The 72,089-nt window shown below is 45.4% G+C and overlaps 1 long non-coding RNA gene across 1 annotated transcript; it reads left to right on the top strand.

Moving 5' to 3' along the window:
• Positions 1-14,236: 14,236 nt before the first annotated feature.
• On the top strand, positions 14,237-48,749 carry LOC144148697 (uncharacterized). The gene is made up of 3 exons (XR_013318030.1): positions 14,237-14,568; positions 43,830-43,874; positions 48,657-48,749. It is a non-coding gene; the product is annotated as an uncharacterized LOC144148697 (long non-coding RNA).
• Positions 48,750-72,089: the final 23,340 nt, after the last annotated feature.

The following is a 72,089-nucleotide window of genomic DNA, read 5'->3' as shown; positions in this document are numbered from 1 at the left end:
AAGGCCTGTGTGGCCGGAGGTGATATAAAGTTAGATGGGTAGATGCCGTCAAGAAGTTTGCGGTGATAAATTGGTCGCAGTTAGCACAAGACGGGATAATTGGAGATCTAAAGGATAGGCGTTTGCCCTGCTGTGGAAGTAGACAAGCTTGTTCTGCTTCATCTGCTGCTGCTGATGGTGATGATAATGACAATGAACGAGTGGGAGGGAGCAGCTCCGGTACAGTGAACGACACACCCTCACCTGTTCATGACAAGCGGTCTCAATCGCAACTTCGATGCGTGTTTCCCACTGGCGAAGTGTGAAATGTACTGCGCAGAGTCAACCTCTACACAGAGTTGCTAGTAGCCATAGAAAACACCAGTGAACGAAAGTGTAAAGTAAAAAGTACGTTGACAAAGGGAATTCCAGGCTTTCCACTCCGCCTCCTATCCACCCCGGTCTCAGTGAGCGTCTCGCGAGGATGGAGGCGAAACGATGAAGATGATTGGTGAGATACAGAGAAACTTGTTATTGCGTGGAGTGCAACACCTGTGAACCGCCAACTCCTCCGTCTCCCAAAGCCAACGACTCTCCCCTAACGCATGCTCGCGGTATAACAAAGCGGCAGAATGAAGTCAGTCATGGAGGAACGACAACTGTTGCTGTTAATCCTTTCGGCCCCCGTGTCATATATTTAGGACATGAACCAAAAACAATTTAGCATTCTGAGGACAAAACAAAAACAGCTAGCTTTGTGAGAAATGGTTCTTCAAGGATGCCTATTTCGACACATACCACCATTTTTTGTGCTACAGCTGAACTATAAAAAAGGAGTGCATTTCAGCGAGCGCCAAGCTGAGGTCAGAGTGATTTCAAAGACGAAGTTGTAGTTTTATGAAATTGCTTCACATCTAAAAATACTTGCAGCTCCAGCCTTTTTTGTATAAGCTCACAACTTTCTATATTTTGGAAAACGAAGAAAAATATTTTGTTCTGCAAATATAAATTTTAATTTTCTGACGACGTATTTATATGTCATACTTGTAAGCCGCTAATTAGTTGATTCGCAAGCTCAATTTTCTATTTGTAAGCTTGAACGGCCAAAGTGGCTCAGAGAAGCACAAAAAAAATATCCCGATAGAAAGAAAATCTCAGGGCTTTAAAAAATAAATTATCCAGTCTTCAGTGTGCGCATTCTCCATTCCTGATTAGGCGGGCGTACATTCCGAGTGTGTCCTGAGACGAAGCGGGGATAGGAAAGAGAAAAATAAGATACCTGAATTTGCGCATGACGTGGAAGTGACGAGAAGCGCGCTGTATTCTATGCTTTTCTGTCATCGCAGCGCCGTTTTCTCAGTTGGCACTACTTGAACCCATGCTTGCCGTTTCCAAGCGTTCGGACCATAAGATCAGTTTGTTTGCTGCGGACACCAGCGACCATCCAGCTGCTCAGTCACTTTCGATCTCTTTGAGGCGCGTTGTCAGAACTGACGCACCCCTCCTTCTCTCACTAATGGTGATGATGGCGCTGATGAATACAGTGACGATGGGGTCGCTACAAGCGAAAGCATTCTTACTGGGGCGATGGCGTTTAGTCAAGGAATTTATGCATTTCCTCAAAGACCTGTTTGTTGAACGGAAAGCTGTGGTAACATGTTTAAAAGCCCGCCCCATGCGTAATTCGGCTTTCATTGCGTCGAAAACGATTACATAAAATTCTCAAGAACGGAAGAGTTCTACATAAGGTAAACACGCATCGATAATGAAGAGGGCAATAGTGCACCGTTATCTTATAAACCTTGTAGCGGAGATGCTTGCAGATCGGCCACAGATGCGTCTATCTAGTTGGCGAAAACTCTTCGCATGGGCTCGTGTTTCAGTTGCTACTTGCTTCTTTGAAGGTTTTAGGATCGATTGAACGCAATTTTCGTGAAGGTTGGATGTACTTCTAGATATCGAAATTCTTTAAACTTTCGTAAGGAAGGGATTTTCATCTTTTGGGGGGTGTTGATGATGATGGTTAGAGTTTTTTGGCGCAAAGCCAGCTGGGGCAAAGAGCGCCAAACAAAAGTATCTAATATAAAATAGTGGCTACTAAAGCCAAAACAACAATAAAATCAATTATTTTGGGGGGTGTTTCTCATTACTCTGAGCAAAGGTGAATCTGAGAAAACACTAAGCAAATAGTTGCAAACGATTATGGTCAGCTAGATATATCGAAAGAATTACCAGCCTGTTTCTTTATTTCTATTTAGGAGCGGAAGCAATTTTCTTTACTAACCGCCAAGTGGAACCACAGGCCGCCGCTTTTTGGCACAATGAAGCACATAAATATTCGCCATAAAACACGCCATTCCTAATTGTGAGCAAAGAAAGCAAACAATTGAGAAATAATTGTCATTGATTTTTTGCGTGTGCGCTGGTGCCAAGAAAGATGGGAAAAAATTATGTCTGATGGCGCATAAAAAACCTTGCTGCCGCCGTTCTGCGTAGAGGGCAGCCGTTTGGCGACGTTGGGCCAAACAATACGCACTGTCCAGAACGCAAACAGAAGCAGTCCTTCATACGTTAGCTGGAATGACATTTAGAGTTCACAGGTTTTCCTGGGCAAACAATGGGCTTCGAGTCAGCATGTGTACCACAGCTGTGGAAAAAAAAGAACAGTGACGCAGTTCTCGGTGTTCAGCGCCACAAATAAAAGCGGTCGTCGTTTTTACATCAGTGCATTGGTTTGAGACAGAAATACGAGACGGAACTAACAATCATTTTAGGCACTATTTCGAATGCTTGCAGAAATTTAGAACGCGGTGTATAGAAAGAAACAGATATTGGCAGAGGGTTCGGCCTTAGACCAGGGTCAAAGGTTTTACAAGATGTCTTTTTCGTGTATGTATGTATGTATGTATGTATGTATGTATGTATGTATGTATGTATAATTGTGTGTAGGTATGTATGTATGTATATGTAAATATGTATGCATGTATGTAGGTACGTACGTATGTATGTATGTATGTATGAATGTGTGTATGTATGTATATGTATGTATGCATGTATGTACGTACGTACGTACGTACGTATGTATGTATGTATGTATGCATGTATGTACGTACGTACGTACGTACGTACGTACGTACGTATGTATGTATGTATGTATGTATGTATGTATGTAGACCATAACGAATAAGCGGGAAGCTTGGCGTGACACAGAACAAGCATGTCTGTAGGAATCAAATGACTTTTTTAAAAAGTGCCGCAGTCACAACTTGTATGTACTCGGTGATGCCGCAGTCTCAGCACGAACGCAAGTAACGGCCACCGCACAGGGGATCCAGCGTCTAGGACGGCCGACCTCACCAACCAACAGCTTGTCCACTCTCCGCTGCTTTTGCCGTTCACGCTGTGATTTCCGTTGCCCATCGCATTTTCAGAGAAAGCCTGCTACGCTCTTCCGAATGCATCCACTGCAGCAAAAGGCGGCCACCCTTATACTTTTCATACCCGAGGAGAGGTATGCCGCCGACATCGCGACATTTTGCCCACCCGCGCAGACGCCGTGTTGCGCAGAGCTTAAGTATCGTATTCTACCACGGAGACACCAGTATTTTATGGATAAAGGGGTGGCGCTGTTTGTGGCAAAAAATGATCGCCACGCGTTACGCATGGCGTCAACTCCACAAGTGGTTATTTGCAGAACACTGGCGCGACGCTACCCAAACAAGACATCTTTACACTCGGAACCCGTAAATTGATGCAGGGAAATGCCCCGTTTCGTGTGGCCAGTCAGACACCTACGAAGCTCGCTTTTTTGGAGGTGTGTGCCAGTTCTCAACGCCCTAGCGATTACCTCGCAATCCCCATCTACGACAAGCTCGCCTGCTTGTAGGCAGCGTCCCGTCCTTGGGGTTTTCCCTTTTAAGGTGATATGTCAGATATACTTTGTGAGCACGTCTATGCTGCGGTCTTGATGGTGCTTTCGGTGGACTTCACACATAAAGCTTTTGTTCACATGGCTGTGGAATTGCAGCAGTGCGAGTCAAGGCCAGCACATCAGGCTTACCTGCCAGCCACGGCGCAATCTCAGGCGGAGCCTGCACTCCAGAAACCTGAATCGATGTCTGCTATTGAAGATCCACGACACGGAGGGCAAAACTGCCCGGTTCGTCACTGACGATTTAGCCCTCGTCCCAAGTCTCAGTACCAAGCTCGCAGACTGCCGGTGGATTCTTTATCGCGGCCTCTAATGTAAGCTATGCACCTTTGACTCATGGAGGTTGGAAAAATTTATTGTCAATGAAATATCGCCAGCCACCCCCGTTGAAAAGCAGCCCCCTTAAAGGCCGACAAAGAACTACCGTGCACGCCCAGGTAAAACGCGCGAAAGTCAGTGAAAGAAGATGTGTGTATAACATTTTACATTGGAACCTTTCAGCGGCTCGCCGGTATTTTAAAGGAACCTTAGAAGGCGATGAAACTTAGTGGAGTTGAAGCTTTGGCGTGTTGGTGATTCATTTTGGAAAAAGATTCACAGCGCGGGAGACGAGGAAGACGAACACAGGACAAGCGCTGACTTTAACAAACTTTATTGACGATACCGCCCAAAATATATACGGAAGAGGAAACATAAAAAAAGATAAAAAAGATAAAGAAATCGAAGGGCGTGAGGTCTCACCTAAACACATGATGAACCCTAACGCGACGCTGCCAGATAATGGAGTTCGTTTTGGGAAAGTGCTATCTACGGCACGCTTGACATTTCGATGGAACTTGGAATTTAAAGCAAATAGTCCTAAATTCTCGCTGAAGTCGACCTCAATAAACCAAGCCCTAGCAACAGCTCAGCCCAGTGAAGTTGAACGAAAGGGAGTGCCGGTGCGAGCCAGGAACGAGGCATTGTAAAGCGTTCAAACTGTCTACACAAACCTTAAGAATACCAAAAGGCACTTGTCGGTGACACGAAGGTCTTGCCGACTTAAATAGGAGCAGACGGCAACAAACAAAAGGAAAAAAGAGAAGAAATTGAAAAAACTTAGGACTGACTCAGCAAGGAAAGCCATGACAAAGTCGGATGAGTGGCAGCCCCACCATTACATATTTCTTCTCCGCAAAACTTGTGATCGTTTCCGAGGACACCGGAAATGTCTTGCCTCCAGGAGAACACCTAGTTACAATTTCGTAAATTGTTCCATGAACAAAGCTCAAAGGCAGTACTGCAGCGAGCTGCTTTCCTACCAATGTGTTCCCTTGAGGGAATTTGCCTCGTCTAAGATCTTTGGCAGCTACTCAGGGGCACGGTGGTGAGGGTCGCAGTGTCTACCTTCGGAGTTGTGCAGCCTGAATAACATTCAGCGTAGTGCCATGGCAGATTTCTCTGGGAGACAAATTGTGTCGTGAATATGCTCCGTGCATATTCGATTTCAGTAGCATCAGGTGGCCTCACTTATGCGCGCAATGGGACGCGGGAATGGCTCTATATGTCCTCGATATGACAGAGACGATACTACGATTCATTCCATCCACTCTGCCACACATTCCGTTTTCTCCGATCTCGTTGGTCAAGGTTAACTGTGTTGACTGTGAAATGACGTATCGGCAGAAGGCCTATGTGGCTGAGGTAAATTTTATGTTCCGCACACCCATAATACCGCCACCCCGCGCCTTTAGCAACACCATCCTGGTCAGGGTGGAGCAGGATACGATGGCCCAAATCAACCAAACGACACCCATGTTTTCAACCAGGCCAACTCGGTTCGCTAAACACAACTTAAAACACGAAAGAGCTGGGTGACTCCACAAATGCGAAGAGCGCAATTAGGGCCACGAGCGACATAGGTGCTCCTTTACAATGACAAAAATTCAATCATTTGGAAACATAAGGGCACCATTGTCACGAGGACACAAAGCATCGAGGTTATGCAATAAGCGAAAACGCAGAACAAAAAAAAAAGGATTAGGAATATATCCCAAGCCACAATAAGAGCAATAGTGACTGTGCATGCACGCTGACAGTTCTTTTCAAGGATTGGAACAACCCCGGCGGAGATAATTCCTACAAGTCAGCCTAGAGGCATATCTACAATTCGGAATAATACAAATAAACGCACGTGACGAAGTACAGAGCAGGGAATATAGTGCGCTTCAACTGCAAGAAATCGTGGTTAATGGCCACACTTTATCACGTGATTAGCCACCACAATCCCAACCAACACCATCGGTACATGAAAAGGTTTGTCCGGAACCGAGCGGTGTACATTGGCGCGAAGGCATATTCGGCCTTGAGCGAATTTTTTGTTGTGATACGCGTGCTCTCTTTACTGCTTGCCTTGAAACCATAGCAGATATTTCAAAGGCCCACAAAATGCGCACATTGTGCTAAAAAATGGAAGCCATTTCACAGTCAGCTAACTGCGGGCTTTGCAGATCCTGTGACTCCCGAGGTGTTCAGAACACGGTGGGGACCCGCCCCATTGCAGACGACAGGAACCTCACTAATCTTGCCAATAGGCACACGCAAAGATTTCTGTGCAGAGCTTCTGGATACGGGTAATCTGAAACCGCAACTTCTCAGAGCCACACCTGCAATACTTCACGTGCCTGCGGCGCTGCCACGGACGATTTTAAACACCATTTTGACCCACATTGGTGCTGGTACTATCCTTCGAATCACCCTGACACATTGTCGCCAGACACAGGAGACCCCGCAGCTCTTGCCAGTTCGGTACCTCATCCTTGCCTGTTTAGCCCTCCACGACCTAAGACGTATCGACTTCATGTCCTCGATGCAGGCTGAAGCCAGGTGCTTTTCATGCAATGACTATGTCTTTCCCATAGGCGCATACACCATCGTCACCTGGATTGCAGACCCGTGGCCGAAATAATTGACTTAGATTGGAGCGATGCGGGCTGCCACTAGCGCTATTTTTTGAGATGGGCACGTTCGTTTGTGTGACAGGCTGCCGACAAATGAAAGGGACGCTTTAAGTCATGAATTTTTTGAAAACCCGTCGCCATTGTTCTTTTAAGCATAAACAGTTGGTCTGTGGCTTTAAGGACCAATAATGAAAACATAATTGATCTGACAGCATTCCAAACCGGGTTTCCATAGGATCACTCTATATCTCTATCGCCGCCCTATGTATACACGTTGGTAGATGTGGACCAAAGGTGTATTTTTTGCGCAAATATTCCGTCAAATATAAACGGAATGAAATTGTTGTGGTGATTTTTTGTTCCTTTAGAAACACCTTTTTTGTGGGATTGTACTACTAGCATCTGCGAAAGGTTGACAGGCCTGGTTAAATAGTTTACAAATAACTTCAAGTTTAAAACTTCAGAGTGCAAAGAAAACTATCCAATTACCCCTACAAAGAGAACAGGGGTGCGGGCGAAGCTTGCTATCAGAAAGTATTAACAAAAAGAACACTCAACAGATCACACCAACCTCTTACCAATAAACACAGGCCTCGATTGAACAAATATTCATGCGCAACCACACCCAACCTAAACTATGACACAAGCAAAACAAAACCACACCCAGCTCACTGGCTGTGCTTGACACGATACTACACCCATACCAGATAAACAATCGTCCCTCATCACATAAGGGATCACCTTATCTGTGCCGATTAAGCTCCGCTTGGTTATCGTCTGTCAATCTGCAGTTCTCGGCAACGTTCAAATTATCTGCCCATCTCCCGGCCCGCATTGCTCCGTCTGAACGGCAGCGGCCATGCAAAGGGCGAAGCAGTAAAGGGGAACCTGAGTCTACAGCACACTTATTTAAAATCACCCTCTTATCTCGCGGCGTGCAGTGCAGCCGAACAACGGCGGCGGCCGTGGTAACGACGCAGCCAAAGTATCAACTCCAACGCTTTGAATTTGAATATTGTGCTCTAATTACGTAATCAAATAGACGTCTGCTTGATGACGCGGGGGGCCCAGGTTCGCTTCAGACCGCGGGAAGCACCGTTTATGTGGGGGCCTAATATTTTTAGAACACCATCACCCGCTCCCATAACACGTAAATAAATACAAGGTTCACTTGAAAGGTGCATGCCACGTGCCGCCGGGAGGGGATGACAGGTGACTAGAACAGGTGCACACAAGCCACAGAGAAAGCAGATTCCAGAGAACCTGTGGAGTGTGGCCGTCTGCTTGTAACGTGACTTGCTCTGTTAGACGGAGAAACGAAAGTCACGCAAGAGTTACAAACGCCGTGTAGTAGAAAAGAAGCATGTGGAAGTAATGCTACTCAAGAGACCACAAAATAAAAGTGAACAAACATATTCCGGTACTATGTAGCACTAAAAAGTTGTCAAAGTTGTAAGATAAGAAGTTCTAAAGACTGTAGCAAGAAAAGAAACCCATGATCGGACGCCACTGCTTCAAGATTTTTTCTTTTTTTTTCTCGTACATAAAAAAAATGAGCACGCATACTCCCTCTCTGAATTGTATTATGCTTGGTCCCCATACATATATTGACAATAGGTTCTCCCTGTTATCGATCAGCAGGTATGAGGAGGAACTGGTAAGCAAAAGGGGACGTGGAGTTTCAGGTGCGCGCTACAAAGGAAGAGCAGCGATAAAGCCTATTCCAAGTCAGTAGACAGGGCAGTCACCTGCCGGCAGTTCCAAACTGGTAGCACGTTTAGGAAAAACGGCAGCAAGTGATATACGTTTCGTAGTGCAGCCCTGTAAATTACCCTCTTTTGCAGAAGTGTCGCTGAACTGTGTTTGCGTCAAGGCGCCTATAATATCTTTCTATTGGTGCCTATTTATACTCGCGTTTTGCACTCAAACGGCTAAGTGCGGTTAGGTTATTCAGGGCTGTGTGCACGAAGCGCTACGATTTCATGCGATGTGCTGGCTATAGAAATGATTTGCCTAAAATGCTTGCAGTGCCAGGGGGCTGCGCTTTTTGAACTATTCTATCTTTTGTATTAATTTTGAATGATTGTTTTGTATTGGTTATGTTGAAAAGACGATCTTCTTTCTTGGGCTACTTATAAGCAGAACGTTTGGTCTCTCCGTACGTCTGTTGGCCTGTGACCTGATACAGCCACCCCGCCAATGTGAAACAGAACCTGCGCAATAGTCTTATCTACGCACAGTGAAATCTAAACGTCTAATTACGCTGTCAATGTTCCTAGTTCGCACCATTGTGTTACAATAACGAGGCATTACGCATGCATTAGACAGAATTCAATACATAAGTGATATTTGCAGTGTTCTTCTCTTTAAAATCGTGAATGATTGATTTTGCCATACCAAACGAAATACTTCTTCACATGCAGAATACAGTCGCCTGCTGTTGCCCGTGCTAATATAACTCGTGGCGGCGTTTAAGATTACAGGTGCAGTGTTGCAAATATGAGCACTTTTTCGTATGCCGTGCAATCTTTCGCAAAAAAATAATTAAACTACAATAGCAACGAAGGGTTCCGCTAGATAGGTTTAACATTCCGATTTGAACGTCGTGGAGTAGAGCAACTTGGTTCTATGAACGCTGTTGTAGGGCATAGAGTTTCATACTAATATATACTAAAGGGAAATCTGTCGCTGCAGTCGCGGGCCGCCATGGGCGGCGCCATTGCTGCTAGCGACGTTCCTCGCATGCTTGGCTTAGCTAGCCATGCGGCTTCTTTTTTGACTCGAAGTCAAAATCAACGAAAAAAGTAACATTTTTATAGCTCATCATACATTAGCCTTCTAAAAAACTACTGAGATTTTCGAGGTTGAATTTTATAATAACCAAACAAATTTCATGAACCATCTACGGTAATATTGTTGCTTTTTTGCAGTCATACCCAACGTTACAGCCTGTTCACGAACCATGCCAAGGACGAGTGGAACGTACCGGCCGGGTACATGACGGAACGCTCGCTGAAGCGCAGCTGCACTATAGAGTGGCACCAAATTTCGCTCTAGTATATATTAGTATGAACTCTATGTAGTAGGGTGCCTACATTTACACGCGTCTCCGCCGTACGGCCGCGCTGGCACCGAGGCATCCTACTTGGCGCAGGCGAACGCGGTAAATTTAAATCGACTTGAAAAATTCTGTAGCCTGTTCATCTGAAAGGGAACGACAAGGTAGAGTAACAGCCTTAGAGGGGAGTGGGAAAGAGAAAAGAGGAATTTACTTGTTAGGGGCACCACTCAACTATCATTTTTCGTCGGCATTTGCAACCAAAGAGCAGATATTAAGACTAGTGTTGACCGAGTCCTGCCTACAAAACTTGCTATAAAAACGCATGGAGTTGATTATACATAAACCATGCAAGTGCAATGACGAGTATGCGGAAGTATGTCTTTCAGTACACTCAGACACACAAGGATATTATTTCTAAAAGCTGCTCGAACCGCAAATGTTTGGCACTGTTTCTACACAAATTGGTGATGATCTTTTACGCAATTGTTGCCCAGTAGAGTATGCGAATGCAAAACCACCTGTATTCTTCAAGTTATCCTGCCACACCCACTTTGATCATAACTGCAACAAGGAATAAAGCCGTCAAAAGTTTGTTCTCTGGTGGGAAACGCCTGTTTTACAATTTATAATACAGATTCTAAAATCTTACTGTCACAATTGAACTACTGAGTAGTACAAAATTGAAATTTTTCAGGTTAGCCTTTCTACGTTTACTGGTGAAGTTGTCCCTTCTTGTGATGAATTCTCTTTAAAACAGCGGTTATAGCTTTTTGACAAAGTCAAGCAAAGTGGAGTTTCTTGCAAAAAATTGATATCTGTCGCTTAGAAATGCTTCTGACGCGGCCATTTTGGGATGTGCTTGAATGCTCCACGACATATGAACAAACAACATCCCACATACCATTGAACATTGTTTGTAAAAATAATTTACTAAAAGGCTGTACTGCAATCTCAAAATGTAAACCAACTTTTTAAAACGAGTTTGGTGTTTCTATTCTCACGAAGTTTGTATTTGCCCTTGTTTTATTTAACTCGACAGAAATTAATGAGTGCTCTCATTGCTAATAAAAGTAAAAGAAAACGAAAACGACCTTTCATAGCAGGTTACAGGAGCCGTGTTCTTCAAATGACGCAGAATATTTGCATTGGCGGAGCATTTCCCTGGTGCCGCACATGGGCAAGATAAAGTGCGATGCAAGTGCTTTTCTTTGCATATCCACATCTGGCATGCGGCCTTGGCTGGTATAATATAACAGACGATTACCGGATGAGGAAATATGAAGAGTACAATAATGCAAAACATGGCTTTCTTGGATACAAAACCACATTTTCTGAACACAAAAGCAGTTTGTGTTTCTGCTGGGGCTGCCGGACTGCCTCTCATAGGAATCGGTAAAACACAGAAGTGAAATGTGCCTTCACCGATGCATTTAAATTGTATTATGTAGCCATATGAGCATGATCATCGCTATTTATATCACTTCGCCGTATGGCAGAATTAGACGCATGAGCGTTAGACACTGGATTGCACGCGGCGGAAGATTTTTAAATCTGACTTAAATCACAGCCGGTTGAAAACCGTATGGATGAAACGGAACCGAAACCGAAAGCAATTGGTTCCAGGATAGATATATAGATAGATATGTACTTGACGGTCGTTCCCTTTGAAGTGGGCGGGCGCCTCACAATAGGGTCACACAGACCGAAAGCTGGCATCCAGGCGCCACCTGTCGGCACCCATTAGCGTCATGATGAACTACGTCGCATCGATTCTCCTAGACGACAGCACCATATGAATGAATAAGGCAGTGGGAAAGATACAATGCGTGTTCGTAGGCTTATTTGCGCTTGAAATCACATCACAGTGGGCATAGCGTTTTGTACCTCCCTTTGCGGCAAGAGAGTTCTTGGCACGAATCCCTGCGGAGCCGCGTCAATAGAACTTTTTCGGGCGATGCCATTTCCGTTGCGTATATGACACCAGTGATATCTTCGTGTACTCGGGCAAATAACACTATAGTGCTAATATTCATAAACGAGTATCCAATGACGTTCCAGCAGACAGCATGGACAAAGTTGGGGCATAAAAAGCCGGAGAAGTTTCAAAGAAAGAAAGAAATACTAATCGTTGGGCAGAAAAGATGCATTGAGGGGCAATAGCGGTAAAGCAGCACTCAACCGGCACGATGCATCAATAATGAATGAGACGTTATATGCCAACTTGTTCGCTGCTGATGACAATCCAGAGATCCGTTTGGAAGAAAACCTTCAACACCACCAACACCACAGCCAACACCACATCCTGTAAATTTACATAAGCGCTAGGACTACAAACAGCTCGTATGCTCTGCAAAGCTGGAGTCGGAGTTCCAAAAGTACACTGAAATATTTCTACAATATTTATTCAACCCGAAAGTACCCGTGGCTCACCATTCAAAGCGCGAAGAAATTTATAGAACCTAATCAGTAATATCAATCATTTCAAGTCAATGCTTTTCAGGACGAAATTTGTTATTTACAGACGTACGCTGATGTAATATATCGTCGGGGTACAGGGCGGACAATGCTCCATGGGGTCATACCTCACCATCCATGTCAACGAGGGCGGCGACGAGACGAATGAGTAGCTGGTGGGCAGCCTACGCGGGCTTGGTCTTCCCCAATTGTAAATAATCTAAATAGATTGTTCCTCTTCCTCATCTACCATGGTTTGTCTGATCTCTGTCCTTGAGCCACGAACAATATTATTCGAAATCTGCCACCCTTGTTTTTAACAGCCAAGTCAGCAAGGCAGTTTTAGGAAATCCTTATAATCAGTGGAACATATCTGTGCGTTAAACTGCAGAACACTGCGAATCTGGGCAAAGCAAAGACAGAGAGAGATACACCGTCCTTGTCGTGCACCTGTCTCTGTTTTGTCTTTTTTGCGCTTTTTTTCTTAGAATTTCTACCAACACGCCCAGTTTTCCACGTTAATCAATTTCACTACGAATCTCTTGACCTGGCATTCACTGATACGAATACAAATACAGATCAACAGCGCGACCGTAATGACAAACGCCTGCAAAGATCATAAAGAACAGAAAAACTTCCTAGCGTTCTTCCGGACTTGTTCAAAATATGTACTACCCTAAAACTCGTTAATTCAACTCGGGGTATTCAAATTTGCGGGTAATTCCAACTCGCGCCCTGGTCCCAGCACAGCACTGTTTATTTCAACGGCCGAAAACTTCCGATTATGCGAAGGCGTCGGTATCCAGAACGCACCATTCAAGTTATGATCCCCTGACTCTTATCGCTCCTCGCAGAAGACGTAGGCCCAGAGGGATTACAATGTGTTGCGAATCAAACCAAACCGAATTTACTAGACACGCAAAACAACGAAACAGAAAAACGACAGCGTCGCGAGCGCGCTACGCTCCTGGAACACCTTATTTCGCTCTTATAGAGGACTCCGCACCACCGGCGCAAGTGCTCCGGCGCATTATATTATTATTTACGAAATCACTTGCCATCAGGGTGTAGTCGCGTCTAATACGCGATAACGAGTACTAAAGTGGGTGCCTGGTGTTCGGCGGGCGCAGTGTGGGGCGAATTCCTTCATTCTAGCGCCCGACCGCTAATTTGTACTCCGCTTAATTGGAACAATTCTATGTTCCCCTTCTACTTCTAATTTACGAGCTTTTACTGTAGTGGAATACGTATTGTAAGAATGTAAAGCTAGGGAGGGCTGCCAAAGAAACAAATGCCAGTCTCGCCCTTTTACAGGCAGTTATCTTGAGATTATGCTGCTGAACAGCAATTTTTTTTCCTTATTTGCACGCACACGTGAACGCTTCTGCAAGGAGACTTAGGAGATTTCGTTGAAATTGTTTCCTGTTTGAAATTGTTTCCTGGTCACGGTGTGGTTCCGGAAGTTCGTTTTGCTGTTTTTTCGGAGTACACCATTTGCACAAGCAAGACTGTTGTAAGCAATGTAGGGCATGTAGAACTTTTCCGACATAACATACATAAACGAGCACATTTTACATGACCACATTGTCCCCGCTCAGTCGATTTTTTCGGTGCTTGAAATACAGGTTTTGAAACATTCAACATAAGTGTTTATAAAAACCGTGAAATCTGGAGTATCAGTAGGTTGTCCTGCGGGGTATTATATAGACTGTAAGCTAAAAGGCCCCGCAAATTTGCTTAGTACAACATCTTGACAATAGACCACAGCGTTAGAAATGTCCCACGTTTCACCTGTGCAGATCCAAATTTAGAACAGTTGTCAGTTGTGTGTATCAAAAACAACTGTCCTGGCGTCTACTTTTCCTTCTGGTGGCAGATGGGCGAATACAATCTTGCTTGCAGATACTGGAAGCGGCAGTTCAGAAACCGCGCTGTGTGCGTTGGAGAATTCCGAAATTCGATTGTGTGGCTGGGATCGCTGAACGTCGCAGGTGTTCGGCGATGCAGAACTGAACAATGCAGGCAACACGGCGCGACCTTACAGCAGTGGTCAAGGATCGGCGTACCAACAACTGTCGCGCTTTTGTTTTAACTTCATTACGCTTGCGTTGTAATGCTACCTGCAATGATACCTAATATAATGCAATGTTTCTGGCCAGCATGCGGATTACGAAAGTCCAAGATACGGCACGAAATGCAGACCGGTAAGCACTTTTATTAAGGTGGAAGTCAAACTATCCTCTTATCGAATTAGGGCTAGTAGACGAAGCAATCTTGGAGGGCCTTACTGGAGTACCTATGTAGTGACAATTCCTAGGTGGGTACATGTGAGTCTGTAGCGCATAACAGTATAGAATGTAGACATTTTACGGGTACGGAAAGTATGAAACCATCAGCTACTGTCCAGTTTTATTAGTTATATACTGAATTCAGCCGAAGCAATTCTTTTCGGTCCGGTAATCTATGTTGTAATTAATTGTTCAATGAGTAATAATACTTGTGTAATTGAGCGAGGATATTTCGTACGTGATCATTTATAAAAGCTTTTTCGCCGTTGTGACTAGCCTGCGACGACCCTCAAAGCAGTGCCAATTCAGGAATGTGTCTATGAGATGAAAAATGAAGTGTTACCTAAATCAAAGAACCCCCATACAGGGCGGCGTTTGGCGTTGAGCCAACCATATGGAAGATCGCTAGCCATGCGCGTCAGCTTGCTCTCCACATCATCATGTTAAAACTCTAGTAGACAAGTTCTGTAAGAACGAGTTTCAGCTTGGTAGGGCCAGAAATACCGTCCCACAAAATCACGGGCGTACACGAAAGACGAATAATGTCTAACCTGCCCCCTTTTTTGCTGCCCCACCATACGTGGAATGTCTCGGCATGTAGCTTTCGCAAGTTCAGTGTCACGAGGGCAAATAAGTTGTACAGGCGCAAGCAAGCGAGCGTTCTTCCTCCTCACGTAATACGTGCCATTGAAAATCAATGTTGATTTTGACGGTCGGCTACATGTGGCAACACTGCGTCGACTATCCCACTTGGTGTGTTCTTTAGACAAGCTGCAATGCAGTCAAAACCGAATTTTTCAAAATTGCAATATTGCAATAAATTGTCACATGGAGAGGATTCTAGCGAACTTCTAATGCTAAATATCGACGCAGATATACAGAATACGCGCAATGTCTCCTTCAAGCCTTGGATAAATTTCTATCAATATAGTAGGTCCTGGTGGTCTAGTGAACCCGGTTGCCGAAGGCATCTTCGCTGTTCCTCATGTACGATTTCTTCCTCGTCTGACACATTTTTCTGCCTCTTGAGTTGCCTTTATAATTATTGCCGATGTTTTCACTCGTACTGTGTACTTTGATGTAGGTGCGTAAGATACTTCTCATTTGATACGGGCCCCCTCCCGATGGGGTTTTCGCCTGCAGCGATTATACGTATGTAAACAGATTCATTTTTAAAATACATTTATCGAATAAAAAATAAAATCCGTCGCACCATCACAACGCATTAGGCGTAGCCGAAGTTCACTATAAATGTTTTACAGCACTCCTGAGGCATTGAACTTTTGAACGACAAATTCGGTGACTTGGTCTCGCTTGATATACAAGCGGACGTTATCGTTTAGCATAGCACGTAATAACAGCGTGCGATGACAATTTTGTTTCAAACTGGTTACTTCCAAAACCACTCGTGCTGTGGTTACCTTCCGTTGTGTTCCATCACTCACCAAGTAGTTATGTCGTACCGAACAGATGACGATGTCCATTCCCATCTTTCGGGATGGCCTCCGTTGTACTGCGCGGGGATATCGAGCATTGCCACTTAGGTCAGCTCTGTTTTCTTACACCTGCAACTGCGTCATCTCCGACGTGAATTATTGGAGACCGGTGAACTGAGGCAAGCCAAGCAGTGCTTAAGCTTGTACTGCGATTAGACTATATCCTCGCAAGTTGTTGACAATTCATTACTTTAACTTGAGCGCACAAAAAAGCGAACAGTAATCGAACGTTTAAATTTTCAATGTTTACGTGCGGTGCATAGGCGCCTTACAGATGTGCCGTTGTTGATGCTTCCAAAATGTCTATCTGAAGTGCAAATTTACGGGAAGGCACATCGTTCCTCGGCAATGTCGAAGTTTTCTCCACAAAAAAATATATTTTAGAGCTTCAGGAGGCGTATTACGCTTGAACGCCCTTGGCACTGTTCATTGGTATCTTTTGCTCTGGTAAATCATTTCGCGCGTTTTGAGATTGTAACGCTACGAAACACCTAGAATGGTATCTGTCAGTGTCGCAACTAATTTACTGTCTTTCACGCCGTGCGATCATGGTGGGTACATGGCTGCGCCAAATACGCAGTCCAGTCGGAATGGGTTTTGGTGCAAACCTAAAAAATTGTAACGTCGTGTCCTTCAAATAACCAGCTACAACTCCGAAGCAGAACGACAAGTCCTCCAAGTTTAGGAGCCTAGAGGGCGCACAGGTTCATTTATATAATTTTCTAGGGAACGACACAAAATGACAAAACCAAGAAGCGGCGGGAAATATCAAAGAAATTTATTTTTCACGTTTGACGTTTTGGCGATGGAACACAACGGGAGATAACCACAGCACGAGTGGTTTTGGAAGTAACCAGTTTAAAAGAAAATTATCATCGTCGTGTCCTTCAAATAACCAGCTCCAACTCCGAAGCAGAACGACAAGTCCTCCAAGTTTAGGAGCCTAGAGGGCGCACAGTTTCATTTATTTAATTTTCTAGGGAACTACATAAAATGAGAAAACCAAGAAGCGACGGGAAATATAAAAGAAATTTATTTTTGACGTTTTCTGCAAGCAATTGTATGCGAATGATATTTGGTGTTGTTATTGAAGAGGCACTTTCGGTGTTTAGCTGTGCGAGGGTATTTTGAAAAAAAAAAGCAGGTTTTGAGGAAAATACTCGAGCGCCGAAATTGGGGGGTTTAGTAACGATTATGTCACGTACAGTGGGAATTAAAAGAAATGCAAACACCAGAGCACACAGCCTCAGACGCATGCCGCACCGTCTGGCTGACTGTGAGTAAACTGCGCCAAGTGTAGTTCTTTCAGAGCGTTTGAGATTGTGGCGTACTGTTAGGGGACATACTTGATAAAGAAGCGACGGCAGTTATTTATTTTAAGGCGTAATATTATTATCTGTCTCCACTGAGCGTTATGTTATCTTATACAATAGGGAGCGAACCACGCAGCTGCCTTATTGCAGCTACCGAGAAGCCCTTGAACGATCATCGTGCTCAGTGATGACACAGCGTGAAAAGGCGCCTAAAAATAAAACACTGGAGAGGATTCTTGATCAAGTATTTCCCATAAATGTAGGCTACACTCTCAAACGCTATCAAAGAAGTGGGCAAGCGCGCAGTTTGCTGATTTTGCAGTAGACGGTGCGGCATGCGTCGGAGGCAGTGTCTCCCGTGGTTCGCATTTATTTTAACCCCCCCCCCCCCTGTACCTATGAGTGACGGAATGCTCCCACAGTAACTAAACTCTACTGGAATGAGCGTGTGGTTATCAAAAGACTAGAAGAAAATACAAATCGCAAGAAACAGTGAAAAGTGTCACGCGTACGAGATGACAACGGCGATTTGAATTCCTCAGCCATGACCACTGCTTTCACGACATGCCGAGTCCATCGAGAACGTGGGGGACTGAACGAGAATACTCTAGGTTAGCGCTCATACGGTGGCACCGCTTTCCACAAGAGGTGACATTGCGGTTGCCGCTTAATACAAAAGCAAACGGGTGTTCTGTCGATGGAAAAGATACGGTAACCAAGTGCGGCGAAGCGCTTGTAACAAACAAAACGAATACAGAAGCTGAGTATACGTAATTTAGAGCGAGGTGTGAAAGCAGCCACAAACAATTTACTGCAAATAATGGCGAAATATAGTGCCTTGATTGAATAGAACATTTATTCAGCATTATGCTATTAAACAAAACACACTGGCATTACATACCTATCAAGAGAAAATGGATAAGACTGTCTCTGTCTGGTTGGAAGCAATTCAACGGCCTGTGCGAGGTGAGATGACCAGGATTCCAAATGGGTGCCACGTGTACTATTTTACAAATAACATCAATTTTTACTCAACTAATTCAATGTGTTCCGAGAGAGTAGGATATGGCGCTCTCGAAATCCGAGCGTTTTATTCTGAGATAAAACGATATTAGCCCTTAGAGCTGGATCTTGAACGAGAGATAAGGAACCTTGTGTAAGTGAGAAACCCTGCTAGGAGTCATTTGCCGCTTCGACGCAAGATTTTAAAAGAACCATTACTACAATGTAGCGCTTTTAAAACGGAGAAAGAGGATTCTGTAGACATGTATAACGACGCCCTCACAACGGCACACAGGAGAATGAGCAGATGTGAGGAAGTAGAGTGTTCAGATAAAAAGCAAACCTAACTCAGAAAACTAAGGCACCGAGTTTGAAATGTAGAGCATAAAAGTGTTGAGTACATTCGGTGAAACTAAACTAGCTATGCGGTCATGATTTAATAACAGAAGTACCGCCAATTAATTCGTGCGTACCACATAGCAGTGTTGAAAAAATCAGTGCAAAAGGGAGCAATCCGAAGTTCAGGTAAAACAGAAGCTAGAAATTTTGGAAAAGAGCATTTCTGCCCCCGCAGACGAGTAGGGTAACATTACACGCGATATGGAAAAGATAATAGTAAGTATCCCAATGATTTTACGCCAGTGTATATGCCAGCAAGGTTAGACCAGAGGAACCAACTAATTCTGAAGGTTCAGTTCAGTATGTCTCACGAGTCACCAGAGACGAAGAACAAAAGGCTCTCCATTGCATGTAAAGAGGAAAATCTGCCGGCGAAGACTGCATAACCGTAGGTCATTTTAAGGAAGGAGGAGATATTGTTCTTGGAAATCTTGGTGCACTACTTACAGAATGCTTTAGGGCTATAAATGTGTCCATAGCGCTCAAGAAACGCCATTATAATTATCATTTACAGGAATGGGGACACCAAACAGCTTAACAACTCCCGCCGATGTAAGGTAGTGGTAAACACGCTGTTCACTAAACTAATATTTACAGAAGAAATGACAGCCTTTATTCCTAACAACACCCAGAACAAGCCTGTGTTAAGAAAGATACTCAACGATCGATCACATCCATGACTTTGACCAAATGATAAAAAGATCGACACATTGCAAAAAAACCGCTACATTGTATTTATAGACTTCAAAAGAGCGTGTTATTCAGTAACCACCGCATAAGTGCTTCAAGAATTGAAAGACCACGGAATCGAGGACAGCTACATAAGACTCCTAAATGACATATATAAAGGATGCACGCGCCCAATATTCCTCCTCAACCAAAGCGACAAATTCCGGATCCGAAAGTGCGTACGACAGAGTGACACCATCTTGCCACAACTATTGACATCATGTCTGGAGGTCGTGCTCTGGATAATTTACTGTGACATCACGAGATTACGAATAAACAAAAAATAATTTAGCTATTTAAGGTAAGAAGACGACAATATCTCGCTAAGCGATTCTGCAGGACACCTTTAAATATAGCCACATATAAAACTTCTTAAGCATACGTAAACAAATGCTAGAACGAGTAAATCATTATAACTACCTCGGTCAGTTTCCCCGTGCTGATCCCAACTACGAGAAAGAAATTGCGCGCAAAATAGGTATGGGTTTGGGTGCACTCGGAAAGCACTCCCTCATAAAAACGTTAGACCATTCTATCCCTGAAAACAACGTATACTACCAACGCGTACTGCCAGTTACGAGATATGGTGCGGAAACTTGGCGCCTTACACAACTACTAAAAAAAAATTTAGGTGCCCCAACGGGACATGGGAAGAAGAATGATTGGAATTACGCTAAGAGAGAGGAAATGGGCGTTCTGAAACAGAGAACAAACCCAAGTACAGGATGCCACAGCCGAAAACAAAAATAAACTTAAACTTTGGCTGGCTTGGTAATTAGGTAAAACGACTGCCGATTGGCCACCAGGGTGCCAATGTTCATACCGAGAGTCTGGCTTTATAAAAAGGGGAGGTCCAATACCTAGATGGAGACATGAAATAAGGAAATTCGGACGCAAAGAATGAACCATAATAGCGCAAGACAGGGGTGGTTTTAGGTCGCTTGGAGAGCTCTTCTTCTTCAGTGGACTTAGTAGTCGGTTGAAGATGATTTTGACGAAGGCGCTTATTCTATGAAAAATCGTTACATCATGTGTCGCCCGAATGCATGTTTAAAGGCGTTTAAAATAATTCGCATTGATGTATGAGTAATGCAACGGGGTTGGTTGTAAGTATAATAATACAAGAACAAATTTATTATGGTTGTTTTTTTAAAGCCAATGTTCGCATCACTGCTATTACAATAAAGTGTTATTTGAACGGAGGATGCTTTTGAAACTTGGTCATGATCGAACAGATTTGCTCTACAAGTTTACCTTCTACGTCAGCCATTAATACGTATAAAAACAAAAGGAGGCGTAATACCCTTTGACGAACGCCTGATCCTAATTGAACGCCACCCAAATTAAGCTGCCTTGCATTTACGATTTTAGAACTAGGGAAAATATCGTCTATCCAGTTTGAGATGTTAGTATTATTATTGAAATGTGACAGTATAGGTAACCATGGATGAAAAAGTAGTCCGTGAAATTGTTTGGGTAAATGTATGAAAATGTCATTGGTATGTAAGCTACCACTGGTTTCCGTTCAAGTTCTGAATAAAAGTAGGCAAAATGATCACTTGTTAACATCTACACTGCTGTTCCGAAGACGAATGAGTAGAACGTAAAACTCAGTATATATAGTTTCCGGCCCTGACACTCCCTGAGATTAAGCAGTGTTCTCCTACACCTAACTAGGGTAGCGTAAAGGCTTACTTTTTTGAGATATTTTTCTTTTTTTACTAGGACGTTACCACTGCCCACGTGGCTGGAGCCAATGTGCAGTTTCGTTTTGGCATTTACTTGAAAGCGATGAGCACTGGCGGGACTCGCACGCGGTATAGCAGCTGTCATATGATTCATCTGAGTACTTGTCCCAGCACTAGTGACCTGTCGTATGTCATAGAAGTTTTTAGTTTGATTATATGAGAGAAGTTTTGCGACAAAGCGCCGGTTGTACTTCCCCAATCTGAGGAATATCGATACGCCATTCTTGTACTCGATTCCAGGAGAGGACGCTATATCCAATGTTTATGCCGAGAACTTCGTTGAATTTGACATTTGGTCGCCAAATTACGCTCCCTGTACGTAAAGTATGGAGGTACCGTTCAGCACGATGCTTGGTTGGAATGGAGCGCCGATTAACCTGGCATGGTTGTCATCGAAGGTTTGTCCTACTGCAACGAAATCACTTACATACAGCCAGCCCGTAGCCATTATTGGCTGATAAAAAGAGTGTTTAAGGCACTTTGTATTGTAATTGGCTTAGTGCTTATGGCAAACCCCCCCTCCCTCAACTCGGGCAAGCAATCGGTCGTTAAGAAAGCAGTTGCCTAATGGCCTTGCTTGTTCGCTTCAATTTGCCAGGATCCGCTTCGCACTTTTCCGCTGCTGCACAAAAGTCACCAAATCAATAACGCAGTCAATGGATGAGCGTCCACGACGGAATCCAGCCATGACATCAGGGTAGACATTGTAACGCTCCAGGAACCACTCCAGACGTGCGAGAATGATTCGCTCCATCAGCTTTCCAACGCAACTTGCAAGTGCAATTGGTCGGTATGCCAGTGGATCCAGCATGGATTTTCCGGGCTTCAGGGGCGGAACGAGGCGGCTGGTCTTCCATTTTTGAGGAACGGAACCATCACACCATAGGTCGTTGAAATATTCCAGCAAGGCTTGTCGGGCATCCTTGCCAAGGTGACGGAGAGCAGCATATGTGACTCCATCAGGCCCAGGGGACGAAGATCGCTTGCATGCAGCCAATGCCGCCCGCAGTTCTTCCATGCTAAATGGGACGTCCATCCTTGAATCCCGCGATGCAGGGATGTCACTGGCGAGCAGTAGTCCAGAAGGGCCTGCTTCACTGGCTATCCTCACGAGGAAGTCCTCGGCCACTTCAAGCTCTCGGCAGTTTTGGTGAATAGCCAGGGCCTTAAATTGGGAGCGCTGCTAATACTCAGGACACATATCAGGCACCTCGCCCGTCTACCTGATCATCACCTCGCGGGAATACCAGCGACCCGTCCTCGGGCGTCGTTCGCAAGGGTAGTAGCTGCCCACAACACCAGCGTTCCATCGAACTACACGCCGGCGATGAGACCGCTCGTTCCGCTGTGGTGTGTGATGCAGCCCCGAGTGTGCCTAGATATCCCAGGAGTGACAAAAAAACATGATCTTCCAAATCCGGCCCTGCAACAGCTCGCTTTGACGTACATGCACGAGACATACAGTGACCGAACCCATGTATACACTGATGGCTCGGTAACATCTTCGGGTTCTGCCGGAGCTGTCGTTATACCACGACTGTCACTGTGCAGCAAATTCAAGATAGCCAATCTTACGACATCCACGGCTACAGAACTTACGGCCATCCTTAGCGCTCTTCACACCATCGAGCAAAGTTCGTGCCGCAGATGGGCTATCTTCTGTGATTCGAAGCCTGCACTTCAGTCACTCCAGTCAGCGCTGTGCCGGGGACCTCACGTACAGCTCCTGACAGAAATAAGAATGGTATACGACCGTGCTGCCCAGGCGGGTCATGATGTCACCCTACAGTGGCTTTCTAGCCACTGCGGCATTGTCGGCAACGAAAGTGCGGACGCTGCCGCCCGGCTGGCGCATCAAACAGCGACAACTGTACTCATCCCATTGTCTAGGACGGACGCAGCTAGGGTCCTCCGCATTCTTGCCCGGGAAACAGCTATCTCCCAATGGTCTCCAGAAGATTCCACATGCGCACGCATTGGTGCCTTTGACCCGCACCTGCAACGTCCCCTTCCACTAGGCCTCCCACGGTCTGACGCAACTCGTCTTTGCCGTCTCTGGCTGGGGGTGGCATTCACAAATGCTTACTCGTACTTAATAGGAATGGCAGCAAGGGCGGAGTGCGAAACGTGCGGCACATCGGAGACGATACGCCACGTTTTATGCGAGTGCCCACGCTACTCGGCTGAAAGAAAAAAGCTGTCGTCAGCGCTGAGGAACCTGGACTCTCGGCGGCCATTTTCGGTGGGAAAGATTCTGTGCCACTGGCCTTCTCAGTCATCCGCTCAGAAGGCGACTAAGGAACTATTACGCTTTCTTTGGGCGACGAACTTGAACACTAGGCTATAGACTGAGAGCTTCCAGTGTCAATCACTGTCAGTGCCTCAGTGCTGGGCATACGTGTCTGGTCCAACTTTTCCTCTTTTTTTCCGCTCTCTTTTTTGCCCATTTCCCCTTTCCCACGAGCAGGATAGCAAACTAGGCTCTAGCCAGGTTAACTTTTCTGCCTTTCTTCTACATTCTTCCTTCCTTCCTTGCCAGGATCCTGCTTTCATGTAAATCGAAAAGAAGCATTTGCATGAATAGATGGGTAAACGCGTGGTCGTTGAAAAAATCCCGTGTAGAAGTCCTATTTGCTGAATCTGTTGAATAGTTGGTAGTCAACCCATTGCCTTTGTCTGTCACCTATTTCTTTAGACGCCTACAGAAGGGAACCCCACAGGCGTTTCGATTTTTGCGTAGTTGCTAGAGTGAGCAGGTATTTTTGATGTGTCGTAAAAGCTTCTAGGGTTTTCAAAATTTTAAATTGCGATGGATGCGTACGTCTGTATTTTACTGATGTGATTCGATGTGTAAAATTACTCCTTATATAAGTTTGCAACACATGACAGACAATATATGTAAAGGTGTACCGAAAGCCCTTTGTATTACCTGTGTTCAGGTAGAGCTTGGTGACGTGCAAAACATAGAAGAGTGTTCGACTTCATCCGTTGCGCATGCAAAGTGGACGAGGAAAATGACATCGCGTGCTTCCTGAATTTTTTTTGAGCGATTTTGTTATTACAGGTGAACCATGTTATCGAAACTGCCGATTTTCTATGCTTTATTGGCACAATGCATGCCTCTGCGATAGAGACACTGCGGCCGAGAAGCAAGTGCCGGTTCCTCTTTATGATAGTACCAATATCCGGAGGAGCAGCCTTATTGCGTCGGCGGTCATTAGTCTTTTATATCGACCGAGGGTTCCGCAGTTATAGTGGTTAAGTAAGCATCAGGGCGATAATGACGACCTCGTGGAAGTAAGTGGTGCTTTTATAAACGCCAACGACGTCAGGTCCTAGTAACCGTCCTTTATGCCTTTTGACGCGCGTACATGTGCACTTAAATGTCAAGTGCACCCCATTCTTTATTTTGAAGTGTTATTGCCATTTAAAAAGCAGTGCGAAATATTTTTTTTCGAAAATATGTGCGCAGTAATGCTCCACAAAACAAGGAGGCGATGCAGTCAAAACTGTGTGACGGACATTCACAAGCTTACGCACACGCACACACACACCCCAGCGCAGATGCGTACACGCCACAACGCACACCCACCCGCACGCCGTCGCAGACGCACATGCAATCACGCTCGACGAACTCCAGCATGCACACACAGACGCACGCACTCACGCGCGCACACACTCGCTTCCGCACAAGCACTCGAGCAAGCACACACTAACTCACGCACTAATACGTCCGAATAAGGGAAGGCAAGGTAACCGGTGGTCAATAGGGTAGCAGAGTGGATCCCTACATAAGGCAAGAGTAGCAGGGGGCGGCAGAACGTTAGATAGGCAGATGAAATCAAGAAGTTCGCGGGGATAAATTGGTCGCAGTTAGCAGAGGACTGGGATAATTGGAGAATAATGGGAGATGCCTTTGCTCTGCAGTTGGAGTAGGTAAGCTGTTTATGATGAACTCATACACGCACGTACACACACACACAGACACAGGCACACAAACGCACGCACGCACACGCACACGGACACGCACACACGCACACGCAGACACACGCACACACACGCACGCACACACACACACACACACACACACACACACACACACACACACGCGCGCGCGCGCGCGGCCAGTAGTTTTTATTACCACTCTTGAAAATAATACATTCAGTGAATAAAAACACAAGTGAGCAGGTTATGCGATTTTTTTGGCCGCAAAGAATGCGTACCGCAAAATGGGAAGTTCAAAGTTTGACGAAGCACGAAAAGGCACTGCAGAAAACGTCATGACTGTTGCTAAGACAACAGCGGGTTGCGAAGCGATAGCGCTCGTGACGAGTGAATTAAGTTCATGTGTGGCATGCTAGAAGCGGTCACTTGAACATTATTTGCTGGTTTTAGCGATGTATTGAAAAAAAAATGGTTTCTTGTTTGGCAAGCATTGAGTAACCTTATGTCAAGGAGTCAGACTCTCCGTTCCTTTTCTAAGACCATGACGGGGGGTGCAATTATTGTGAAAATGACACAAGTTAAGGCAATGTAATCGTTCTATTCCCAAACTTGTAGGACCAGGAATTTTTTCATGTGGTTTGAATTTTTTCTTTTGTTAGCTGAGCCCCATTGCACCAACTTATTAATATAAATGAAAAAGTGTTACTTGCAATATTTGGGGAACGATTGTTAATGAAAGTGGCTCCAATGCACGCTGTGAAGGTGTTTGGAAAGCGAAGCTCTAAGCAACACCCACAACAATTGCCCGTGCTACGTCACTTAAATTCGCACACGTGGCTCTACAAAAAATAAAACGAGAGATTCTGCCAGCCGTTACTTTATATTCGCGTGGGCGGCGTCCCGAACGAAGCAGCGGTGGCCACGCCCGACTAGAGCGGTGGACGCCGGCGCCGTAGCCCGGCCATGCGTAAGCGGAAAGAAAAACGCAAGGAGCGTCTTTCGACGGGTGAGACAGCGGAGCCTAGCCGTCGTGGTGTAGTAGCTCGAGGCCACACCACTGAGCGACACTACCACTGTGATTTCTATTTATACCGAATAATACTACTTAGTTTAGTAGGTTTGAGAATCGCGGGGGAGTTGGGGGAAATTTTATAATCGCCATTTATCAGGACCAGTTTCTCCTTCCTCATTTTGTAATACCGCTTAAAAACAACCGAATTGGTATTCATCAATTCAGAAAACGTATGGCCATTCGTGGACAGGATGCGCAAAAGGTAGCGTTTCTCTGCGTGCCAGATGCCTGTATGTGGTGTATACATTCTATTTACCCACCCTTCAAAACAATCCTTAACGTATCTTTCGTACGCCCACTAATTTCGACGGGTCCGGGTTACCAAGGAGGTGCTGGCAAACAGGTGAATCAGCCCGGAAAAAATAAACGCACAATGGACGCGAAGCTCCGCGAAAACAGGCCCAAAACAATCGTCGCTAAAGCCAACGACAAACCCGTACCACCGGCCCGCCAGCCAGCGAGCAGGCACCTCCACGCGGGGAGCGCTGGGCAAATTCGCCGCGCCATCTGAAGTGTGCACCGTTAGTGAAGCCGTCCGCGCTCAGCCCTCCACCCCTTGCCGCCAGGTCCGCCGCGTTTGAGTTCCTTGACCCGCACGACGCAAAAAACCCGTAGGCCGGTAGAGGTATGAAGCTTAGCTTTAAATGTTCTAATCAGAATGAACCTACGCTTTGAAAATAAGCGTATTAGTATAAAACTATTCAAAATATAAGGCGGAGAAAGTTACCACAGAAGACAGGGTTAGTGTATGCCATGAACCCAGCATTGGTGGAAAATGTGTCACAGCAATGTTTGCACTTTTTTTTGCGTGAAGAAAGAAAAACACTAGCTCCCTACTATTTCCTGCTTGGAAAAGCGCACTTAATAGGTTTTGAAAGGACATCTCAGGGCTGGTTTCTAAATTATATTGTTGCACGACTTATAGCAACTAGACTATCAGCAACTCACAGCAACAAAATTAGAGCAACTAAAAACAAACTAGCCATGGGCAAAGACAGAACGTGTGTGTGGTAAAGTTTGGGATTTTAAGGTTGGTGTGCTACGTGGAATGTCGGAATCACCCAATGTCCAACGCCTCATCCGAAAAATCGCGGGAAAGTGTGTATGACCGGCGGGACCGACGACGAGAAATAAGAACACGGAGGCACGCGTAGGAGCAACGGGACAAACAAAGCTGCTCGTTTCCGTGTTCTTGGACCTCCGGTCCGGCGAGTGGGCCTGGTGCACCTCTCGTTCCTGAGTTCTCGGAACTCCGGGCCGGCGAGCGGGACTGGCGTAACGCTCGCTCGTGTGGTCGTGGACATCCCGGCTGGTGAGCGGGCCTGGCGTACACCCCTTTCCCGTTCCTAAGGAGCACGCTGACCGCCCCGGTGCCCGAATGCCTCGCGGAGTACACCCGACCCTGGAGCCTGAGAGCGTGTGCGCTCGAGGATCGGCGTCAACGCAACCCGACGCAGTGTGCGCTTCGCGGCGTAGGCCCGATGTGCAACACCGCATCAACGGTCTCGCCTTGCCACCGAACTCAGAGGCATCCGCACCTGGACCGGGGTGGGGCGAGACGCCGGCGGGACTTTTTCTGTAAACTTTTATGTCTGCAACCGTCCGCGTGTCCTGTGAGGTAGTCGCAAGTGTGCGGTTTTGGTTGGTGTTTGCGTAACCGGAAGTACTTGTGATGGTGATGTGTGTCGGAACGAGTCGTTAGTTCTCGTTTGAGGTGCTGGTTCGACCTCTCACACTGACAGTACGCCCTTAGACACATGCAGGGTAATATTACACACAACAAAGCCGAGATAATCAAAGTAGCGGCACTGTTCTATACCAGTTTATACACCGGTGTCATTTAACCAGAAGACACTACTAACATACCAGCTTATCTCGTGGGTCTCACTAACACCTGAAGTTTAAAATTCTCTCAAAGACATCCAAACCGAAAAAGCTGCAGGTGATGATGCCCTCTCCGCAGATGGTTCGACGGCGGGAGAAGACAAGGTGCTGGAAAAGCTCGCTTCACTATTTTCGGAAATTAGTGAAACTCTCAAAGTAACCATACACAGGCAAACGCCAACAGAATTGGGATTTATGAGAACGAGTACACCAAATATCGAGAGAACTACGAACCCATCAGCCTAGTGTTAATTGAACATGCAGTTTACTAAAGAAGATGTAACCAAATAAGTAACAGCATAGTTTCCCATCTACCCAGAGAGCAGGGTGGGATTAGGAGATGACACTCAACAGTGGATCCCGTGCACGTCGTCACCCGAGTGATAAAAAAATCTCCAGAGTACAAGAAAATTATACACTATAAAGTAGCATCATAAAAATTTATAAACTATAGGAAAGGGTTTGATTAAGTTAGCACCTCGGGTGTCCTGGTAGAATTGAAAGACCAAGGGATTAATAAGACCTACGTAAGAATCCTAGACGACATATATAAAAGATTTATGGGAAGGGCAATGTTCACAATCAAAGGGACAAAATCCCAGCCCTTAGAGGCGCGCGCTAGGGAGATACAATTTCTCCAAAGCTTTTCACAGCTTTTCTGCAGGGAGTATTCAGGAAGCTTTACTGGGAAAAGACGAGATCACGGATAAACGGAGAATACTGGAGCCGTTTGGTGTTTGAAAATGACATAGTGTTGCTTAACGAGGCGGCAAACACCTTTAAAATGATTGGGGAAGTAATTTAAACACCTGAGCCGCACGGCAAACGTTAAATGTGAATTAATTTAAAGTAATCACAAATAAACTTGCTGAAACCTCCCTGTTCAAAATATGTGACGAAATTTTAGAACAAGTAGCACTTTATATCTGCCGTGGTCAGGTCGCCTGTGCGCATCCCCACGACGGGAAAGACATTCGGCGTAGAAATGATATGGGCTGGTGTGCCCTCGTGAACATCTCAAAATAAATAAAAACAACCGACCTGTATGACTAAGAAAGAGAAGATACAACCATTACGTCCTTGGGGTGATGACATATGGAGCCTAAACTCGGCACCTTACTAAACAACTCGAAAGTAAATTTAGTTCGGTTTCGCTGACCATGGAGCGAGAGAGAAAAAAAATCACGCCATATCCATGGAATGAATGATGATAAGTGGGGCGAAGCTCGAGAGGGGGAGATCATCGGTAACCGTAACTCTCCCGTGAAAGTTCGCCCATTACATCATTAATAAAGACGTAAGACTGTGTGCGTACATTGTACAAATCAACTTTTATTTTCGGGTCAATGCTCCTAGGCCCAGACCTGGTGAAAGACCCCGCGCCATCGAGGACCACCCCGCACCTACACCACAATTTGTCACGTAGGATGGGACACAACGGTAAAGAAAGAACTTTTATTTAGGGCGAAATTGTGCCCGAACAAGACGAGAGGAAACGAGCAAAGGTCCTTGAGTCTCGTTCGATCTCTGAGAACGACTGCCTGCTTTCGTGGCGTGATCTCTTGCGTGATCTCCCCCTCGCAGTGCAGGTGCGCTCGCGCCTCCGTTGGCGAACACAGACAAGCTCGCTCTCCCGGTGCCGACTTTGCGCTGCCGGTTGGAGCCGGTTCTTGCGCACTTTGCGACATCTCCGAAAGCATGCGGCGGTCACGTACCACGAGACACAAGGGATGGAGAGACCCTTGGCTTTCGGAGCTTCGCCCCTAAAAAATTTGTGAGCCCAAATGTGACAGTGGTTCCCTAGTCCGGGAATTCATGCGTTGCCCTCACCATATTGGTCCGTGTCACCAGGAGAGTGTGGTGCTCCGGTTGAAAGCTTGTCGACAGTGTCTCCCAGAACTCAGGAAAGGAACGGGTAGAGAGGGGTGGTAGGGCTGGTTCCACAATTTGGTGCTAGAGGGTACCTGGCTGTGAAGAGAAGGAATAACGCTGAGGGACCGACAACCAGCTTTTTTGATCAAAGAACCGAAAGAGTAGATTATTTCCTCGTTTAAATATATTAAAAGAACTGAACTTGGGCTGCATTTGTAATTAGGCGGAATGACAACCGGTGGACTGTGAGGATGACATACTGGACTCCGAAAAGAAGATCTACAATGGGAAGACGATTACTCGATAGGGAGACGGAATCAGCAATTCTGCAGGCAAAGAATACACTCTAGCGGAGACAGCCGCCAGAGGTTGGAGATCGATGTGAGAGATTTTCCACCCGCAGTGGAGCTAGCGGACTGTTGTTGTTATTCTCGTTGTTGTTGCTGTTGATGATGGTGATGATGATGATGATGATGGGGGGGGTGACTCAAAGGACGGCAGTACACATATGGCTATTACCGAGAACAGACGACGACACCAAAGTGGCCAGCGCGTATATTGCGCCAACTGTAGCAATGCTTTCTTGATGGTAATAAAGATTGCTTATTGTTGCTACCCAGGGTTCCTGTCACTTCTGTCCTGCCGCCACTGAACATGCTTTGTAGAGTTTGCGTGTTTACCTCATCCCGGGCTAAGGTTAGCATAACCTCGTCATGGACGCAGAGGTTGAGGATACGTGAGCGGCGACGCGCTAGTCCTGCTCCGCCGCGATCAGATCTCGCCCACGTCTTCTTTTGCATTTATACATCCTGAAAGATGGCAGTTAAAACCAGCCAAGGCGAGATGTGTCGGTACGAGTGGAAGATATCGTGGCCCCAGCCATTTCATCTGACGGGGCCCCAACAGCCTTGCACGCTGCTTTGAGGCTGAAACATCGCTTATGCGGGTACAGGGATCACCATGCACAGTAAGGGACTTCTCTTCGTTTATTCACGTCGCATTGTTTATTCCCATCTCAACACCTACCTAAATGAGGGTTCTGCCAATAAGGGTCACCCTAGTCTGGGGCGTGCTGTCACAAGACGCATGGTCCGACAGTGCCCCATGTCGCCTCTTCCCAAGACAGATGACTACGATGAAGTGGTTGGCGCGTACAGTACGGGGGCTCCCACATGGCCGCTTCGTAAATAACGCAAATAGATCGCTCATCATTATCTATCATCGTTACTGTCACATTATTACTGCCGCCACTTAACAACATTATAATCATCCTTCCAAGACGACGAAGGGTACTGGGAGAAGCCGTTTGAACGGCAGGGTAGCCCATTGCGGGGGGGGGGGGGGGGGAACGCCGCGATTGCAATTTCGGGAGAGAGCAAGGTGGGGCCTTCCTGTGCACAGGGGATGCATGGGGCCGTGGAGGATGGCCGTGGGGTGTACTGGGCGGCAATGAGCGGGATGCGCAGCCAATGAGCGCCTTCTTTTCTCCAAGCGGCACGGCAGGTTGATGCACGAACGCTAGCCAGCACCGTCACCAAAGGTTTTACGTGGCGGCGGGAGGGCAGATGTTACAGGACCAACGAATAATATGGATGAGCTATCTGATTACATTCTGTACAAGGGTGGTCTATCTTGGGTCATGGCACTGCGGAGCAATGCCGATCAATGATACCTGTGATGATATTCCAACGAAAAGAAAAGGAACGGGAAAGAGAAACGTACCAAATGGGCATCCTATACGCCTCGAGCGCTGCCTGTAGAGGCACCACTGAAATCCCCCTGACGGGCCGTTTTGAAAGCAGCCGCCGGACGCTCCAGCACATTCCCCACAGTGGCCGCTGCTTTTGGGAAATGTTCACGACTCAGTTTTAACGTTGGTACTCATTCGAAATACATATTTATGTAGAGCAGTTCTTCTGTTCGCGTATAGAGTGCATTTACGAGAGCGTTACTTTTTCGGACGCGATCTAAGTGTGCTACATTCGGTCTGTATAAGCGCCAGGTGTGGGTCCACACCGGCTTGGCGATGCCGGCTTATGCATCTAGCTGAATAAATTCACAGCCCTTAGAGGCACTGTCAGTGTGTCCGTAACCAGCATTTCCTCGGAAGTCATGCTACGGCTATACACAACGATGTAAATCGGTTTTGTGTGCCTAATTATTCTAAACGAGCACGCATACTTGACAGCACGCCAAGTGCGCTTGCGGGTACCATGTACACCTTATACAGTGATCACGGCGGTTGACAAACCAGTATGGCATATATTTCCCGAAGATTCCGCGAAATAAGTACGGAGGATAATACAAAATTATGACCGGGTACCAACTCACAATACGTTTGGATTGTCGGTCGAGGAGGGCTTATAGAGTGACCCGTGTCCACGACGAAACGCTCCTTCGAAGATTCGCCATATGACACAGGGAGCCTGAAGAAACTAGCACAAAATAAATTCAGTGGGCCTGATCAGATACGACACTTTTCGAACGGCACCTCTTATCGTTCGTGAACTGCCAAACTTGCACTCCAAAAAATGCGTCCGGCGAGTGACTAGCTATTTGTGCAAGTAGAAAAACAAAAGTAAAGGGAACGCGCAGCTTGTGTGTGGGATTAGAAAAATGTTCATTCTTTGATTTCGTTCCGCATTTGGCTAAAACTATAGTTTGGCCAGCCCTTTCTCCCAGCCCCCCATGTCCTGCGAAATACCAGTTGCATTTCGCATCTAGTGGAGTCTGGTGAGTCCTCCCTGGCGGATGTGTAAACGCACCTATTTAGCATTTTGTAAGCTGCACTGGGTTTCTCACTCCCCTACAAGCTATTCTGTTTGTTCACGACTTGCAGACAATCCTTTATGCGTGGTTTCATTAACTTTGCTTTGTCCTTGATATGCGGCTTCATTGTGCACACAATAAACGGCGCCGAGCCTTGCAGAATGCTCATTATTTTCTGAAGGCTTATATTTCCATAAAATGCCCAAGGGGTTGTACGGTACAGTAAAACCCGATTATAACAAACCAGGATAGAGCTCATTATTCTATATATCGAACAAAGAAAGACAAGTTCATAAAATACACACGAAACATATTCCTTACAACGAAGTTCCCATCTGATATATCTCAACTCGGCGCGCCTAGAATTGCTGCCAAAATGCATGGTCTCTGAGCGGCGATCGAGATGTTGATTGGCTGCGATAGAGATTTTGAGCCTCCCATGAAACGACGTGACTCCTGGCACATTTCGTAACTGTTAATGACGCAACTGACTCACGATTAAACCCTCCCCGTCAGCGAGTCCGGACCAAGATGGAAGCATCGGCGAGCTGTGGAAAGAGCCCATCAACGTTCCCGATGTTGTGTTGAAAGGAGTGCCCTCCGAAGATTTCCTTAGTGTCGACGACAATGTTGCCCTGACTGTAAGCCCCTCGGACGCGACACCGTCGCCGATGCCATGGCTGCTGTCTATGCTGGAATCACCGAAGAGGTGGGGGATGTCGCGAGCGGGAGCCTTCTGAAGCATAATGAAGTGCTTTCGGCGGTCAATGTGTTCCAACAATGTTGCTTCCATATTGAAGGACACGGACTGCAACTGATTCAAATGATGTATCATGTAGAGAATGCTGTGCTAGTTGACGCCGCCACAACGAAAGGGAAAACAAGAATCACCGCTTTTTTGGAAAGTAGGTGGTTACATTGGAAATATGCTGTATTGTTTACTATAGAAATAGGTTTCCGTATGGTAATGGCAGGCTTTATTATGTTCGTTTCTGAATGCGGGGACGGCATATGGGGGGGGGGGGGCGGTTGGGGTAGCGGAGTCCTGCGTACTGCGAACTCGTAACAAAAAGTGGTTATGGGCGGGTTCGGGTACAGTCAAACCCGGCTATGACGAACCCGGATAGAGTGAATTATGCCGTATATCGAACAAAAATATTTCAGTTACGGAAATACATGGGAAACATATTCCTTATAACGAAGTTTACATCCGATATATCGAACTATGCGCGCCTAGAATGGCCGCCGAAATGAATGGTCTCGGAATGGCGATTGAGATGTGGATTGGCCGCGACCACGGAGCAAGAGTTGCCACTGAGACATTGCGCCTCGCATGGAGCGACGTCACGCCCGACACTTTCCGTAACTGTTTCCGACCTGCGGGACTCACGACGAAACCTGCGCAGTCAGCGAGTCCGGACCAAGACAGCAGCATCGATGAACAGTGGGAAGAGCTCCCCCACGTTCCCGATGATGTCGCGAGTGAAATCCGTCCGACGCTTATAATAAAGCGCTTTCGGCAGTCGATTTGCTCCGCTAATGCTTCATAGATTTTGGAGGACGCGGACTCGAACTGGTGCAAACAATGTTCAGTGTAGAGAATGCTATGCTAGTTGAAGCCGCCAAAACGAAAGTGAAAAGAAAAATCACCGCTTTTTTCTTTGCAAAGTAGGCAGTTCAGGTGGAAAGTAGCTTAATTATTTGCAATAAATGAATTATTTTTGGTACGGTAATGGCTACTTCACTATGTTCGTTTCTGCATGCGGGGATGGGGAAGTTGGGGAGGGAGAGGAGGAGGGGGGGGTCCCGCGGATTGCGAACTTGTAACAATAAGTTCGTTAGAGGCGTGTTCGGCTATATCGAACTATTGGATATATCGAACTAATCGCGGTGCTTATTGCAATTCGCTATAAACGAGTTTGACTGTATTTCGTACTATTGGATATACCGATATTGGATATATCGTGGGCATATTGCAGTTCTCTATAACCGGTTTGACTGTATTAGGTAATCGCATGCCCGGGACTGATTTTTCCACAACGTATTTATTCGAAGCAAGTCCGCATTCGTTGTGCGTGCTTCAAGACGGAACCACCCTGTCACTGTGCCAGCATCACGTTACAACGAGGCAACAATAGAATTTACTCATGCCTGACGTGTTCGTATGTCACAGTGGTGATGGGCTGCTGCTGTCGCTGACGGTTGCAACAGCGGTCAGAAAACGCGCAGAACGGCATACCCGGACAACTTTTGTTGGCGTCGAAGCACTGTACCAATACCTAGCCATTTTTGAAGCGTTTTATGAAGCTGTTTTTCCTTTTCTTCACAATAAACAAGTTGTTTATTGGGCCTAATTGCAAAAAGAACGAGGACAAAAATTTGCATGAGCCCCTATCAGCCACGCAGCGCTCATCCCGCAAAAGCCGGGGAGAAGCTGCGGCAGGCGGCGCAGCCATCGCGAAGCTCGAGGCGTAAACCGACAGATGATGAGGATGGGTGACGCGGGTATAGAGCGTGCCGCGATTACCGAATTTTAAATAGACTGTATCACCTTTTGTAAATACGATGCAGCAGTTTCTCCCAAATAGTTTCTATCATTCCTCGTGCCGCCATCTAAAAATATTATAAGCATTGTCTTTCACTTCGTATTTTTATAAGATCGCTGGTATAAGATCGCGGAACGGTATATTATGGCGATGGGTCGGCCGCACAGACAGGGAGGGTTTATTACTGTACAAACATTTATTACAAATTTCAGGGCTTCCGTCTTGACATCACTATATGTTCAATTTCAATTACAAATATTTTATCTCTTCCAAGAGGACTACGTAAATGAAAGCTTTGCGAACTTGCTGTAAACTTTTTAGTCTAAACGTTTCCTGGAAGTACGGAATGCCTCACCACGCACTTTAAACAACGAAACCATACGTCCGCATGCAAAAAACGAAAAAATACAGAGGTAATGTCCCAAATAAAAGGAAAATCTAGCGCGTTTCACTACGCGGAGAAAAAGGGAGGATCATAACCAAACTAAAATAACGAATAATGCACATTTTTACTGAGAAACAAACGAGGAGCAGGAAAGTTCAACTACGAAGCATTTTTAAACAAAGTGAGATTTCCGAAAAGTCGGAATTCTGAAAAAGCAAGTTGCAATGGGTAGTAAACAATGCATGCTAAACATGGTGTATGCTATAAACATAAAAACAACTTACTCATGAGATACCTTATCCAAACAAAGGCCACTTTCCGCAGGGTTCTGTTAAGGCAAAGTTTGTCGTCCCGATAAAAATGTATGTTGTACTTTGTACAAAGAGTTTAAATTACGAAGTTTTCTTGTGTGGCCCAACCAGTGCAATTCCGCCAGTGAAGTAGAGTTAACATGATAATCAGTATAAGCTATTCCTGTTCACTTTGAGTTTTGAAAGCAAGCCTTATTGTAATAGCCACACATAAGGCGTCCCCGGTGTTCTGGTAGAAAAAAACAAGCAGTGCCATTAAAAGGCCCTCCCACAATTAAAACAATGCAATTTGGATACGTTTGTGGGTAGCTGCGCCCGTGAAAGAAGTAAAATAAATGGGGTGTAGCTTAAATAAAAAGTTCAGAAGAAACAGTTTATATGCAGTTTCGAACAGAATGAGATGACTGCATAGGCGGTCCAAAAATTTGCACTGGCCTAATTGGCTATGCGAGAATGTACATGCCCTTAGCTAATGTTGAGTTGGTTATTCTAAGCTTTCCTAGTCGCCAAGGATTAGCTTGATTAAAATGCTAAGTTTTGCTTCAATGACACACACACACGGAATACGCACTATGTGACAGATGCGTATTTATCAAGTGGTTCCGGTGCAGCACCAGCAATCGCTCCAGAACTAAGCTGATTGCACAGGCGCACGCCGGTTTTCCACACCCGGTTCCACACGCGGCCACCCTTTGCATGATCATCAAGTGGACCGGGCCGCCACGCGCGGAGCGCAGGTCGGCGAAGACGATGGGCGCCCGAGGAGTGTGAGAGACGCCGCGTAGCGAGCAACATTCTGTGCGCCGAGCGACGGAACTGCCGCTCGCGCATGCGCAGCACGGCTGTCTAGGAGCCGTGCGAAACTGCTCAACCTCGGCCACTGTAGCTCACTCTACAAAAGCTGGCAGCTTTCGGACATACAGCCGAACCGCGTTAATTTTAATTCGCTTAATTCGAACTTCGGGTTTATTTTGACTGACCCTGCCACACCACCGCCATACCACCCTGTACCGCCAAAGTTATCTGTATTTACGTCGGTTTCGTTAATTAGACCTTCTTTTATATCGAGCCAATTGTCGCGTCCCTTCAGGTTCGAATTAAGCAGGTTTGGCTGTATTTATTCCGCGTGTCTGTGCCGCCGACAGATGTCTGAGAACGCCATTCACATTATTTTGACCAGTCTAATCAATCACGTTTCGTGAGCACATGACAACGCATGACAAGACAAGAGTTGCACGTTTTTTTGAAAAGAAATACGATGGCTAAAAATGAACACAAAGAGTTGTAAAGCGTTATGAGTTGCTCAATACAGCAGTGCATAAAATAGCTGGATATAGTATCCCATTTTCTTTTAATATTACAACTGATGTTTACGGTACGTCAAAGTAAGAAGTACAACCATACCTTGGCTAGTGCTAATCACATCACTAATTCGCAGCAGATTTGAATCAGAAAAACAAGAAATAAAGTTCCTAGATTTGTTCTTTCTTTTAACGTAAAGCACATGCAGTTCACGGTGCATGAACGGAGTGAGCGCCGAAAGAGTTTTATAAAGTGCGCTGGCCTGGATGCAATGTTTAATTAAGGAATAAAATTTCAGGAATTATGCTCATCCTGTAAACGGAATTACGGTTATGAGAGGCAGACGTGCAGGTTTAGAAGCTTGCACAGTACTTCGGTTTGTGCTCATTAGTAGTAAATGTGGTGCTTCGCTAGGGATAAAGAATTGGCGCAGTTGCAGTAGCGGTGCCAGGGTGGAGAAACTGCAGGCTGGCGGTCCTCTCTTATCGCCGAAACCAGAGTGCATCATAATCGTCGTCATCATCATAACCATCATCAACATCATTATCAACAACAGCAACAACAAAACAGCCCAATAAATCCAGAGCAGGACGAAGGCCTCGCAACTGATCTCCCAGCGCTCCCGTAAGACTCCGTTCGAAGCATTCTTTGACACCGAATTTTTTTATTTCTTCCCGCCATCCAGCATTTACGCTTCGTCTTTTCTAGACACGTCTTTCGGTTTCCACTCTGTCACCCTGGTAGTCCACCGATTGTCATTTCGCCTAATTTCATCGCTAGACCAAGTACATTTCCTTTTCCCTGTTTGATCTATGACACCTTCTTTTCTTGTCTGTTCTCTGATCTAGGAAGCTCAGGAAGCTCGTGTCTTGTTTTTAAGCGTTCCTCTGATCAATATTCGTTTCATGGCCCATTCAGCCGACCTCAGTTTGATTTCAAGTGGTTTAGTAAGGCGCCATGTTTCCGCACCACATGTTATCACCTAGCATTTGTTTCTGAACTTAACACTCCTTCACTCCTTCTGAACTTAACTCCTTCACTGCCACGATCGGATTGCTGCGTTCGCAGGCTTTCACATCTCTCCAAAGGTGGACCGCGTTATCTCGCGCTACAACCAACGCCCAAGTTCAAAACCAACGTTGCCCTACTAGCCCAAATAAATGCTATGTGCGTGGGATGCGATTATCGTATGCGATTATAGACACCCGTTTCATAACGCGAGGGAAACAGGTTAGATTCCGAACACAGGAGACGTATTTAATCTTCCCTAATTGGCTGCACATGCAGTGTTTGCCGCCACTGCTAACCCGTAATCCTCGGGAGTTTGGGGTAGTAGGGTTGTTGTTTGCCGGTTTCACGCTGTTTAGGTGCTGAGTTCGAGGCAGTCTCGGGGCCTCCATGACCACATTTTTAATTCTTCGTGGTTTTTTGGTGCGACGGAAGGATTTGTCTTGAGTGTGAACCGATTGGCTGATAAAAGGAGTGAACAGAGGCAGACCATTTCCTTCTTGCTGAAAATGCGTTGATTGTACAGCGTTGCGTAAGTTTGGTGAAATATGTTAAGGGCACATTTTGAGTCAGTGTACTGCAAAACAAGTTGTTCGTAGCCACTGTACTGTATAGCGAATAATCATCACCCTTTACTTGGTTTTGATTGTTTCCGCGTTCAAGTATATCAAGCGTATAAAACCAATAAAGATTGGTTTATCCACTACTTCAGGTGCCACGCTCGGGTAAATTATTTCGGCACAAAACGTACAAGATTTCAATCGTTGTATCAAACGGTACTTGAACTCATTTGGCCCTAGCGCCCGAAAAAAGTTTTTTGGGGTCCGAACAGGATCTTTCTGGGGGCAAATACGACTACGACAGCTCTTGGGTCTCCCGAGGTCAATATAAACTGGGTAAGCGTACCCCAGCAACAAAAAAAAAAAAAAACACTTAATTTGGGCTGCGTGAATCAGGGCTTCGCTCTCTAAGGAAATGAAGGGCCTATACGGGCGGTGGCTTGACCACAGACATTGGAAAACGCAGAGAGGCAGGAGGCCTGAGCAGTATTTTGCACGGTTGCCCTGTAAGCCTACTGATTCAACGAAAGAGTGCAGACATTGCAAATATTTGTAATCCATAAACAAAGTACAGTCTTATGCCGTATTTATTGCTCAGTTCTACACGCAGCAGTTGCTAATATTGCGCGATGTTCAGCTCATTTGAGTAGAGTGAAAGTTGAAATAAGGAATAGATGAACCCGCCTTCGACATACTCCAAAAAGGAAAAACCACAGAACAGTAAACAAAAAAAATGCGCTTCCGATGTTTTAAGTTGTGTCTCTTTTCTGGTCAGTTCCTCAGTGCACCCCTGGCGTATGCCTGTAACGCGATCCTATGGAAAGGGTTCCCGTGAGTTCCCGTTTCTAAGAGACACATTATTGAAACCAGTGTAGATCAGAACATGACTGGTGTCGCTCTAGTCTTCCAGTCTACTTTATGCTCGCTAATATTATATTATGCAGTAAGAACAAATTTGTCCTGCAGACATTTCAGCCTACCGTGCCTTACACGTTAAAATGCTGATATTCTGGACTTGTTCGAGTTGTACATTTTGAGGTTAGATGGAACTGCTCACTCTCAGCGGTATATAATCGTAAACAATAGAAAGAAGGAAGGAATAAAATTTATTAAGAAAGGATGGCCCGAAGCCGCAGGGGAAGGGGGAAACAATGTAAATCATGATTATGGATTTGGGTCGCCCCTCAGGAGAGCCTCTAAATACCAACAAAATCGTTATACCATTCCGTTGCGCTGTGAGAACAGCGTCCTTTTGTGAACAATATAAAACTTTCTTCTTCAACCGTGTGCACAATGAGCGCTAACCTCACCGCGAGTATGAGCGTCAGGGTGGCTATTAAATTTTAAAAATAACCTTTGGGTTCCCCGTGAATTCACGCGCACGGTGGAATATGTAGAAGCATTCCTAATCGGTAGTGCATGCTTTATGTGCGAGGAGAAAATAACTGTTAGCTACAAATGAAGTAGCTTTGAAGTAAGCGAAGTATTTCCATTTTAGAGTTTGCTTGGGCGCAAGCGCGTCTACTGCTAGCGTAAGTGAATTTAATTCCTAATTTTGAACCCTGGCTCACAACGGCCAGTTTTTCATTTCAACGATAGTTCAAAAGAATGAACAATATTTGGTTCTCCTGTCTGATTGGTTATATCGAGATTTGACTATATTTTGCATTAAAAATGCCTGGCGAAGACTTCTCCTAACACAAAACAATGGTAATTTTCACCTTCAGTCTGTCAGCATCCTCCACTGTCAGCGGCTGAGGACACTGCTCAAGTCGAAGTTCACGCAATCCCTTTTTCTTCTCTCGTATTGGGAATGCGACCACGTGGCGCGGTGATTAAATATCGCCGGCCTGCTTTTAATTGCATGAGGAGCTCGGTAACTGCCACGCTGTCCACATAGTTCCTTATGCTCCCAAAGATAGTCTGCTGCAAAACACCACGAACTAGTCACATGGAGTAACACATGATCAGAAGCATTAGAGATACAATTCACTGGAGAAAGAAGCCCAACAAAAGGGAAGATGTGATTTATTTAAAGGGTCCATGAAGAGAAAATAAAACTTTGGTTAACTTTAAAGAGTTAGGCTTCAGTACCTAGCTCAGCTCCATTCCGGCCACGAAATACTTTTTTAAGCGATAAAAACAAAAGAAATACTTAAGAACTCTCAAATTTTACGCCACTGTGATGTGTTATCGGCGCGAGTGAAGTCGTATGGGCCAGCACTAAAAACATAATTTTCAGTGGATTAGGTGCACGTTAGCATTCGAGTGATTCGATCAAACGGAACAAGCGGTCGACTACAATCGTCCAGTCATGTGTCCTGGAGATTGATTGGTTCGGCCGACGTCAATTGCCCAAACAAGATTCTTTGACGTCGTAGGAAAGTTGCTGGAAACTGGCTAGCGAGTCGCCACAGCTTCACACGTTTTCTTTAATATCTCCGTTATTTTTCGAAAGTTTGCGATGAATTCTGTATCATTTTTATCAGTACAAAGCCGCCTTTTTAATAAACCAAACTTGTATTTTGTCTTCATGGCTCCTTTAATGGAAGGTTTTACACAGTCAAACTGGCAGCTAAAATTATTTAATAAGATGTAAAAGCAGTGTAATCGTTCATTGCTGGTGAGTAATTTGGGTGCGCCCGGTGGACCAAGTGTAGTAAGAAGACGATAATTTTTTGCGTGGTTGAAACAGGTGTCCAGCGTGGGGTAAGTAGCGGTGAAAGGATGAAGGAATGGTAACCAGTGTCAGGTTCTGATTCCTATTAATATGTTATGATTCCAAAAGGTATCAGAAATAAAGGCTCATACTATGGAGCTCATTAGTTCCATACCGAGTAGCAGCTAACTTATCAGCTTATGAGTGTTGATTCGAAAGATGTGGGAAACACTGACTTCCGGCGCTTTCCTCATTTCTCGCCGCCCGCCGCCGGGGCGAGCAGAGGGGGGGGGGGGGGGCGTTTCCCTCTCTTTTACGGCGGCTGCACCCTCTCCCCGCCGCGGCGCAGGCGGGAAGCTGCCATAGTCTCGGGAGCCCGCGTGGTTGAAACGCCGGGAGCTCGCGTGGTGTCTTACGCAGGAGTATTGGCTAGGTCGCCCCGAAGAGCCCCACGATATCCCACAAAGTCTAGGAGGCACCGGTTGCTGCACGGTATCGCTATTCTATGCTGAATCACATATATGCCACTGACCAGATAACTGACACACCCCTCGACCATACCGGGTATTCCCAATTTTTGTAAGCCCTGTAGAAATTCTATGTTTAAATTCACAGCACCGTTTTAGAGGGACTGTAAAAGACGAGATTGTAGGTATATTTTCATAGCTACATTTGAGGTCCGAAATCAGATCTGTACTACCAGGATAGTTGTTTAGGATTCGGACACAGGGAATCCCCTCGGGTAGTGTCTAATACAAACAGCAGGGAATTGGGGTTTTGCTCTATGGTGGCAGTTTCCCAACCCCCCCCCCCCCGCCTTTTATTATCCGTTAATATATTAGCTTGGTTTACACCAGAAGTGCAAGACTGGAGACACAGCGGAGCTGGCTTGCCTCCTTCCTTCGTCAGAGACCCGGATATTGCACTTCAGATGGATTTCCGAGCTTGCTACTGAACGTTCTGCATGACTGGATGGCCGGTGTTGTTTTATCCGCAGGTTTCCAAATCTGTCCCAAAGTGAACCACTTTAACAGGCAATAGAACCAGCGGAAACTTCTTTCGCGAACTATGTATCTCTAGCGCATGCTGTTCGGTGCTTTCTCTTCAGGAGCAAAGGTACGTGAATATGAAATTAAAAGAAAACGCGAAAGACGCGACACGAACTCCAGGCATATTGTTCGCGAAGGGCGAGCAGGACGCAGTGGCCGCTACTGATGTTGCCAACGCTTAAGCACTCTCGATATTTTTGGTTTTTATTTTTCCGCGAGTTTCTCACGTTGCGCAGGCGCACGTAGGAGTCTCAACGACGCTAAACGCTCCTCACAAAATTCACGCTTACGTACGGTTGATTGATTGATTGTGGGGCATTAACGCGTCGACGCAACGGAGGCGATGAGGCGCGCCGTAGTGGAGGGCTCCGGATTAATTTTGACCACCTGCGGATCTTTAACGTGCGCCGAAATCTCGTACACACGGGCGTTTTTGTTTTTCGCCTCCATCAGAAAAGCAGCCGCCGCGGCCGGGAATCGAACCCGCGACCTCGTGCTCAGCAGCGCAACGCCTTAGCCACTGAGCCACCGCGGCGGGTCGCTTACGTACGGTTGGTTCTTTCCTAGGTGTTTATTGCGAAGGCTATCGAACCAAGCTGGAGCCTAAACAGGTCGGCTGAAACAATCACGTGTCCGAAACAACCTTTCTCCAAATGGAGTACCAAGTACATGTAACTGGTGCATTTATATAGTACTCCTCCGCCTCCTAATTTTGACACAGCGTTGTTTTGCTATTGCACAGTAGGGATGCTAAAGTTCTAATCCGCTGCACTTCGACCAGGAACACATATCGTTCTTGGTGATCGCCTAACGACTCTATTAACTAAAACATTGAGCAGATGCACGGTCTTTGCGACTGTGGCGGGTGAATACGGCTTACCGTATTCTGTCTTTAACCATTACCCCAACCAAGAAGAAATCCCAAAATTTCAAGATTTTTAGCATCTGCTAGATTTTGTTTTGTGTTTATCTACCGGATCTTTCAATTGTTTTTAGTGGCTATCCGTAGAGTCGTTTCTTCAACGGGTTGATTTATTATAACATGTGGCTTCATGAGGCAAATTTATGCCTATGGTTTAAAATTCATCAGTAACGTTTAAAACACGCTCTTGCTTCCTTTTGTTTCAGCAGCGATACTTCTGTCCGCAATACTCGTCTTATTAACAAGCCTTGGTAAGTTTTTTAAATGTTCATCATCATACCATCTTGAACAACAAAAAGGCAAATTTTTCGAGATCTGCAAACATTTCATATAAGATAACGTAAAATTTTCATTCAAGAAATACTGTTCTCAGGGTTATTGGAACAATATTTTTGTTGAATACTGCTCGCGGGGACATGGTTTACTAGGACACATAAAAACTTCCTTTTGGCACTATCTTACGTGCTTTGAGGGCGAAGGCGTGGCGATACGCAATGACAGCATGCTTTCAGCTTAATTACTTTCATCTCTTCTTTGACTCTCATTTCTTTCTTTTCAGCACCCATTACTTCAACCCACTTTTTTCTGCTACAGAATGTATGTGCCACTTTTCTCGCAATGCTTTCTTCGTCCTACAAAGCAAACTACATGATCAAGCTTATTGGCACACGTCATAGTTACCCTACGTGCCATCACGTTCACTATTAAGTGCGACGCGCCCTTCCGAAACTGTTACGGTTCCAGTTTATATATTTGGGACTATTGTGAACGCGGTAGGTTGCCCCCGAAACACCTCACTAATTCGTTCCCATTCCCCAAAATGTGTATGGGCTACGAAATTGTTTGAAAAGAGAACAATTTGCGTTCTCTGATGGCAACATTCCTTCCTCAATCCGATTTTCGCTATTCGGCTATTCAGGCAAGCAATCCTAGAACATGTTTGTTTAAATTGATTTGTACAGTCGGTGGCGTAATCGCTTATGTTTTAAGTATATTGGGTCACCAAGGTCAGCAATTTCTTATTTCTGAGACATTGTGGCGTTTGTACATGGTGTGTCAAATTTATTCGACCTACCACCAGACGGCTTCCTTCTTTTCGAATCATGTGCGTTTGCCTGAACGTGGATGTATTTGCGCTTTTCCTAACTTTAGCGTCTTGTCTTGTATGCTTGACTACGTAGTGTCCTCGTACTGCCATGTCTGAGCGTATTCTCTCATGCAATAAACAAAAAAAGCAGGCAGCAAAGTTGGTCTATCAATCGGACTACAACTCTGAGACCTTGTTTCGACCCCTATCGGATCACATGTGTGCTATTTTTGCTACTTACTGTGGAGGCCATTTTCTTTACAGAATAAGGACAAAAACAACGGCGCCTAAGGCTTTCACATAAATATTTAGTGAAATATACGAAACGAATACAAGAATAATTTGGAAGCCTAATAAGATGAGCCTTATAAGAGGCGGTTGAAACTCATACTAAAAGATTCCTTTCCCCGTCGCCTACGATTACTCAAATAAGGGATTAGAAATACCTCAATAACGCAATACCGGCTTCCTGCTATCATCTTTGAAAATGTGCGGCGCATAAAAAATCTCGCAGTTGTACATGACGGAGGAAATGGCAAGATGGGTGATTGTATTGCACTGTGCACCGTGATTGTAAGTGCATTGTGAAGCGTAGCCACGAACTTAGATAGTATGAGATATTGTTACTTGGGGTGTCGTGCAACAATATTATTGCTAATTACTTACTTGCTGACTTACTTACGTCTTTGCTTTTACACTCACCTACATGCCTAAATAACAATAAGGAGTGATGTGATCTGATAGGTTATTACGTTTAAATAAGTTAGATGTATAACGTCGCTTTCGCGAGGGGTAGAAGGAAGTCAATATTGAAGCAATATATATGTATCATCCGCTTCGCTATAAGGCACTTTACGTTGTTTTTGAGAAAGTTTTGCTGATATCTTCTTTATGCGCATCACGAAACCGGCGGTATTTCAAAATCAGAAATACCAAATAAGCACTTAACTATTCACGAAACCAATGTATAAAGGAATAGCGTAACAATAAATTTTATACACCAAAAGCATAAAGGAGTTCGCCAGTTTGATAATTACTGAACAGAGCAAAAAGTACCAGCATATCTGCCTGTAATGTTAAAATAATTGGGACAGTAAAAAACATGAGCAATACCACGGGTTGTACTCAACATGCCTAGCTATTTGCAGGTATAAAAAAATTGGCACAGCTTGCACCGGTGGGGCATGGCTGTTGATGCAGCAGAGCTGGCGGCGCATCTCCATTCATCCGTGATTCGGATGTTGCACCACAATTCTATTCCGTACTTGCTGCTGGAGGTTGTCCTTCAGTGGCAGGCCCGGATCGTTTCGTCCGCAGGCTTTCACATCTATTCAAATGTGGACCGCATTACCACGTGCTAGAACCCATAACCAAGTGCAAAAGGAAATGCCCGCGTTACGAATCGAAATAAAATACTTTGCGCCCAGGAAGTGTTGGTAGCTCAATCATATAGACGCCGGTTTCGTAACTCGAGGGAACCAGGTTTGATGGCAAGTATAGGGAGCTCTTCGTTTTCTCAAAATTACTGCACATGTTATTGTTCCGCACCGCTGATAACCCCGTACCCCTCGGGCCTTTGTTCGATTACCTAGAGGTCACTACCAACATTTTTGCCTTGCGGCATCATGTTTTTTTGGATAAAATAGACAATTCCCATCCTAAACATCTCTGCTGTGAAAATGCACAACCGACCAAAATGGTAATTCTGAACGGTCTGGTAAATCATTACGTTGATATACAATTTTTTATTAAAAATCGGACGCAGTGATTCTTGGTATTGTAACATTGATAAGCTTTACAGAAAAGCAAACTCATTAGGAGCGTAAAACAAAAATGAATCACAAGCACAAAACAATAGATTTGAACTGGAGATAAGTGTGAAAGTCGACATACAGAGAGGATAAGAATGCTACCAGTTCAGTGAGCTAGTGGAAAACCTCCCACAATATGATCCGGATAATTATTTTACGAAATGCCTCATAAATGTCAAAGATACCAAAATACTTAAGAATTGTGGCCTAATAATTATTACCAGACCCCTAAAATAAAAAAAAACGCTATATTTCAGGCATCGTTAAACTGTTCTGTACCGTAGAACATTTTTTTTCTGCACAAATTGTCTAAGGAGGTGACAGTACATGGACTAGGAGCTTCCTAATTCAGACGCCTAAGTAGTAGTGTACTGCTTAGAAAAGCGAAGAATTATCTCATCGCAAATATGTTGTCTAAAAATATGCAGAAATGTTGAGGGAACATTATGAATACCAAACGCTGATAGTGTATTGATTTAAGAATTCGATTCCAACACATAGATAATCTGGTAAGGCTGAATAAGAATCGCAAGTAGAAAGCATGGAACTGGGTTTCTGAAGGGCGTCTGACAGGCATGTGAAAACGGGTAAAAAAAAATCATGAAACGAGTTATTAGTAGACAATAAAGAATGACGCCCGGCAAAACGACCCCATTTAGAAAAAAAAATTTATCTCCGTATTTAATTCTGTTGCAAGTTATAATAGAAACGCCACACAAATTTGCGATTCGGCCCTTTTTTACTGCCTCAGGTGTACTAATCACACAGTTTGTGTACGGTTTGGGCAGGCCTCCCAACAACATTAGTCTAACTGCACTGAAAGACTGAGTTCTACGAATAAATAAGGCCCTGAATATGTCCACGTACATTTGTCATAAAATATTTCAAAATGTAGGGGGCCTTATATACTCTGAAAAGTGTTATCGCTTTATAAAAATCATGGAAATATAATATTGAAGAATCAGCTGAGGACACCCGGCATTCGCATGTGCTCAAACGTATTAAAGGCAAACCTCCTGCAACTTTTATGGAATAAAAGTTTTTCATACTATGCGTCCCCACCTGTACGGCGAACACTCAATGGCTTAGTGAACTTACAGAAAGAAGCATTGCCGTGGTTATTTATTTCTGGGGCGAAGAGTGATACGTCTAACGCTTGAGATTAAAAAGTACCATCATAAACTACAGAACCAATGCGCGAAGTTAAATACAGGTAATATTGGTGGAAAGCATCGGAAGTTTACCGCGCTAATTTTACATCAAAGGGCAACATTAGGAACATTGGCAGAAATATTTTATGCGATAAGCTAATGTAAATTTCAATGATAACCACTAACTTATGATAGGTCAGAGATAGATATTGTCAAAAAAGCTACATATTGCGATATTCCAGATTTCAACCTACAGACGGATGGTGACATAGGCATAGCAAAAAAATTAGAAGCCGTTCCACTCAATGTGAAAGCTGTCGGAAATGCAGAGCAGTGATTTGCCATAGTGGCCTGTACCGCCGTTATCCGCTTACTGCTACCACCCAATGCAATTCAAATTTCCCGCCTTCGCAGTGCTCGCGCGCCCCCTGCCTGAAACTGCGCAGGGGGGGGGGGGGGGTTCTGTTCTCTTTGTTCTTTTCTCCCCGCACTTGCCGGCATTGCACTGCCATCGTAATTGGGCCCATCTCCCCGCGAAGGGGACTCGAGTAAATGCGTCGCATAGGGAGTGGGTGTATTGCGTTAACGTTTAGTGTTTGGGGAGTTGGTGGTAGTGAATGCGTTGTATCAGCAGCTTCTTGACGTAGTTTGAATGAGTCAAGAATATAAGGCGCGTTCCTAGCCTCCCATTCTGTGTCGGCTTTGTGGCGCAGTGGGTAGATCACCATGTAAATTGCGTGTCCGCCCGCAGGGTCGAGGGATCGAAACCAGGCGCCGGATAGTATTTTTTTATATAGTGTAGGGGGAGGGGTGCGGACTCCGACTACGGACGTCAACGCGGGTGACATCGTGAGGTTCTGAAATGCTCTGCATTTAATATCTCACTTAATACGCCAAAAGACGTTTCAAGCTTTAGGTTAGTTTATTGGGTTGACTTCGCCAGAAATACCCTTACACCTTCATGTGCATCCTACATATCTGCAGGCTTGACAACAGCAGAAGATGACGTCTCGACAACTACTGAAGCAGTCGCAGCACCACGTAATGTTACGGCGAAGGGTAACAAAACTGAGAAAAACTGTTTCGTCGTTCCGAAACTTGGGACCTGCAAAGGATTGCTATATAGGTACTTCTTCCACTGGGGCGAAGGACGCTGCTACCGGTACACGTACAGTGGATGTGGTGGCACAGGAAATAACTTTAGAAGCAGACAAAAGTGCATGAGGACGTGCTGGCCACGTAAGTGTTTATATACTTTTCATTTGTAAATTCTTCGTGTCGGCCGCATGTTTACTATAAAACAAATATTTGGCAGCAAATCAACGCCGCAAAATAGAATTCAACCCATTTTCTTGTCGTTATCACCTGCTAAAGGGACATTGAAGTGAAATTTTAAAGCTTCCATTCAGGCTTGCACTGCGTAGACTGGCTCAAAATAGCACACTTTTCATCGTTTATCCGGTTCGCAAGGCGGTAAATATTTTACAAACCGCGAAAGAAGAAAAACTGCCTTGCGTGATTTTCAGCGGATGCACGAATTATAAAGGCTGTGACGACGGGAGGAGACGCACAGTGATTGGACGATATCCAATGTTAGCATTCAAACAAGTTTCGCCTTCGGCTCTGTAACACAACACGCTTGACATAAACGGCAGTGTTGGATGGGCATTCTTAATATTTCAGTAATCGTCGTACCGCGCTTCTGCCATATTTTCGGCTGTAAAATGCCAAAAATAGGCCTCCCAGGACGGCTCCGAATCATTGCAATCACTAGCCGAGGCCTACGCAGTGTATGAGCGCCCTCCGCGTCCCCGAAGACGCTCAAATGCCATGCGCTTTTCCGCGGAGTTTGTCTCACTCATGCCTGTATCGCAAAAAGCGTGTTCGCACAAGGCCAAGGGTCTGTTGATTCTGGACTGTGCCCACTGCCCGCAAGCAGTCGGTGCTTATGGCCACAGCACGCCAACGAGATCTCGCTGGCACGTCAGTGTCAGCCTGCGCGCGTTCTGTGAACTAGTTCATGCAGCACTGACCGTTACGGCCCAAAAAAGGTGAGCTCAGCATAGAAAACATAGGCCGAAAACAAAAAACCTTACTTATAAAAAAATAATGTACCCCCGGGGATTCGACTTGCGAAACACCAGAAACACCAGATTCGAGTTGCGAAACACCAGAAATAACATATCGAGCGCTCCAGATCACTCGGCAAAGGGCGAGTGCTGCTGACCCTGGCATTATAAGGTGTATAAGTTATAACCGGTTTACACTTTTATTTAGTTTTAACATTTCAAGCAGCTTAGGTGACTATTGGTTGTATTGCGCTCGTGCTGTAAGCATCCCCCAAGTTTCCACAATATCTCACGTCTGGCGATTGCATTTCCTAGAAGGAAATGCGTTCGCAGATGCGTAGTCGTGCTGCTGAGCGCTCTGCTTGTTCGCCCAGCGCAAAAGTCCTTTCCGCACCCTACTTTTACCCTGCACGGTAAAAGTATCAGTCGATTTTGTTTCCTTTGTACCTGTATTGATTTCGCTGACTTTTCTACCGCCTTCAAGTGGCCTTAAATTTTCCTACTGGCGTACCAGTCAGCGAAGCGTCGCATGTGCGCTTGTGAAGCGCTTGTGTGAACCGACCTTTACTTGGAGCTAGATACAGTGTACAAACAAAGTAAAGAATGGAGCATTCTTCCATTCACAAACGTGTTGTGGCTTAGTTTCAACTGAGCGAGCGAATGGCGACGACCCGTCGGCGGCCTGCGGCCTAAACGCTGGGCCGACTGACTGTCGGAAGGTCGGCGAGCCGTGAAGCATTGCAGCCAATTTCCAGCTCACCTCCTTCATATGGCACACCAAAACGTCACAGAAATTGGGCGATGGGGCAAAGAGGAGGACAGCATTTTCGAATAGATTTGTGTACTAAATAAATTCGCGTAAACGCGCTCAGAGTGGTCGAAACAGGGCCCTAGGAACTCCGGACTACAATTTGGGCTCGTAATCCCGCAATGTTTACAATTCACTTCAGTGTCCTTTTAAGGCCGCACAAACAAAAACAAATTTACAGTCATTATACAAGAAGTTGGTACATCAGAAATACAGTTGTGGTTTTATTGTTGGGTAGTCTAGAGTACCTAATTTTGTGATAGGAGCCGTGAACAAACAAGTCCAAACAACGCTATATATAAAATTTTAATTCATTTTACCAATTGAGCAATATTGATGGGTATGCAAATGCACTCATTAGGGCTTTTTTATATACCACACTTTGATGGTATTTATATTTGCGTAAAAGAGTGAATACATGCCCCTTATCACATTGAACATTGTGGGAACGTGTGGTAGCCTTTATAGCAACCGTTAAAGGTAACTCATGAATACCGGCGTAAATTTGGTTTTATAAGTATACATGTAACGGTGCCTTTTATCATTACGACAATACGGCAAACAAATGTTTTTCAGATGGCTTTGTGGATAGTGTAGTTTTGCTAAAATATTTCACCCATAAAAACTAGGCAAAACAGTCTGACTAAATGTAAAACACACTAACTTTAGTCCTTTTTAAAGCCCTCATAGCGTTTGTTCAAGGCAGGTGGGTGATATTATCTTTACCCTGGTTTTACTTCACCCAGTCCCCGTCTTTGTAAAGAAAACAAAAGAAGGTTGCAGCCATAACAAATTTTCAGAATATAGGAATTGGACATCAACGACAATATTAGGAACACCTTTGACAGTACACGAAGGCACGATAATCATATCTAGCACAAACCATGCTAACCTACAGTAGTGCGTTACTTATAAAAAACTTTGTATCCCACAAGTACAAAACTGTAGGCATGGTTTCTTCCAAGCAATGACCAAAATCCTCAAGACGTAAAATTGATAGAAATGATTCTTTGTTCGCGGAGCTAAGGCGAAAGAACCCAAAGGACTCGCGTCGCCCTCAATTGAACTGCAAACCCTTCTCGCATGTCTCGCTCTCGCCAGTAATAGTTTAATGCTGGTAAAAAATTCGTTGATTCGAGACGTGTTTTTACAGTGGAATAAAGTTTGATTTTGGGGTTGATGCGATGTAATTACCGATCTCTTACAAATCTAGAGGCTCCTCTTCTAATCACTATGCGAAAATCCAGCATACTTTAAATAATACTGACTTGGTGTTTATTAACTTGCATAGAACGGTTGTATAAAATGCCAGTTTCTTCACTTTTAACCTAATCCAGCCTTGCCTTGAAGCCATTTACGCAGATCTCCTCTAGTATTTTCTATACTCTAAGGGAACCTGCTGTGTTCAGAAATCGAAGTTGACGCTCGGCATTTCCACTTTATTATCCTCACTATTTTAGCAGAAAGGTTTTCTCCTAGAGATAAATGCCTAGTCGAATTTTTTGTCGAGCTTTCAAAATTTTTTGACTTGGCTAAATTTGTTTCCAACAACTAACAATTACATTTTGTTTTCTTTCAGAAAACTATTACCTTTATTGCAGAAGGGAGTTTTCCCAAGGCGACTCATTATGCAAGGCATGGGTAGTCCGGTACTACTATGATGAGTCAAAAAACCACTGCTTTCCGTTTTACTATACTGGATGTGGTGGAAACCTGAATAATTTTCGATCAGAACAAGAGTGCAGGGCAGTCTGCATTCAAGATTGATGTTTTTAGTCTCGTCGTATTGAAGTATTAGAAACATGGCGAAGCTGTCCGGATTCTTTTAATTACAATATAATGTCTTTCGGGACTTCGATGGTAACATTAAATAAAATAAAAATATTTTAACACCATTGGTATTCCTTTAACGGTAACCGCTAATTCTACATATTTTCGCTGTAAAGTGTTGCACATGTTTTTCGCTACGCAGAATGACACGTCGAATGGCCTCTGTCTTTTGCGGGTTTTTGTACTCCGCGTAAGTGTTCTCATTGCTGTTGACACTGCAACTGCCATATTTGTGTGGCTGGTAGAAAAAGAAAACAAAACTTGTGCCACAAATTCGCGAGTATGTCACTAGTGTGCAAAATTATAAATCCACAAATTTACTTTAATGATGGCGGTTTTTGATTTTGTGGCTACCATTTTCTCCTGAAAAATTTGTTCGGACTGACGTACAGCCATTGTGTTAACGGAACAGTTGTATATAACCCTCAAACTATATATTGACACTAATGCCTATGGGACCGTGTATTAGTGAATAAGAGCAACCCGAATGAAATTTCGAAACATTACTGGTTACCCTGCCCAACAAGAAGACGCTGTGCACAGGTGTAGTTTGACGTCACAAAAACAAGCACAGGTTTACGCCCTTTTGTCTAAGAAGTAGCCAAAGCAAGCTTCTATTATTCCCCGTCATTTTGTTAAAAGCACAGCTGCGGAGAGGGGGAAAAGGGTATACAAGAAGCGAGAGGTAAAATGGCGGGAAGGCAAGAAGCCCCGTTATCAGTTTCAAAATTAAAAAAAAAACACCAAATGTGCACCGTAAACATCCTAGCAATGGCGTTTTTATTTCCCTCAAGACATTTTTGATTCCACGTTAACATTGGCACATCATTGGATTCTTTGAGCAAACTCGTTCTATATTATCTATCCTCTTAGTTTTTAACGTCAGAGCTGTTCAGGTCCACACAAATCCGTCTTTGGTACCAAAAAACGCCAAAACAGAACGTAGTAGAGTTACGGAGGCCCTGGGAATGGATTGCGGGACCGTTACTCCGTGAAATCGGCAACTAAACCACTGGAGAACTCCAAAGTCCCTAGGGAGGTGGTGTTAAAGAGCGGCGGGGACCAATCACAATAGTAGCAAATTTGAAAGAAATAAACGCTTCCCGTTGTGACGATTGAACCGTGCTCCCTAGCGTTATGAAACCGGCGTCAATACGATTGCACTTCGATTGTATTCAGGGCACACATAATTTCCTCCGTCGTGTCTAGCGCGGGCGTTAGCTTGGTAATTTGGCTGAGTTGAAGTGCCCTATTTTTGTCTGGAACTTAGACATTAAAGAAGGGTAGATTGTGGACGTAGATTTATCTCAGTTTTCATTGAGAAACCTTTGCTTTTAGCCATCTTTCTCATCAGAAAGTGGCACACCTAAACGAGGCAAAGTTAGGGCTGGTCAAGGCCACCACCTTAGCTGTCTCGTCAGGCTTTCCTTTGCAACGAGAAAGATACTTACATTTTTTTTTATTTTATACAGCGCTGTAATCAATGTGAAACTACGAAGCTGTAACAACTTTAAACAAACACAAACAACTTATTTTGCCTTCAAAAATTACCTATGGCGTTCGCAACAAAAATGATTTAGTTTGTTGGAAGAATGGTCTATAGGGAGTGAACGTTTTAGTGGCAGAGGTAATGCAGCCACCGACGATGGTTTTGCTGCTCACTACAAATGGTAATTCCATTTTCGTATCGCTGTAAATCAAGTATGCTTGCTGAATGTGTACTCAGTGCACTTAACGCAACGCAAATATTTTTTTACTTTAAGTTATAAACGCGAGAAAATGATATTCGCTGCTCTTTGAAAAAAAAATTGCCTAAATATAGGTTAACAAGAGTCGGCTGGGCCCTTAGTAGTTGCCGAACATACCAAAATATTGCCTTTATTAGAAAGCATACTTGAAACATGCTTTTATTATTTTTGCAATACGTTTGGTGATGTCGTCAAATCGCAACCGCGCGATGTCTCCTTGTCTTTAAAGCTCAAATATTTTTAAAGCTTACTGTTTCTATGACGCGCTCTGTGTCGGTACAACACACAGGGAACGAACTAAACAATTTAAAAATGCCTCAAGGAAGAAGATTGCAAAGCGCATTTTGGTGTATATAAAGACTAAGCTGTTCATGAAAAGGGGTGTGATAACAAGTAGTCTCAGATATTCACTCACCGTTTAATGCATTAACAATAAAAATTGTTGAAAATTGCTCGGGTGCCCTCGCACTCTCCCAATACTGGGTGTTACATGTGATGACCCTACCCGTTTGCTTCAGCCGCTGATTCTAATGTTTAAATGCCAGACCCAAAACCGGATTAGTTGAGGCATTTTGTTGGTATCATTTGATTTTGTAATATGCCAAGAATCTGTCTTAGTTTTCTAATTTCCCGAACGATTGATATTGTGTCGACCACAAAGTCAGTGTTACGGTCGTTACTACATGAAATTGTGTTTACATTTTTTTTACTTCTTACCCCTGACAAGGGGGATATGCCTTTTATTTTTCGAAAACCATGCTGTCCAATGTTGCATTGACCTTTTACAAGTATTTGCTGCTTGTAACACACCAGTGTTTTCCCGTTCCAGCGCTGCCTTTATGCGTCGGACTAACTGGGTGGGAGGCTGTAGCAATGCAATACACAAACCTATTGAACTCTGTTTTCGTTACTTACCTTCACCGCCAACCCTGGGTGAACGTAAAAAATTGCACCACGAATAAAAATGTTATTTCTTGATACGATAAAAGTATTTATAGCTACCCTGACGAATAAATGGTATGCTGTGGCATCTGCAGGCATTTCTCGCGGCAACCGATGCGACCGTTAGTAGAGCAGCTCACCGCTAGCCAAAACCGCATTCCAACAACGTCGCATATTCTATCAAACAACCATCAGTATTAAACACGCCCATGGTTTATGGTCATATCAGAAGGCTTGATGTATATAATTTACTGTAATCGACTGAATACGAAGTAAATGCGACTACGGCCTGGCGATCATTGTCTACCGGCGGGTGCCAGGTGCCGACTACCCGCGGCCTTTCGTGACGTGGCGCCTGGTGGTGACCAGGTCCCGGCCACGACCGCTCCCGCAAGTACCGTTCCTTGAAGAGCAGCGACGGAGCTGCACCGTCAACGGCCCAGCACGCGAGACTTCCCGACGCGGCCATCAGCGCAACGCAACGCGACACCCCGACGCCGGAGTACTACACCACGTCACGGTGAACTCTGTGTGAACTTTTTGTGGCATTTTTCTGGCGTTTAGATTTGTAGGCTTTTCTGTGCATTTTTTAGACGTTTTGGGTTTTGTTAGGTTTCTGGTAGTCTATCGTTTAAGTAATATTTTCTGCGTCGTGCCTTTTTGCTATAATACATGTTTTCTTTGTAACCTCTCAAAGCGCCCTCCTCTGATTAGCTGGTGACGGTGTCTACCCCCAGTCGCCACACTGCTCAAGAACCTGCACACTACACACTGCTCAAGAACCATCAGAGGGGGTTTCCTTCCCTCCTCACAAACTGTAAAGATGGCTGTATCACTGGGAGTTGTCTTTAGAGCATTGAATTTATCCGGAGAGGCACGTTTCGCGAACATTGCAGTGAATGAGCTGCGCCCGTTCTTTACGGAGACCAGCTACGCGTGCCTTTCTCTGGCGGAGTGTCTCAAGCTTCTTAGATAGATGGGCTGTTTAAGCATTCCAGTCTTCATCTACCAAAACATATTCAGTGTACTCCCAGTTATCATTGGGCGTACGCTTAGGAGGTCTATGTTTTGTAGGATCGGGCTTCTTCAGGATCTCGGAATACGAAATACCTGTTGAAACAGGTTCCTCAGGATCTTCTACAACAGAGCACTCGATGGGTTCCAGGACCTTGAAGCGATTGTTTAATAGAACCCTCACTGAACTGTTTTCCCGACATCGAGCGCGGGCTGTGACGCGCTGTTTGGTCGGGCACTTTGTCGACGTTATTTCGTGGTCATCAGCCTTGCAAAGCCCGCAACGACAGCGTGGCTTGCCATCGGCATTTATTCTCTCTGGGTGTACAGTTGCCTTTGGTTAGTAGTTTTGCTCGTGACCAAGTTTAACGCACCTGTAGCAATACATGACTCGTGGCCGATTATTCTTTGGCTGCAGTACACCGCCGTTGTAGTAGAACCTTTCGGATATCGTAGAAGAACCTTGTACGGTGAATAGGTAGGTCCTGCTTCTACCCATACGCCTGACAGCCAGAACCTCATGTGCGGGAAACCTCAGCTCACGTAGAATGTCCGCAGGGGAGTTATTTTGGTCAAGGTCATACACAACCCAGCGCTGCACATTGGGCCCAGAGGCAAAGTGAGAGTGCACTGTCACGGTACCATCGCTGGATATCGGGTTGCTGGTAATACCACAGCCCTTGTAACCGTCATCCAGGCTGGCAAGGTGCACGGTTATTGTATTGGACACCTTGTGGATCACGAAGCACTGATAACGCTGGGTGCGAAGGCACCGGTCAATCACTTGTTGAACTAATTTCACGGGGATAGCGGTGACGTCAAACCTGGTGGTCGGTTTATGTGAATTCAGAATAAGCGGTCGGGGTGGGGGTGGCTAAACAGGGGTACGAGAACTGCTGCAAGGAGGAGCGGGTGCAGTGGAAGCATCTGGGGTGGCCCTCACCTTCATAGTGGGCGGCGTATCCTATGCGGGGACCGTTACTTGCTTTGCATAGGGCGCTGTCACTTACCTTCCAGGCACAGAAGAATCATAGTTAATCTAATGGGTATGTTCCGATGAGTTGGTGGCCTGATTAACCATGGGGTCTCCCATCACTGGTTTTTGAAGTTGGGTCAACTGTGTCCCGGAACAGTTTGGCTGGTTCGCTGACGATCAAGCTTGAGTGCAGAGGGCTGTCGATGCAGGCACTTGCAAAGCGTCCATTGCTGCCGTCACCGGTGAGCCATCCGGGGTGATTGCATGGCTGGCCCCACAAGGCCTAACCGCGAGGCCACGTATCCTTCGCCGACGCCGAAGTGGCGGAGACCACTTTTTTGCGTCGTCAGTCGGTATACGTGACGGAAGCGGTCGTCTGGTGAGCTGATTTGTACTGTAAGGACGAAAATTCTGTTTTAGGCGAGAGAAAACTGCAGAATCCGAAGTAGCCACGTGTTGTTTAGGCAAACTATTGTGCTTACGTAGTTCTCGTGCACGGATTACAGAACTCTCGATGGTAAGCATGTACCTCTCCTGCGTATGCCTCGTAAGATGACTCTGAGGGTCCGTACTCATTACGGAAGAGCTGAAAGGCCTTATTATATACGTGCTAATTTATTGAAATGCCTGACCAAATGTACCTCAAGAGGTCTGTGATTTGGGTGAGTTAGTAAAGGTTCATGATAGAAAATCAGGGCGAAAATACACAGCACAAAAAACTAACGAGAAGTACACAGACCAGTGATGTGCTGTGTTTTTTTTTTTCGCGCATATTTTCAATCATGACGAAATGTACTCAAATGAACCGGAAAAATTGCCGCGCTGCCACTTTCGCGTTAGAATGTTCCTGAAGTGTGTTGCGCGTGCAGAGACTTTTCTGTACTTGTTTTCTTTCTAAGTGTTTCTTGGTGATGAGGAAGCGTACAAAGATATCGAAGAGTACGAACTGGTTACCAAAGCAGGGAGAGTTGAGCTGTGAATGGAAGCAGTGTATATAAAACCATTGACATAATCTGTGTGCGTATGCGTCCCTGTTTTTGCCCTTCGTTCTTTCTCTTCCTTTTGCTTTTTTTCTTTCTTTTCTATCTGTATTTTTTACTCCTAAATATAATTTGTTACCACTACCAATAGGTTAATTTTATCGTAGTGATGGCCGCACCGCTGCTTCGCGATTGTGCGACTAGTTCCTGCTTTGCCAGGTCAGCTGATGAATGTCTACAATGATGAGGATGACTTTGCATTAACGAATCCTTGGAGGCGACGATGACCTTTCCGATGACTATTACGACGATTCCTTACAACGCAGCAATGCGAATACACCGTGATATTAAAACTAAAATATTATTCCAGAATTGCTAACCTACAACGGCTTTTACATTCGTCTTGCCCGTAAGTGAAACCTTTCCTGAACCTTGCGCTTAAGGGCAACATTCCCTGCATATATTACCCATGAATTTGCCTTGTTACTAAAATATTGATGTTGCGATAACGCCCGCTTGATAACAAACTGCTGTTGGCAAATGGTGCATTTGTATTCATTGCTCTTTAAAACACCGATACACGCCTGATTGATTTAGAGATTAGCATCCATTTCGGCGATAACAGCCCACTGTTATGTTGATCGGTCACTCGTGAACACTTTGCCTTTTTCACCACCACCCCAGGTCACCCAATCCAGTAATGTATTTTTATTGTGCGTGCTGTGTGATTAGCCAGCGCTATTTAGGGCAGCGTATACAGGCAAAGTGGATGCAATATTTCCAAATTGTTCACGTTTTCTTGCTTCCTTGTTAGTTTTTGGTGAATAAATTGTATGCTTATGATTTGCTCGTTGGTTTTGAGGACGACCAAGACCGTGTTGCTACTACATGTTTACCGGTACCCCTTTATAACCATTATAGCTTATACGTAGTCTCGCCGATAGACCTCAAAAGTTCGCTCTGCGCTTAATTTCTGTTTTCGCCATAGTACCAAAGCCTATTACAACAATTCCTATATTTATGCAAGGCATATAAATGTAGCATTGTCTGCTTGTGGGGGCTCGTACGCGTCATTAGAGACTGACTAGGTGATATATTCCATTTTAAAGAGACCAATGACACTCTTCGTTCTTCGGCACTTTTTTATCACAACATAGGTAAACATGCAACACCTAATAAGAGCAAGTACTAGTCTAGCGCAGAAGCTATGAGTTCAAAAGGCTGGTTATGTAATGCGAATCCTTCTATTGAGCCCTCCGAAAACTTAGCAGAGCCTTGACGGTAGCCATGGATTGAAATTCCATATTATTTGGCAACAAATGCTATTAAGTTTATATCTACAAAAAGGAGTGCCGAAAGATCAATCGAATAATGACCGAAATATAGAATCAGCACCGCCAACGGATGCTGCGTCATCTTAAGTCTTGAAATTTCGAGGGTGCAGACAATAGCTTTGTGATAGTAAGCAAGGAAGCGCGTGCCCTCTACAACTGCAGAGCTCTCTATAAATTGGCTGGCTTACACCTCAACTTTTTCCGTCGGCAGTTTCTGCCCTGTACAAATGAGGTTGCAAACTAACCTTGGCATCCCCCAGAAACTTTCTCTCTTCGACGTCTCCTGTCATCTCATGTCGTCCAACCACCATCGACATATCAGGTACAGAAAACATCGCCCAGACACCTTCTCTTTTCGACGTCTGCTGTCATCTTATGTCGTCCACCCACCATCGACATATCGGGTAAAGAAGACATTGTCCTTACGTATCCAACGACGTCAATGGCTTTGAACGCAGATTGTGTTATACGTTCTCGCCAAGAGCACATGTTGTCGATTTCTTGCGGGAGCTAATAATAAAGGAGACGCCTTTGTTCTGCCTTTTGCGCGTTTTCTTTTGCGGAGAATTACAATCCAAGCACGTGTTGCCATATTTAGGCAAGGGACTGAACTCATTTGCGCTCCGATTACAACGCCACAGCCAATTCTATTCTCCAACAGCTGCACGAATGGATCCCTTAAAGACCAAACTGGCGGCATCCTTCCGCCTGCAGAGGCTCAATAGCGACTACCCATTACGGTTTGCCTCCCCTAAAGCTCTTCTTGCTGCCACCCAAAGCCCGATCCCATCTAAACGTGCTTTTGACACACCAAGTTTCCTTCGACGTATGCTCCGACTCTCTTTCGCATACTTCCTCCCAAAAACATTGCATTGCAACTGATGTCTTCGCCATACTTATCCAACGTCCGTACCGTGTCCGCCACCAGAAGGGAAGATAACAGAAAAATTGCCCCCATCTCCCCGCGAGGGAACCCTGGTGTGATGTGGCGCATGCATACACGAAACGAGACAGAACACGTGTTTTAGCGACCACCACCCAGCTCTTTATTACATTTAGGACTGATAAATTTATGGTCAGTAAAGTGCAGAGTGAGCGGTTGACGCAGCAGTGGTCGAATCTTGGTTTTATCGTCGATGTACGAGAAGAAAGAGAGCGAGCGCTGACTGAACCGCCGCGGAGCTATACCCGCTTTATATTCACAGCGCTTGAAGGATAGGAGACCGCGGGAGAGAGTCGCGCAGGCACGCACAGGCGCACCGGAGCAGCTGTTAACGCAGCGTTAACGCAGCGAAGCGCGCGCCAACCAAGCGCGCCCGCTGTCGTTATGCTAATGCGCCGGAGTGAGATTGTTGCGCACAGCTTTGGGAGAGACGAACAGAGGACAGTCGCGCATGCGCAGGTGGCGTGCGGACTGACGCCGACGACGCAGGAGGGACATGACTCAGAGCAAGAGCTGCACCGCATCTAAAAACTGCCGCTGGCATGCCCAGCTAGCAGCCCAAGCGCAACATATTACTTTCCCCTTTCAACCGGGTGATCCTCATCGGTCGTGTTGTAGGAAAAGGGTGGCTCAGTGCGCTTCTGCAATTAATAAAGGGCGCTGAGCAAGATTACTTGAAAGATGTATACGCGATGGCTCGCATCGAACATGCTCTGCACTGCCTTCAAGTTGCTTATTTCTCTTTCCGCCTACATGTATTATCCTGTTACTTGAAAATCTCGCTGGGTGCGTGCGTGAGTGAGAAAAGGAGAAAGGGCATTCGCCAAGCCCGACGCCCACTGTGATTTCAAGGTGATTCTGTTCAGGCTGTCCAATGACCCGGCCACGTATGAACGGTTGATGGACAGATCCCTTAGTGGGATTAAATGGAAAACATGGTTCTTTTAGCTTGACGTTTATGTAGTATTGTCATGAACAGTCTAGAAGGACGTCAAACGTCTCGAGAACGTATTAGCGTCCTTTGCCGCGCTGATTTTAGCTGAACCCAAAGAAGAGCTACTTTGCCAGCAAGTCCATCAAGATAATCGGCCATGCCGCCATCACAGGGGAAATAAATCACGATACGGGCAAAATCATTGCGGTGGTCGAGTTTCCTCGTACGGGCCACTTAAAAGACCTTGGGATCTTTCTCGCCTTGGGCTCTTGCTTTTGTAGTTTCTTACGTAACTTCCAGGACATTTTTCTCTACGCAGCCTTTTGAAATCTAGCACGCCCTACGACTGGTTGAGTGCACGTGCAGCAGCCTTAAAGGCACTCTCACGTCTCGGAAAGTTCGGTGCGACTTCGACAATACGAGCTCCACAATATTTCTCTCGGAAGTCAGTAGCCATGACCTTGGTAATGTTACCCTGCAGCGTGACTACAAGAATCAGCAATGAGGTGTTGCCTACGCCTTTCGCTCCCTGACAAGTGGTGACATCACAGCACCAACATGGAGAAAAGGAAGGTGTGCGACAGTGGTTTGGGCTGTCAGAAATCTCACCATACCTTTACGTAAGTCACTTCCCGATCGGGATTCACTATGAGGCTCTGCGCTGCTTGTGTACTGTTAAGAACTGCTCTGGACGCCTGGGCCGATGGGTTCGCCCCCCCCCCCCCCTTTTGAGTTCATCGTGACCTATAAGTCCACCCGGAAACACTTCGATGCTACGCCCTCTGCTGAAGTCCCAAATACTGTACTCTCAGTTGCACTCGTCACTTCTCCTGGCATAGACGAATCTCCAAAACTCGTAACTTTGAACATGGGGGAGCCTAGTGTGGTCTGGTGATCGACCATCTTACCGACCCCGTTCCATCTCCGAACGTTTGTGCTCCGTGTCAATTGGACAAATTCCGGATTCTGCACGGTGTACTTCTCTATCCAAACTACCACCCTAAAGGACGTACATGGGTCGGCGTCGTACACCCTATGGCTTGGTGTTCTATTTTGGACACCTCTCAGGTTGATGGGATGACTCTGCACTTCGGATTTTTGGACACAAATGACAAAACCGGCAGCCGCCCCATCTGGCCTACGATCTGAACAAGTGTTGCAAAATACGCTTCCTTGTGTGTATGTTGCCAGAATCAAACGCTCGGAGCTGCACAAATGTTATGTTTCAGCCCACAACTTGTCAGTTCGCGCAGTTACAGACTGATGGAATTGATTTCTTTGGGCGCTTCAAAGTGACACATTCCTGCTACCGGTGGGTAGTGATGGTGGTTGGTCACTTAAGCATATGCGCGAAAACTGGAGCAGTACGCTCCGGGGCAGCTGCAGAAGTGGCCAAATTTATCTTACATCACATGATGTTCTGCCATGGTGCACCGTGCATACTTCTTAGGGACCGAAGGCGGAGCTTTCTGGTCACAGTTGTTCAGGAGCTCCTGTGTGCCTCGGTTATTGAGGGCAATACTAACTCTGGTTATCATTTTGGGACAAAGGGCTCACGCGAACGTTTTGAACAACTCCTTTCTGATATAGTATCTCTGTATATAAACCCCGATTTTGCAACTGGGACACTGCATTCACCGTAAAATGGGTTACTCAGTTTTTTTGTATTCTCCCACTCTTCATCCTATACTTCATGATGATGAAGTTGAGGTTTAATGGCGCAGCACATCCTATACTTCAGGGCCCACTTTATTTGCGCTTCTGTTTGCTCTGAAGCTGTACATTTCCCGGCTCTAACTCTGCTTCGAACAAGTACGCTTGCACATCTAAGCTCATCTGGGCAAGGCCCATCGCTCAGTTTATTTTCACCCTGTGGAGAAAATTCTCCTCTGGACTTACAAGCGCTATCCAGGTGTTTGTGAGGACTTAGTTCCGACTTTTCTCGCCGCTTCAGTTGTCCGGAAAAATGCTTCGCCAGTTCTTTAATGCATAACAGTGACAGGCAATGGTAACGGGCCAACCAACGTCGCCGTGGCGTCAAACTAGTCCACGTGTCCTATCTCAAGCCCTTCAGACGCCAGAGTCAAGATTAAATCGTGGTAGGCGGTCGCCTTCCCCCGCGATGTGAACGTGGGGCATCCTATGTCAAACTACCCGAGCAACGGTCTAACTAGTGTCGCATGATGGCGGCATTGGGTGCAGTCATAGCTGATTTTGCTTGATCGGCCCAACCGCTTCCACTCGGTGACTAGCGAAACTCACTGTTAATTAATAATAATGACTCTGACTAGTCTGTTAGCGGAAGCTGTTTGGCCGGTTCGGTTACAATCAAGACAGACGGCTCCCATTCATCCCAGCAATCATCACTTTTGTCGTTCGGCAACTGCAGAGTGATCAGCATATCGTGATTTTACCCAACTGGACAAACCGCTTTCGCTCACTACCAGCCAGAGTCATTATTAATAAATACAACGACTCTGGCTGCTCAGTGAGCGAAACCGGTTCGGCCTGTTGGGTAAAATCAACAATGACTGCCCCCATCGCCGCCGTGATGAGACCCTAATTAGACCATTGCCGCGTACCCGTGCCGGTTAGGGTATTCCCAAACCATATCTCCTAGGGGCCCAGGCCGCCCATACTCTTAAGCAGGGCCGCAGCCAATGAGGTTTAAGAAGTGCAATTTTTTAACCTCCTTGGACGCAGCACCGTGAAGTCTCTACCTATATGTGGGCGACTTCATGCGAGGTGGATTTTTTCTTTTTTCCCCCTCCCCTCATTTCGGCTGCTTTGCGGGCGGCCGATGGTTTCGCTCCGCGGGCAACTTGTGTCCCACTATTTATATTTTTATTCCTGCTATTTCTTGTCTATAAATTTGTATACGTTTTTGCGTGTGTGTGGCGTACAGTTGAGGCACGAGCTGTGACACAATGCTTTCAAATAAAAGGCCGGATACTACAGAAATATATATATATGTGGTAGCTAAAAATGCTTCACAAAAAACAGACACATACTGCTCATCTATGCCCATCAGTGGATCTCTAAAAAGCGACAATTTTTTACCGGCTATTTCGACCCCGACATCATTATCGCAAAAATAGTGCGCCAAGAGAACTTTTTTAGTAAGTTTTATCGCTGCTACGACTGCTATGTTCCATGTTCATGGGCAACTACTCATTAGTCCCAGCTAAAAGAATATACGTAACTGTGTGAGTGTAGTGTAACACTGCATTAATAGAGGCCGTCGGGCCCTGGGGAAGGAAGGGTGAGGAGAAAAGGGGAAGGTCACAACTCGCACAATGAACACAGTTGCAGTCTTGGGGTCCTATTCGCAAAATGAACATATTAATGTCATTCAGTGGCAGCAAAACGCACAGTTCACACTTAAATGTACAGTTCACACTGTGAACAATGCGCTTCACACTGAAAACAGTGCACGCTGCAGACAGTTCACATTGTATACCGAACGGGAAAGTCGGCCAGGCTGCTACACCAATTTGTAGAGTCTGTTTTCAAGGGCGTACTCGGTAATTACTTCTAGTGCGGTGGGATCGTCACGGGTCCGACTAACATGTTCCTGTTCAGTCGCAGGGGCGGGGGCTAGTGTTAAAAGCTTGTGGCGATTACGGTCGAATAATGGACAGGGCAAAATTAAGTGGTAACGATTTGGTGTGCCTTCCCGATTACAGGGGGGGGGGGGGGCATCAGCGCCATTCGGATCCTGTGGAGCTGTCTACTTATAAATAACGTATCTTATCTGCAAAATCTCTGGGTGCATAAAGCACAAATTGTTAAAAATAACTAATCGAGATTGCAACAGCCTGAGTGGTAGCACGCATGATTACTGATATCAAACTCGGCCTGGTGGCTTCAGTGAAGAGACTGTGGTCAATAGCCCTGTACAGAAGACATATATCAAACTCCTCGAGTACTTCAGTTGCTGCACAATCCAACTATTACTTAGCCCTTGGTTGGTATATATTTTCGATATTGTTTCCCTAAATTGTTATGACCAGCCGTGCAAATTATGCAGAATTGATGACCGAGTGTAAAACGTGTACGTTTGAGCTGGCGCCTTTCTTATCAATGTATTACCCTTGCGAGAACGATTCACACCTTCCATTGCTGTTAACAAAATGCCAATGTTTTGCTTAGTGGCACTGTTCCTGATAAAGAATAATGCAATGAAGTTAATAATAACGAAATTCAATGTAATAGTGCTTATGAAAGTGCCAAAATGTAGCAGCTCAAGCAGCTGTAATATCTCGCAAGAGTAGGACAGTTTGTAAATGTAGTCATGGGTAATTGGCTGCCTTTCTTGTAATCCTTACCTGCAGCACCGAATCGTGTTTTGAGGTGTGTATATACATACCCAGCTTTCTCGCTCACAATTGCAACCTCTCGGGAACCTAGAAAAACCACTTTAGGAAGATGATATTTGGTATAAAGCTAGGACTCCACGTGAAGATTAAAACGCTAAAATAACATTTCAGGCTTCTGAATATGTTTTTGTGTAATTCGCTGTCAAATCTAACTCCCCATGCATTTCTATGGGATAGTTCATATGGCTCAGGAACCCAGTCGCGCAACGTGCGCGACTTGAAACTGTGCACAAAGCAAGTATTCACCTCAAATATTAGCAGTGCAAAACAACATTTTCATTTCGCTACAAAATTGCAGAGTAATCACTGTTGAAAGGACTGCCATGAGCGGGAAAGCTGCACATGAGTGAAAGAGCACCCAACGCAATTGTATACCCTTCTGTGTGCTGTAGAATGAGCTTTCAATGAGGATGTTTGCTTTCCGGACCATGTATAATTGCCACATGCGCGTGAAGGCGTCCATCCGCGCCCGCGCACTTCGGGAACCCAGTCGAGCGCTTATTTAGGAACACGATCGGAGGTCAGCGTCAACTTGCAGGTGCGCAACAAGAGCGCGGAGAGATCAGGGGCTCACGTACAAAAGGTTAGCTTCTACCACATGTGTGTCAGCTTCCCCAGCGCCGCAAGCCAGCCCCGCCCACGCAGCAAAACCATCGGCCGCCTGCAAAGCAGTCGAAATGAAGGGAGGGGGAAAAAAGAAAAAAATCTACTTCGCATGAAGTCGTGCACATATAGGTAGAGACGTAACGGTGCTGCGTCCAAGGAAGTTAAAAAATTGCAATTTTTTTAACCTTGTGGCTGCGCCCCTGCTTAGGGGTTGTGGTCGGCTTGGGCCCCTACGGCATATGATTTGGGAATACGCTGCCGGTTGGCGTAGCCGCTCTTGGTGCGGAATCTCTGGAGTGGCTTCAGCTCTACCTATTCAGATGTACATTACAATCGTCATTATCTGATTTACCCCAGCTTATCGTCCTCATCTGTGAAATACTCACATTCATGTTGAGTGCTCTGTCATTCTTTACTCGAACGTAGTCGCTAAAAGGCCGCTCTAACAGTGGTCGCTCATGATACCCTCGGTATACGTTATATGCAAGGAAAAGGGGTGAATTGAGCAGCAAAGAAGCCACAGTGGCTCAAAACCGCCTCCTCTTGTTTCACGGATCCTGCTTCTGCTCCTGGACTGTTCCACGTTCCAGTATGATATAAGCGCATATAGTTTATCTCCCTGTACCTGTGCACCGTATCTTAAATATTACAGAGCGCTGCTAGATGCTATCGCGCACATTCCTTGGCTTAGCGTCACTTACCGTATCAAGCCCGTCACCGCAGTGAAATCGGTAGCACCAGGCCAATGCTACTTTTTTTAGTTTCGGTTCTATTATTGCGCGCCTAGAGGCAGTGGCGCTGGGGAAACACTCCTCCTCTCATTTTTTTTCTTTCCGCTTCTCTCCAGCGTGACTGGGGGCGCGCATGCGCGATAACGGTCACCGCAGTTGCTGCTTTCGTACGGCGAGCAGCGAGGTCGATGCGCGTCTCATGTAGTGGGCGATTTCTCGTATGTGCTCCCTCGGACATTACGGTGCTGCAAAAGGGACGCCAAGAACACCAGGATGAATCGTAACGCGAAGACTGTTTCAGTGCTGTTAGCAAAAGGTGAGAACGTCGTTCGTATGCCGTACGTGAAGCTGAGCTGAAGGATAGGACTTGTGTCGTGCGTGTGCTGTGCTTGAAGACAGTCAACCTTGTCTGTGTTGTATTGGTCATCGGTGTTTCTCGCCGCACGTCGCGTTCGCGCACGTAACGCGAATAAAGTGTTCAAGTGATATTCGAGCTGGCGTCGTTACTGCTCAAGCGGCGTGGCTTCGTGCCGTCGGAGCGAGGCTTGCCCATTGGAGGCAGCGTGGTGGCGGCGGCGGCAGCGGCGGTTGCCGGGTGGGAATGGGGGGGACACGGGGATGGGGGAAGGAATCCAACCGGCATGAGAGGGGAGAGCGTTACCTCTCCCCCACGCAAGCAGCGCGCCCTCGCATTGTTGCCATGGCAAATATAACGCCTTCAAGGCCAACATGGCGGTGGCGTTGCTGGAGCAACAACAACGCGGTAATGTTTCCCCAGGCTCACCAGGGGAGAATATGCCGCATGAGCCACAATTAGCCCGGACGCTATGTTGAAGGCTTAGAGTCCGCCTCCTGGTAGCACCGCAACATCGACTATAAAGTGGTGGCTTTACCCCAACACGGTGAGTGGGCGCTGGAGCAGTTCAGGGGTTCCAATGACTGAAAAATTGCATCTTCTTGTATCACAGCTGTGCAGTGGCATCCCTTTGTAAGCGAAATTAAGTAGCAACGGATGTTCCGTGCTGTTGCCAGGGATACGGGTTCTTTGTATTTTTTTGACAAAGCGTTCACCCTAGTAAAAAAAATATGATCATCTCAGCGATGTGGGATTACAAGGTTATGGGGTCGTACAGCCAACCATATCGTACACGCAACGACATATCGTTGTACGTTAATCAGGAGCCAGCGATATATCGTCGCAGTCCTAAGATATCATGGGCTTTAACGATAATCATACAGCCAACACCACATCGTTGAAGTCCTTTGATATCATTGACTTGCACGATGCAATAATGTCTATGATACCACTGAACTTGATGATATCTCTGAGTGACCCGATACCCCACAGCTCTACATCACACAATGTAAGAACCTATGGCACAAATTGGTTTCCTAGCCAAACACATTCCCATTCAAATGTCGAGTGTAAAGGTGCTGTCCTCCGGGCCCGCGGTACATGCATCCTTAAGCACTGGTATACACCAAATCTCTTTTTACACACTTTCAATTTATTATTTGACGTAGCACAGTAGGTTGCTGACTGCCCATGAACCCAAAGTGCATAAGCAGCTTTGCTCCAGACACGTCAGGTGTCCCTTTTCTTCTCAAAGTTCAATGTGGCACCTAAAAATAACACAAGAAACAAGACAATTAGATGTAGCTGTCCAAAAATACTGGAGAAGAAATTGAACAGCAAAATTCACATTTATGCTGGTGTCCAGTGGCACAAAAAAGATTTTATTAAAACGGCACAATTTCTGAGTCTGGTGTGCAATGTAGGCAATCATGGACAACCGTGCAGCCTGGTCTACTGTTAATCCGCAACATTGCAAGGGTGCTTGTCAAGCATTCCATGAAGCTGAATATCCAACAAACAGCATGATCTAAAGCTTCAAAGCTAATTGGCAAACAGGCTGCATTACCATGCTCTCAACCAGGCCCTAAACGGCGGTACGTTAACCTAGTTTCGGTGAAATGGGACTATGAGCACGTGCTCAACTGAGCACTAGATGACAAAAAAAGACCACGTCACGCATTAGTACTGTTCCCTTTCAAAAAGCGCGCAGGTTGACATCCGGGTCCGTCCTTTCAATAGAGAGATACACTACATGAGCTTTTGCATTTCTTAACTTGTACGCTAGTATAGAGCCTTTAAGTTCTGCAATGCGATAGATGCATAATCGCACTTCAACATGGCCTGTATATTTACTCTTAGAAATAAATTGCACGGCTGTTTGTATAATTTCACCTTAATATTACTGAAAAAGACCTTCTACAGCGGCAAGTAACAAAATTAATACATAAAAAACAGTGGCTTAACAAGCCAAGGCTACACCTAGGCTATGGGGAGTGCTGTAGTGGAAGAGAGAAATTAATTCTAACCACAGTAAGATGTTTTGGTTTCACCGAAATCGCCACACACGGGCGTCTTCATGTGTTGCCTCCGCATCAAAAGTGGCCAACATGCTGGTATCGAACTCGCAACATTGGTATTCACACCACACACCGTAGACACTGAGCCACAGCACCGGGGTAAACATATGACACATAGCGAGTTTTGGAGTACAAATGAAAATACGAAGCACACGTGTTATCTTCACAATCTATCTACCATTTTAAAACAGTAAATAAGTCACCCCTTTTGTACCACCCAAAAACATATTTATCTCAAGAGGTAATCATTGTGAATGAAGCAAGAATTTGCAAATACAGACCTGCCGCGGTTATGCACTTTGTTTTAGTGGTACTTTAGGGGTATTTTCCGTACCATAAGGAAATAGCTTTCAGATTACATTCAAACTTGGGCTAAATAATTGCGCTCCTTAGGCGCTGCTCAGGAATGGGCACGAAGAAATACCAAAAAAAAGAGAAAGCCCAAACTAGCAACTGTATTTTTTTCTGGAACGCCCCCTACGGTTTCACAGAAAAGAGAAGGAAACACACCTAAAAAAGGGCGGACGGACATTTCTACGAAAAAAGAAACATTGAAATACAGAAATATTCACTCTGACCGATTCAAGTGGAACGCGCAGCGGCCTAATCATAAGAATCTCCTACCCACGGGCATTTACAGGGGGCAAGGTGCATCTTTTAAAAAGGCAATTTTGCAGCAACCTAAAGAAAATGATGGAATGCTCATGCATTATCGCACGGTAAACCTACCTCATGAACTCCGTAAAAACATCATGGTACACTACTTGTACCGTAATATGCACCTCGTGTACCACGTCGACAGGTATAACTGCAAGCACACATTCATTAACATCAGCCTACACTATGCCAACCATGCTTAGGGTTGTAACAGTCTCCGCGGTCATGTTTTCTCGCTTTAGCAGCGGCTTTGGCTGCCTGTCTTTCTATTTGTGGTCCACCAGTAACGTCATTAGTCGCAGCGTTTTTCATTTTGTACTCATTTACCACCATGAACTGGCTGCGTACTCGATCATCATACAATGCGTACAATCGGTGGCGGGAGTAACAGAGAATCGCCGAGACTCCACGTTACTGAAGGGCACCTCGGTAGAGATAGCTGCGGCTCAGCCACGCTCTTCTGAAGTATTCTTAGCAGCGACGCTTTCGTCTCTCACGAAGCCAGCTGTCTCTAAGCGCGATCTCAACTTTATTGTTTTTGGTTTATGTTGCTGGCGTTTTGACAGAGTGAGACATAGCGACCGTAAGATTACAAGAAATGTCCTATCGATTGCTCACACAACATTACAGAGCTAACCGTCACATAAAAAGTAGTTTTTCTGTCACAGCAAGCAAAAAACGTGTTTCTATGAATGGTCATGTCGAATTTAGCTTGCAGGGCCTGCAAGTTGAGAATAAAGACTACGCATTGTCCTTGTAGAAGTCAGTGTGCAAAAAGTGTAGACAACAGCAGGTTTCCGGACTATATAAGTGGTGTGTGAAATAATCATGAAAACAACGAGGGGCGCTGGCGTTGGAAATTGATTCCTACTGGCTTGTTTACAAGACAACAACAGGAGAGCAACTGCAAAAGTTGTATTTCGCATTTTCAAAATTTTTTTAGTGAGTGCTAGCGGCATAAAATTATTCTTGCGCTTCCGTCGGCACGTCTTCCACTGGCGTCTCCAACGAGTGCACGCAAGCGCCGGACTGCGAGGTAGCCGGCCAAAGGAAGGCATACCTCTCAGGGCAACGACCGCACCGCCCAAGAGCAGGGCTACTCTCTCGGCAAGATGAGAAACATTGTCTTCGCGTATTTCCTTCTGCTGTAAAATGTGCAAATATATCTGAGCACTTTCCCACTTATTTTTCTCAGACGGGATTTTAAAAGCCGTTATAAAGAATGCAAAAAATTATAAAGTTCTCGCGAATTCCCCACCCCCATAAAAGGTCGCATTTGTTTGTGGCGAGAATAGTGCAGCGCCGAGAGTACGCGAGCTAGGCTACAGCGTAGCCTAGCGAGCCAGTGCGAGGAAAGCTTGGGGAAAGATTACGAGACATTTTATGACTACAGCTAGCGCGTCAGCTTGGTTGGCGTTTGTGCTCTCGCGGAATCCGTCCGAAGCCTGCCGACGAATGCCAAAGATAAATACTCTAAAAAGTGTCTTATCCTGCGATGGACCAGTGGCTTACAGTGCTACTCCGTCGGCGGAGAAACAGTATTCCGCAAATTCTGCGGATAGCACGTGCGAACACAATGCTTTCCCCTAGATCCTAATTAACGATATTGTGCACTTGACGTAAGCACGGGACCAGCAATCAATAGAAAGCCCCCAACAGTGCTTACGCTAAATATATTCTGAATGACCTCAGAATGTGTGCAAATGATGTGTGTTTTGAGAACTTTTAACGCGAACTACTATTCATTGTTGTGCAAAGTTTACAACTGAATTGAGGAACTGGCTTTCTTATTGAAAAGTTCTGGCACAGCGTTGGTCAGATCCTGGTATAAACATCATGACTTTGAAAACGCTTACCTGCAATTGCGCAGTTGGCCAGCTTTGCCATTCCTTGAAGCGTTGTCAAGATTCAAACTCGAAATGACTATGAGAAAAAGTTCAATAACAAAGTTTCACGTGCCTTACGCAATATCTTAGTCTGATTTGCTCTTTTCTTCTCACAGATACCCTCTGAAAAGAAAGTTCAATTTGCTG

The sequence above is a fragment of the Haemaphysalis longicornis genome, unplaced genomic scaffold, assembly GCF_048455015.1.
Source record: "Haemaphysalis longicornis isolate Haplotype H1 unplaced genomic scaffold, Haemaphysalis longicornis Haplotype H1 scaffold_8, whole genome shotgun sequence".
Classification (NCBI taxonomy): Eukaryota; Metazoa; Arthropoda; class Arachnida; order Ixodida; family Ixodidae; genus Haemaphysalis; species Haemaphysalis longicornis.
The sequence above is the reverse complement of the archived record's forward strand: the minus strand, read 5'-3'. Positions and strand labels throughout refer to the sequence as shown.